This window comes from Nannobrachium achirus (genome assembly GCF_963921795.1).
Source record: "Nannobrachium achirus genome assembly, chromosome: 19".
NCBI classification, from domain to species: Eukaryota; Metazoa; Chordata; class Actinopteri; order Myctophiformes; family Myctophidae; genus Nannobrachium; species Nannobrachium achirus.
In genome coordinates this window covers 1363766-1435854 of record NC_137826.1, presented here as the reverse complement: position 1 = coordinate 1435854, position 72089 = coordinate 1363766, and the positions used below count along the sequence as shown (strand labels likewise).

At 41.7% G+C, this 72089-nt stretch overlaps 3 protein-coding genes across 3 annotated transcripts; 2 read left to right on the top strand and 1 right to left on the bottom strand.

Moving 5' to 3' along the window:
* Window positions 1-31567: 31567 nt before the first annotated feature.
* On the top strand, window positions 31568-44412 carry bnip1b (BCL2 interacting protein 1b). Its single transcript, XM_080748517.1, has 6 exons — window positions 31568-31661; window positions 33557-33649; window positions 37750-37841; window positions 38805-38921; window positions 40506-40624; window positions 42169-44412. Exons 1-6 carry the CDS (start codon window positions 31578-31580, stop codon window positions 42363-42365), a joined length of 702 nt encoding a protein of 233 aa, XP_080604643.1. The 5' UTR covers window positions 31568-31577; the 3' UTR covers window positions 42366-44412.
* A 3144-nt stretch (window positions 44413-47556) lies between these two features.
* LOC308304140 (stanniocalcin-2-like) lies at window positions 47557-57149 on the bottom strand (the record flags this gene model as incomplete). Its single annotated transcript, XM_080748700.1, has 4 exons — window positions 47557-47896; window positions 52019-52230; window positions 52923-53065; window positions 56999-57149. The coding sequence occupies 4 exons, from the start codon at window positions 57147-57149 to the stop codon at window positions 47557-47559; spliced, it is 846 nt and encodes a 281-aa protein (XP_080604826.1).
* Window positions 57150-61367: 4218 nt separating this feature from the next.
* LOC308304139 (phospholipase A and acyltransferase 2-like) lies at window positions 61368-65176 on the top strand (the record flags this gene model as incomplete). Its single annotated transcript, XM_080748699.1, has 4 exons — window positions 61368-61385; window positions 62486-62606; window positions 63295-63593; window positions 65084-65176. 4 exons carry the CDS (start codon window positions 61368-61370, stop codon window positions 65174-65176), a joined length of 531 nt encoding a protein of 176 aa, XP_080604825.1.
* Window positions 65177-72089: the final 6913 nt, after the last annotated feature.

Genomic DNA, 72089 nt, shown 5'->3' with positions numbered 1-72089 from the left:
AGGGTCGCCACAGCGGCCAAGTTAAGTTGGGCTCCCATCGACTTTCTATACAGGAGGAAAATACCCTCTGGGTATTTAAGTAGGATCTGAGGGGTCTAACTAAGGGTTCGTCATGATGCTGAATCCATTCAGTAGCGAAGTGTGATGTCACTTCCGTGAAATGGCGTGAAATGTCGCCCTCTACGGGGTTCATGCTGGTATTGTTTTGTATTCAAATCGCCATTGGGGAATTTGCGATCACCGCATATAAGAACTGTGTTAAAAATATAAACACACCATGCTCTCGGATTGACCCAAATGGATATGAAGCATCGACTAAGGTGGAAATGTACAGATTTACCCAAAGAGTAACACAATAAACGCTAGAAACGAGTTACACAGGCTATATCAGATATGAATGAATATCATAAACTATGCAGAACCCCCCCGCTGACAGAAACGCGCACATGGTGTGTTTATTTTTTTAACACAGTCCTTATATGCGGCGATCGCAGAATCCCCAATGGCGATTTGAATACAAAACAATACCAGCATGAACCCCCTAGAGGGCGACATTACGCACAAATGACGACATGGCTTCGTTTCTCTATTGCAAGCATTTGTTTTGCACAAAAAACATTCCTTGGCCTACAAATGGCCCCAGAAAACGCTGCACATTTTCACAACTTTAAAAAAAATAGCAGATCTACAAGCTCCCAGCGCGGCACTCGGTGCCGCGCTGGGAGCTTGTATATCTGCTATTTTTCACTGGTTAAAGCATTCAATAATTCTAGGCCTAAATGGGTTACTATATTATGTCATCAGACATAGAAAAAAAAGAAAAAGGGTGTTAAAGTGTGTATAAATTGTACATTGCATACTGTATTGTACGGTGCCACACTGTACCTGAGTGTTTAACTACAGGTACACCACAGCCAAATGAGTTTCATTTTTGAGGTCCTTGGCATGAAAAAACGGCTTGTAGCTCCTCATTAATGCTGTGTTTAAGACACACACACACACACACGCACACGCGCACACGCACACGCGCACACGCACACACACACACACACACACACACACACACACACACACACACACACACACACACATTTCAATCATTTATTTATGTCCACATAAGAGATACAAGTACAAGGACACAAATATTACAAGGTGCTGTAAATAATGTACAGTCAGCAAATCCTGGACAAATATCCAATAACCACACACCATTCAAGGGTACATATAACAACGCCTTCGCCAAATTTGGCGACTACCAATAGTAGAAGAGATTGCACAGAACTTTGCAAGCCGTTTTGCTGTTTTTTTTGGCATCCCAAGTTGTTGGAAGCCTCTTACAACCAACCTATGTACATGTCCAAGGCTGCCAAAGATGAACACAAATAGATTGCACCTATAGCCTAGCTCTGTGATGGTTCGTAGGAGCGGCTGGTATTTAATGACTTTCGTCATAAAGGCTTCCTCCAAGCTAGAATCAAAGGCACACACACACACACACACACACACACACACACACACACACACACACACACACACACACACACACACACACACACACACACACACACACACACACACACACTTTTCTTCTCATCTTTATGAAGTGGGTGACGACCTCAAGTCCAGACCAGGGGTGCTGCCGAATACCATACTCTAATCTACTGCACTTGGTGTGGAATTCATAACGGACCAAAAAACTGGACAAAAAACAGGACCAGGGTAGGATGTGTAAATGACGTCAGACTTCAGTCACATTTTATGGGTTTACGGGTGTAAAACAGTAGGAATCATAGGAGTTGAGGCATTGCATTTAGTTTGACAATTTTTTTTAAGGTATTAAAAAGCTCCTTAAATTGTCAATTTCCTGTCATGTGGGGACCCCCAGTTGCTGGAGGAAACAACGTTTCTACAACATCCTCTGCAACTCTTTCTTTCCATTCAAGGCCCTCCTTTGTTTCTTATTTTTTCTTTTTTCCAAGTTGTGCTCTGTAGAGCAGAGTTAATCAAAGCGGGTTCCGTACCATGACTCTAGTCCAGGGGTGCCGTACTTTTGATAATATTTGGAATTCATCAACATGACTTCAGTTTAACCACTTACTTAATGAAACTGACCTCAGTTGCACTGTAATTGGTGCAAACCTTTTTCAGCCTACATCAAGTCTCGATCTTCATCAAAAAAGCAGATCTGCAAGCTCATAACGCATCACGTCGTGCCGTGTTGTGAGCTTGTAGATCGGCTATTTTTGGTGAATGTTCCCCCAGAATAGACATAAATGGTGTTTAAGTGTTAAATGCCTAGTATAAAAGGTATTGTTGATCTGTCCTAATGGAAACTGATCAGGAAAACTGCATTTCATTGTCTGGGGAGGGCACTTTTTACGGACGGGTATAAGGGCAGGGGCTCAAGCGGCTCCGGGGGGGGGGGGGGGGGGGGGCTTGGGCTAGAGGGGGCTTTAGCCCCCCCTGGTGAAGGCTTAGCACCCCCTAAGCCCCCGCACTCCAAAAACCCAATTGTGATGTAGTTTACTTGAGTATTTTCAAATATCTGTACTCCACTACACCACAGAGGCAAATATTGTACTTTTATTCCACTACAAATAAACGTTAGTTACCAGTTGCTTTGCAGATATAAATGATAATATTAAAATAAAAAAAATAGCCGATCTACAAGCTCAAAACGTGTGCATCGTGATGCGTTGTGCGCTTGTAGATCTGCTATTAAAAAAAAAAAGAAAATAAAACAGAACCTTTATGATGCTCCATTGATGCACCGTTTTGTGTATGGTGCAATCTTGTGGACCCTGGAGTGAAATGTAGAGTGAATCATCAAGTCAGTTTCAGGTTGCAGATCCGGTCTAGAGCGGATACGGAAACTGAATGTGTGCATGTATGTGTGGGTGGAGATTTACCGGTTACAGGAGGCAGGCTTCAGACCGGATCACACTGGTTCAGTGGGAACAGAAACCAGTCTGTCCACAGGTGTGCGGTGACGTGAGGTTACGCCATAGAGTTGGGTTACGCCCTAAAGGGAAGGGTTCAGTCTGTGGTGTTATTTGAGGAAGTGATTGTGAACTTGTTGAAACGTGTCTGGTGTTGCTGAAGAAGTTAGTTCTACTTCTAATAAACCGACAGAAGAAAACAGAGTTTTTATTCAGCATTCTGCGTGTGCAGTGGGAGAATAAGTAATGACAGATACAAGTCAGGTTGTTGTTAACAAGTTATAACAGGCAGAGATCCACACTAGTATTAACTTGTTGTGATCCAGTTTCCCTGTGTGCATGGTTTGGATAAATCCCAGGAAGAAGACGGGACAGGTTACATGAGGACGACTGCACTGGGACGATGATATGAACCTCAAATTGGTATGTTGTAATGTTGATTGATTTATTGGTTGATTGATTGATTGATTGATTGATTGATTGATTGATTGATTGATTGATTGAAGGATGTATTAGTAGTTTGCATAGGAAAAGTTACAGTTTCATGACAGTACAGTTCACTGTCTGGTACAAGGCTACGCCCAAGAAAACCTATGGCTTGTTTACATTGAGATCGCTTTTTTTAACTCATGACAGACAGATAGAACACTGTACTATGCAGAGGATATCATCAGAACAACTGTCGTTCCCCCACATCATGTTGTTGATTGATTGATTGATTGATTGATTGATTGATTGAATAGTTTATTAGCGAGTAGGTTATGTTGTTTGATTCACTGTTTCCCAAGCAGTGGGTCTGGACCCATTTGTTGGTCGTGGACACATTTTTTGGGTCCCTTTATTTGTGTTTTTTTAATTATTTCAAAACTTTTTCCAAAACATTCCCCCCCCAAAAAACATATAATTTTAAGTATTATGAATTCCATTAATAAATTAGAAAACAATAGTTTCTGAAGTAGTGAAAATAGACAATCTACAAGCTCAACGAGGTGTGAAGTAAACAAAAAGCAACCTCATGGTGGCGCTAGAAGAGGGGCATGTGAGAAATCAGGGGCGGAGGTTGTGGTAATGAGTGTGTGTGCAAAGTTTGGCTTGGATAGGAGCAACGGTGGCAGAGATAAGAGTCTGCAAAAAGCAACCTAATGGTGGCGCTAGAAGAGGGGCACGTGAGAAATCGGGGCCTTGTGGTTTGCCAGCCAAGGACTTTGTGTGCAAAGTTTGGCGTGGATAGGGGCAACGGTGGCGGAGATATGAGTAGGGCCAAAAGTGTGATGTGACGTGACGGACAAGCTGTCGCATCGCGACACGTTGTAAACTGACTCCTCCCATCTTGGAAGAGAGACTGGTTTACGAGGCTAATTTCAAACAGCCTATTATGGTATAAAATAGGGCTAAAGTGATTTAATTTATGTTTTTTAATATTATCATTCATATATAGAAAGTAACTAGCAACTAAAGTTTTCAAATAAATGTAGTGGAGTAAAAGTACAGTATTTGGATCCGAGATGTAGTGGAGTAGAAGTAAAAGTATTGGATATTGGAAATACTCAAGTAAAGTACAGTACTTAAGTAAATCTACTTAGTTATACAACACTGGTAGTAATGGTGCCATCTTGTAGACACTAGGGTGGAATGTAGAGTGAATCATCAAGTCAGTTTCAGGTTGCAGATCCGGTCTAGAGCGGATACGGAAACTGAATGTGTTCATGTATGTGTGGGTGGAGATTTAGCGGATACAGAAGGCAGGCTCCAGACCGGATCACACTGGTTCATTGTGAACAGAAACCAGTCTGTCCACAGGTGTGCGGTGACGTGAGGTTACGCCATAGAGTTGGGTTACGTCCAGGGACGCGCTGGCCATTTAGTAGAGGAGCCTATCAATTTCCGTAATTTTGGAATGTTAATTTTTGGAGACATGTATATCTTGATTCTTGGGGTTCTCAGAATGCCAAAAAAACATGTCTCCAATTTTTATTTTGGGGTTTAGCATGTGTAATTAGCATAATTAGCCAATTCATTGCCCAAAACAGGAAATGGCAATAACTTTGCTTCTAGGTAACTTATAAAGGTGATCTAAGAGTCTAAGTCCATGTTTGTGAGGTCCATAAATTCATCTGTTACCATTGTGAAGTCATACAACCTTTCCTAATTATCATACATTATTCAAAAACGGGTGAAAATAAGTAAATTGCTGCATTTTTTAAGTTTTAGTCAACTTTGAAAGCTTCTCACAAACTCTAAGATGTATGTTTACAAGTCATCAATTATCATCATCCTAAAAATAAATCATGCAACCCTTTGTCTGTGTAATAATTATGTAATAATCACACCCAAACGAGAAATAGCTATATTTCTTTGCTTTAAGTTAATTAATAAAGATGATCTTACAGACAGTGTAAGTCTGTTTGCACGTCTAGAAAATATTCTCTTTCCATAGGATATCTAACCTTTCATTATTAGCGTAATTTGCATATATATTGTTACGACCCTGCAAGAGATTGGGCCGTAACTCGCCATGCCAAGCGAGCTGCTTGCCTTGTCTGCTGAGTGGGGGGCTGGGGTTCGCTTCCCGGTTTGGGAGCGAACTGCCTCACTCAGTCTGCAAAACGTTACAATATATATAGGCCTATATATATATCCCTCATATAAAATAAAGAACAATATGAGAAATGGTCACAAATTGATTGTTTGTTCTAATATTTACAGAAAGTTTTGTAAACACATTTAAATAGAAGGGTCTCCATCTTTGTTGTCATCATCATCAATCCCCAACAGATGTGCCTTGCTTACATTACAACACACCTATTCATCTGCCCCACACATGCATATCTGAGAGCAGTTACACGTTTGAGAGAACAATGTGACATGCAATGGGATTTCAGTTGGGTAATGGTGGCTGGAGCTGGGGGATCATGTGTTGTGACTAGCACCAGTTGATTTCCCTCAGCCTCCCATCCATATTCAATTGCTGGTGGTATCTGTGGGTTATGTACGTGGTCCTGACTCCTCATACCATACCATTGCCTGGTAATGGGCACGGGCAATGGCTTGATGTAATGCTCCTTGTGTAGGTTGCAGCTTCTCTGCTTCTAATTGTTTCTTTGTGAATAACCTCCACCTGAGCTCACCAACATCCACAAGATTTGTACCGGGATTGTATTTGTAGCTGGCAAACAAATGCTTCAATCTTTTTTTCTGTGTCAGAACTGAGCTTGTTTGCAGTACCTAGAGTAGCAAATGCAGATACCACCTCCACAGGACACGGGTGTAGGGCTTGCCAATAGGTTAACTTCCCCTTGCCAGCAAAATGGCCTGGCTGGTCAGCTCCAGAAATGGCATGTAACCCTGGTAAGGCTGAAGTCCTTGTTTTACCCAGTGCACTACTGGCTCCAGTGAGATGATACGTTTTTTGTTCCCCACACCGGTGATGAAATAGGTGTCCTTGTACAGCTGATGGTAACCCACACACAGCAGGCTGTGCAGGATTATCCTTGTGTCAGCCTCTTCCTGTGAGCTGTGGAGATGTTTTACATTGATAGAGTTTGAGTGGACATGTTGCCTTGACGTGATTATGAAAATGTTGGTTTTCCCCTGGAAGTGTTGGAGGGCTTTCTTAGTCAGATAGACAGTCAGCTCATCTTTGGTGTGGATACCTGACAGTTTTTCTGACACCTTCCCTATTGGTGTGTTGTCTTCCACATGATAAGTGGTAGGGGGCTTGCCACCCTGGCATCGCTTACATGTGGCCTCCCTCAGTGAAGATGCAATGTCATGGCGGTCAAATACTACATGGGTCTCACTATGTTCTTTGGTCTTCCTGTCCAGTGTGGCTATGAAGTGGTCAGCCCACTGGGAACATCTCTTGATCCATGATGGCTTTCCCATTTGCATTTGCTACTCTAGGTACTACAAAAAAGCTCAGTTCTGACACAGAAAACAAGATTGAAGCATTTGTTTGCCAGCTGTACGAGCCCGGTACAAATCTTGTGGATGTTGGTGAGCTCAGGTGGAGGTTATTCACAAAGAAACAATTAGAAGCCGAGAAGCTGCAACCTACACAAGGAGCATTACATCAAGCCATTGCCCGTGCCCATTACCAGGCAATGGTATGGTATGAGGAGTCAGGACCACGTACATAACCCACAGATACCACTAGCAACTGAATATGGATGGAGATCAATTTGGTGCTAGTCACAACACATGATCCCCCAGCTCCAGCCACCATTACCCAACTGATCAAATGTGGCTGCAAAAAATCCCAGTGCATGTCACATTGTTCTTGTCGATCTCAACATTTTAACTGCTCTGAGATGTGCATGTGTGGGGCAGATGAATAGGTGTGTTGTAATGTAAGCAAGGCACATCTGTTGGGGATTGATGATGACAACGACGAAGTTGGAGACCCTTCTATTTAAATGTGTTTACAGAACTTTCTGAGAATAAACAATCAGATAATTCTGTGACCATTTCTCGTATTGTTCTTTATTTTATATCACTTCACTGCCCACGGCCGAGTCCCTCACGGCCCTCACACAAAGGCATGCTCCACGGGCCAGCCCGTCTGACACTAATGTAACGTTTTGCAGACTGAGTGAGGCAGTTCGCTCCCAAACCGGGAAGCGAACCCCAGCCCCCCACTCAGCAGACAAGGCAAGCAGCTCGCTTGGCATGGCGAGTTACGGCCCAATCTCTTGCAGGGTCGTAACAATATATATGCAAATTAAGCTAATAAGGAAAGGTTAGATATCCTAGTTATGGAAAGAGAATATTTTCTAGACATGCAAACAGACTTACACTGTCTGTAAGATTATCGTTATTAATTAACTTAAAGCAAAGAAATATAGCTATTTCTCGTTTGGGTGTGATTATTACATAATTATTACACAGACAAAGGGTTGCATGATTTATTTTTAGGATGATGATAATTGATGACTTGTAAACATACATCTTAGAGTTTGTGAGAAACTTTCAAAGTTGACTAAAACTAAAGAAATGCAGCAATTTGCTTATTTTCGCCTAGTTTTTGCATCATTTATGTTAATTACGCTAACTAGAAAAGGTTGTATGACTTCACAATGGTAACAGATGAATTTCTGGACCTCACAAACATGGACTTAGACTCTTAAATCACCTTTATAAGTTACCTAGAAGCAAAGTTATTGCCATTTACTGTTTTTGGCAATTAATTGGCTAATTATGCTAATTACACAAGCTAAACCCAAAAAGAAAAATTGGAGACATGTTTTTTTGACATTCTGAGAACCCCAAGAATCAAGATATACATGTCTCCAAAAATTAACATTCCAAAATTACGACCAACAGAATCTGCTCGATTGGCTCCCGCACTAATTGGGAAAAGCGGGACAACTCCCGAACGGCCGGTTCATTCCCGGCCGGCCCAAGCCGGCCATTAGGAAAAATAAATAAATAAAATGTCGGCCTTCGTTCCATTTTGGGGGCTAGGCGGCCAACAAAGTAAATCGTCACTGTCGGACAGAAACCTCATATCTCCAAGTTTCAAATGTATAAATTTTTTCGCAAAGCAAAGCCCTGCTTCATCATACAAGGCTGTTCCACAAAAGTAGTGAAAACAGCAGATCTACAAGGACACAACGCCTCGCGGTGCGAGGCGTTGTGTGCTTGTAGATCGTCTGTTTTCACTAGTTTAAATCATTTTTAAAAATTGATAAATACAAAACAAACGGTTTTGGACATACAAGGTTTCCACCCGACAATGACGAAATATAATTCATGTACAATAATTGGCCCACTGGCTTGTCACTTGTCATGATCTGAAATGGCAAATCTTTGAGTAGCAGCAGCACTATAGAGAGATCTCTCTCTGTAGCGTGCAATGAGGGCCTCTACAACTCTTTTTCCCAGGCTGAATCAGGGGCCCAGCACGTCCCTGGTTACGCCCTAAAGGGAAGGGTTGAGTCTGTGGTGTTATTGTGGGCACCATATTCCTGGCCATTTTATGGAGGCTGCCATTGGCGCTGGAGCATCTTTTCACTTCCTCCCAAGTAAGGAAGTGACATGGAATTGTGTGTTGCCAGATTTTGCCAAAGAAATAAGCCCAACAGAAGCAACTGGCTATACTACTTTACATTTACGTTTGAAAATAGCAGATCAGCAAGCTCGCAATGTGTCACATTGCACATTGTGAGCTTGTATATTTGCTATTTAAAAAATATTGAGAGAAAACAAATATTTTGAATATGTTTTAAACATTTCAACAACATAAGTCCCTGGCACAACATATTTTCAGATGGGGGTCTGCGACTGTGGACAAATATGTTTATCTGGGATCCTTGATATGAAAAGATTTGGGAACCACTGGTTTAAAAAACATTAGAAAGTAAGCCCAATAAGCAACTGATATGTATTTTGTTATGGTTCATATCATCTTTTTATCAATACATATTGATGACCAACTGACCACTGGACCCTAAGGCACAGCCCGTGACTGTGCCATGTCATGTACAGTACCCACAAGGCCGGCTTCTGTCTGGTAGAACTGAGGCCTTATCTGCTGCCATGGAGCCTGTACCAAAAACAATGAGAATTGTTTTGGTTTATAAGGCTCAGTCTGGTGTCATGCAGACACCAGCGAAGGACTCTTTGTCTTGTCATTTGTGGACAAGAAACATCCTATGAACTGTTGAAATGTCATCCATTGACTGACGAAATGACCATACTTATACTCATGTCAAAACATAATTTGTCAGAGAGCACAAACCATTATTTCTGTACTGTACCTGTCTTGAATTCTCTCTCTCCAGTAAACATTCCATTCTCACTCTGAATCACTCTCCTATCTTATTTCTGTGTGATGGATTAAAGTATCTCATAGGGGAATAAGAAGGTGTTGTTGTTTACAAATAATAATACCGGTATATTTATCAGCAACTATACAATTTTTTTAAGACACAAATTGCTTATTATAAGCAGACATGGCAACCCAGGTACATTCAGAGCCCAGAGCCCAGAACGCCATCTACTGACACTTTAATGCAAGGACAACAGGAAACCAAATGATGTTTTTCTGTCCAGCTTTTTCAGCCTCCGCCTCTTTCAGGATATGAACAGGAAGCCGGGGGCGGGGCCAGGAATATCGTGAATAAGGCGAGCACACTTTAGATATTGTCATTATTTATCTATCAGTCAGACAGTAGACGGGAATTTCGGTTCCTTTCTACTCCTACATACTTAGTGAGAAAATGAAAATAAAAACATCAATGTGTTCAGCCTTTTATACAGCAATTGGCCAAATGGTGGCGCTGTAGGAAGCCTTCGAAAGTGCGATCTTTGAACAGGTATAGCTCATGCTGTGTTATACATACAGCAATGAAACCTGTATACACTTATGCGTCTCCTCATGCCGAACAACTTTTACCCTCTAACTTTTGACCTCTGACCTTTAGGTCTCCCACAATTCGGAATTATATGAAAAACAGTAAAAATCTATCTCCTCCTGGGATTTTCGCGTCAAGTGCACAAAACTTTTTTCACATGAACTTTGGACCAATACGGTCAGATTGATCAACCAGATTTTTTTTAAAGTGAAATATAATTTTTTAATAATTCAATCAATATTGCGGTTTTATGCAAATTATTCTTCGGCCTCTAAATCATACATGCAAAGTTACACGTTCATGGCATTTGGCAAAGATGTGGAGGGTTAGTCAAAGTATCACTGAAACCAATTTTATTCCAATCGGCCAAAGGGGGGCGCTATACGAAGCGTTTGAAAATTCAAACTTCAAACGGGCATAAGTCATGACTCGTTTTGTTTGAAGACATGCAACTTGTTACACGCGTGCTTTGACTCGAGCGGAAGACATCTGTGTCGTTTTTAAGTAAGCTCCGCCCTTCAATTTTCCGCCATATTGAGCAGTTTGTAAAACGCGTAAACCCGCTTTTATTCTGGAATTTTCGCTCCACGTGCACAAAACTTTTTTTACGTGAACTTTGGACCGATATCTAAAGATCTGTCAGATCGGATTTCTTTAAAATTGAAACATGCTTTTTTAAATAAATTCAATGAATATTGCAGTTTTATGCAAATTATTCTTCTGCCTCTAAATCATACATGCAAAGTAACATGTTCATGGCATTTGGCAAAGATGTAGAGTGTTAGTCCAAATATCACTAAAACCAATCTTACCCCAATTGGCCAAAGGGGGGCGCTATATCATTTTGAGCAGTTTGTGAAACGCTTAAACCCGTTAGGATTTTTTTTTTGCAATTTGCATGAAACATTCTACACACAATCTAAGGACCTTTATCTAATATGCCTATGAAGTGCACACACACAAACAAATTATAATAATGAATATAGCTGCAAGCAGCGATAAAGTGGCCAAAGCCAAAAACACCTCAAATCATGAACACAGCCTGCAATGTGCGTGAAATCTTGCAAGCACATTCCCAATAGGTCAAGGAACAGATACCACCCTTCTTACATTGGCCTGTTATAGCGCCACCAGCGGGTCAACTTTTGCACAACACATTTTTGGAACAAAATGGACCAATCGTAACGTCAAAGAGAGCACTGCCTGCGATCTTGACATTTTGTACTTTTATAGCCATTGTTTTCTGGCTTGAAGCGAGCCCACAATTGTTTCGAAGGAACAAATCTAGTTGAACTCTACTCTCCATGGCATGACTAATCAATAGAAAAAAAGTCATTTTGGGGGTGAACTACTCCTTTAACAAAGACACAGATGTCTTCTGCTTGAGTAAAGGAACGCGTGTAAGCAAGTTGCATGTCTTCAAACGAAACGAGGCATGACTTATGCCCGTTTAAAGTTTGAATTTTCAAACGCTTTGTATAGCGCCCCCCTTTGGCCGATTGGAATAAAATTGGTTTCAGGGATACTTTGACTAACCCTCTACATCTTTGCCAAATGCCATGAACGTGTAACTTTGCATGTATGATTTAGAGGCCGAAGAATAATTTGCATAAAACCGCAATATCCATTGAATTATTAAAAAAATATATTTCACTTTAAAAGAAATCCGACCAGACTAGTTTGACCGTATTGGTCCAAAGTTCATGTGAAAAAGGTTTCGTGCGCGTATCGCAAAAATCCCAGGAGGAGATAGATTTTTACTGTTTTTCATATAATTCAAAATTCTGGGGGATCTAAAGGTCAGAGGTCAAAAGTCAGAGCGTAAAAGTTGTTCGGCATGAGGAGACGCATACGTGTATACAGGTTTCATGGCTGGACCTCAAACACAGCATGAGCTATACCTGTTCAAAGTTCGCACTTTCGAAGGCTTCCTACAGTGCCACCATTTGGCCGATTGCTGTATAATAATAGCACACGTCGCCACTGTAGGCTGAACACATTGATGTTTTTATTTTCATTTTCTCACTAAGTATGTAGGAGTAGAAAGGAACCGAAGTTTTTGAGGAGAACTGTCTGTCTGTCTGTCTGTCTGTCTGTCTGTCTGTCTGTCTGTCTGTCTGACTGACTGACTGACTATAAATAATGACAATATCTAAAGTGTGCTCGCCTTACAGGCGAGCCCACTAATTATAGGCCTATTACTGAACTAGAAATACTGTTCCTACGAAACAGTGTGGGCTCACTCCAAGCTCTTATATACCAAACTCTGCTGACATCACCAGTGGCATCACTAGGAAGGCTCTTACTGTATGTAACACGGGCACAAATATTTACCCTTTGGCTGCACCTCATTGGCTAAGGGCCTTGCCTTTGTACTGTCGGGTAGAACTTGATAGATAATAAATAAATAACAGACCAGTGCGCTCAGTACGCATTTCCGAACGCACCCAGAGAGTAGACACATTTTTTACCAAATTATAACAAGACATGTAACCTTCCCTCTAACGACTGCACTAGATGCATTTAACACCCTGTAGGCTAAGCCCCCCCCCCCCCCCCCCCCCCCACACACACACACAGATTTTAAGGAGTGAAAGAGGTATATTTTCATAATATACTAGTGTTTTAAAACTTTTGATCACATACCAGGTTTAGGACTGCAACCTTTCAGAGAGTAGCCAGAGGTCACACCATGCAGTGACTTCTGTACATCGGGCTGTCCACTGGGAGTAGACTTCAGGTAGCAAAGGAACTGTCTGGAGCAAGAAAAGGATGTCAAAGTCTCCTAGACTCTTACAATAAGGTCCAGTGAGTCCATAGAACAGGGTATCACAAAGAGTAATGAGCTAAACAACCAAGGAACATATAGAAGGAATAATACAGATATTTTCTTGGCACAACAAAACAAACAAACAACTTCATTAAGATAAAACTAGTTACAAGGCTAAAAATTAAGAAAATAAGAAAAAACACATCACGCTCTTCTTTTTTTGACAAGGTATCAGGCCCGTCGTACAGATTTTTGGGAAGGGGGTCAAGATCAAAGACCTTGGTCCCCCCCTCCACGTGGGGCCCCCTCGGCCTTTCGCCCGCGCACCCCCGGCCTGAAAAAAATACAGGTTTTTCACAGGAAATGATTCAGTTCTACACGCCGGCAGAACCGTTTAGGCTTAACATAATAGGGTTTATATAAAGCATGATGCCTTAATCTTACCTTGGGAAAAAGTTCTTTCACAGTCACTCAAATCTTTCCTACACAAACTAGACTGCTCCCGAGTCCCGTTCAACAGCCACCACAGTAAAACTAACTAACCCTAACCTGAGTAAAACTAACGCTGGTGAAATGCTAACCTCCGTCCGCTCTTGCTGAGTTTCTATCTGGGCTGAATGGGCTTTCATCATGAGAATTGGATGAGCCCAGAATCCCACCAGACCAGGTTGTCTACCCAGCGCTGTATTGAGGCCATGAGCCCAATTGAAAAGAATAATGGAGTGACACAGTTCTTATATGGCTTACTGGGAGTGTGTGTGAAAGTTTCAAGCCCATTGAACACTGCATTCATTTGTGGTATTTGTTTTGTTTTGCAAAACACACCCCTAGAGAATGGAATCTGAAAAATCTGTCGCATCTTAATCACTTATACAGACATAAGGTGCACCAATTCCGATTACTTTTGGACAACATTTGTAGTAATAGCAAAAGGTGTAAAGAATGCAAAATGGCTGACAATCTGGTTGGGTGGAAATGGGTGTGGCCTATATGGGGAGGTATTGATCCAAGGAATCCATGGGGCGAGGGGTTTGGAGTAACCTTGCATCACCAGGCTTTCTCGGGGGTATGCCTGGTGATCATTTACAAAGGGGTTTGATTCTGTCTAGGTGGAAACCACAAGCAGAAGAAGCGGCGTTGCTTTGTTTTGGTTCCCCCCGTTTGTTTCCCCAATGCCTATTAAAATGCTCGAGTTACCTAGTGTGTAGTTTTGCCTGTCGCTACGAGTTGGACTAAAAGATGCATATACCAAACGAATTTTCCAAAACTACGCTGCATCAAGGGGTTTATGAGGTAGGCCCTAAAAGTGTGTCCTTGAGCGCAGGGGAGTTATTTGGGGTTAAAACTGAACCATTTGATCTTTCCGGCCAAATTGTAGTCCTTTGAGAACTAACATGACGTAAAGTGGTTTCCGCTCCCGAGTCCCGACCGAATCAAACCCCGAAAAGTGAAGGGATCCCAGACTAGGTTTGGAGTGAGTGTGCAAACCTTCACGTCATTCGGTCGAGCAGTGTCTGCCATTCTGGTCTGGCGGGGATTATAAAATACTCCAAAGGGAATATGACTTTTGACTTGTATTTCCTGCAGTCTGTATTTGGTTGTAACTTACCCGGTGTTGTCTCTGGTCCAGTCAGGTCGTATAAAAGTAAAGAAGCGGCAGCTTGGATGCTCAGTACACGTCATCTGGCAATGTTCCGCATTATGAGTACGCATACTGGTGATATCTGCTCCTGGGAAGTCGATGTTCTCAAGGAGGTTTCTTTCACACTCGAGGTGAGTGTCAACTGAAAATAACCAGTGTACAGCGGACAGCACTGGTATTATTTTTGATATACTGTAGGCCATGTATTGGTTAGGAACTGATCGATACAGAGGAGACAATTAGCCGATCTACACCTCTACATCTACATCTCCTAGTATAATCATAATACCTGATAATCATATTTTAGGGAGGGAAAAATCATAGCACCTCATCTTTAAGGTTTGTTATTTGTCCTCAGTAGAAATTCCCTTAAAGTAATCAATACAATTATTTTAATGAACTTTACTACCTGGCCCAGGAGCATCATCACATCTGGGGACCTTTTTTTGGCCACTTTATCGCTGCTTGCAGCTATATTTATTATTATTATTATTATTTATTTATTTTTGTGCACTTCAGTGTAAAAAAACATCACAAGGATGCAACTGGGACGTATCATCAGTGATGTAGCCTGGGGTCGACGGGTGTTTCGGGTCTCGCAACATCATACACCCTCGCCCAGGTGACCCAGCCGGGGTTGATCAAGTCCCGACTTACGTCCCAGTAGCTATCCACGATCAGTCCTATTAGGGAAAGACAGGGTCACTCAATGTGCTGCACCGGAACTACTCTGCCGGGATTGGGGGTACCATTCTGGCGCGTGGAAGAACTAGGCATGTTAGATAAAGGTCCTTAGATTGCGTGTAGAATGTTTCATGCAAATTGCTAAAAAGAAATCCTAGAATCAAAACGGGTTTAAGCGTTTCACAAATGCTCAAAATGATATAGCGCCCCCCTTTGGGCAATTGGGGTAAGATTGGTTTTAGTGATATTTGGACTAACACTCTACATCTTTGCCAAATGCCATGAACATGTTACTTTGCATGTATGATTTAGAGGCAGAAGAATAATTTGCATAAAACTGCAATATTAATTGAATTATTTTAAAAAGCATGTTTCAATTTTAAAGAAATCCGATCTGACAGATCTTTAGATATTGGTCCAAAGTTCACGTAAAAAAAGTTGTGTGCATGTGACGCGAAAATTCCAGAATAAAAGCGGATTTACGCGTTTTACAAACTGCTCAAAATGGCGGAAAATCGAAGGGCGGAGCTTACTTAATAACGACGCAGATGTCTTCCGCTTGAGTCAAAGCACGCGTGTAACAAGTTGCATGTCTTCAAACGAAACGAGTCATGACTTATGCCCATTTGAAGTTTGAATTTTCAAATGCTTCGTATAGCGCCCCCCTTTGGCCAATTGGAATAAGATTGGTTTCAGTGATATTTTGACTAATCCTCTACATCTTTGCCAAATGCCATGAACGTGTGACTTTGTATGTATGATTTAGGCAAAAGAATTATTGGCATAAAATTGCAATATTGAGTGAATTATTAAAAATTAATGTTTCACTTTAAAAAAAATCTGGTTGATCAATTTGACCGCATTGGTCCAAACTTCATGTGAAAAAAGTTTTGTGCGCGTAACGCAAAAAATCCCAGGAGGAGATGGAATTTTACTGTTTTTCATATAATTCAAAATTCTGGGGGATCTAAAGGTCAGAGGTCAAAAGTCAGAGCGTAAAAGTTGTTCGGCATGAGGAGACGCATACGTGTATACAGGTTTCATGGCTGTACCTCAAACAGAGCATGAGCTCTACCTGTTCAAAGTTCGCACTTTCGAAGGCTTCGTACAGCGCCACAATTTGGCCGATTGCTGTAAAAAATAATAGCACACGTCGCCACTGTAAGCTAAACACATTGATGTTTTTATTTTCATTTTCTGCCAGAGTAATAGTGATTCAATCATGAATCACATTGTTTCACAATGACTCATGTCTCAGTCACTCTGTTAGAGGCACACTTTAGTTCATATTGTTGTTAGATGTTATAGGAACACTAATAGTTCATATTGTTGTTAGATGTTATAGGAACACTATAGTTCATATTGTTGTTAGATGTTATAGGAACACTATATAGTGCGGTATGTTATGTCCAAAAAACAGCTCCCGTAGGATTTTTGTGCTAAAATAGATTTTTTTGCAGATCTTGGTTCTATAGGGTCCAAACTATCAGAAAATGACGGGGGTCAAATTTTCAGACCCCTCCCTCATTTCCTGGGGGCGGGTCACTTCAGTTTGGGCCCTATTCGACTACGTATCCCCAATTTTCCATATATTTTTTTGCTAATATTGATTTGTTTGCTGTTTTGGCTTCTATAGGTACCAACATATCAGAAAATTGACGGGGGTCAAATTTTCAGACCCCTCCCTCATTTCCTGGGGGCGGGTCACTTCAGTTTGGGCCCTATTCGGCTATGTATCCCCAATTTTCCATATATTTTTTTGCTAATATTGATTTGTTTGCTGTTTTGGCTTCTATAGGGACCAACCTATCAGAAAATGTCAGGGGTCAAATTTTCAGATGCCTCCCTCATTTCCTGGGGGCGGGTCACTTCAGTTTTGGCCCTATTCGGCTATGTATTCCCAATTTCCCCATAGGATATTTTTTGCTAAAATTAATTTGTTTGCTGTTTTGGCTTCTATAGGGACCAAACTATCAGAAAATAATGGGGTTAAAATTTTCAGACCTCTCCCTCATTTCCTGGGGGGCGGGTCACTTCAGTTTTGGCCCTATTCGGCTATGTATTCCCATAGGATCTTTTTGCTAAAATAGATATTTTTTGGCTGATTGGCTTCTATTGGGACCAAACTATCAGAAAATGACAGGGTTCACATTTTCAGACCCCTGTAGGAAGATCTTCCAGGTGTCCCATGGCATGATCTGATGGAGGAAGATTATTCTGTCAAAGTTCTTATAGTTGATGCCATGGGTGTTCTTCAGAACATGAAAAAGACACCAAGCATGCTGAAGCTGTAAGATCTTCAAGATACATTCAACAAAAGCATCATAACGATGATGGCTGGCTATGTTGAGGGTCGAGTTGTCTTTGATAGGTATATGGATCAGTCATTAAAAAATAAGACTCGGTAGAAGAGGGCAACTAAATCTGTAGAATGCAAAGTCTTCATCCAGAGATGAAGCTCACTATGTCCATCAAGGAACTCTTGACTGCTTGATCAACCAAGGAGAAGTTGACCTGTGTGTTATGCCAGGGACTACTTGATTATTTCTCAAGGGACAGTTCTTTCATGCTCGTTGTCAAATATGATACCTTCATCAAGGGACATTTTGAGGAGGTGCACACATGAAGAGGCTAATACTCTGATTCCTAATCAGGTCCTTGTCTCTGCTGTTAATGGTGCCTTGCGAGACATAATGTGTTTGGTCACCTTACACAGATGTCCAATTGCCCTGAGCCCTGAGTAGAGCTTCCACCAATTGAAGAGATGTGATGGAATTCAGAGAGAGGAGGGTAAGTTCCAGTTAGGAGTCTTGCCCTACCTGTGTCTGCAAAGCAGGTTGAAAGGGGCAGTGCAGCTGCTCAACAATCACCTGTCTTGCACTCCTCTCTGCAAGTGTTATGGCACTGGAGACTGTGTGTGCCAGCAGTATAAGGGAGAGCATAGAAACAGTGATGATGAATAGATCCTGTATTTGACAAGAATAAAAACAGGCCAGAGGTAAATGCTACCCCATCCATCCAGGATATCAGTCTTAAAATTTAAACCCTGTCATTTTCTGATAGTCCCTGTAGAAGCCAAAAGAAATCAATTTGAGCAAAATAATCCTATGGGAATACATAGCTGAATATTGCCAAAACTGAAGAGAAATGATGAAGGGGTCTGATCATTTGAACCCCATCATTTTGTGATGGTTTGTTCCAGCCAAAACAGAAACATTTTAGCCAAATAAAATCCTATATAGGGATACATATCCAAATAGGGCCAAAACTGAAGTGACCCCCCCAGGAAATGAGGGAGGGGTATGAAAATGTTAACCCTGTCATTTTCTGATAGTTTGGTCCCCATAGAAGCCAAAACTGCCAAAAATATCTATTTTAGCAAAAAGATCCTATGGGAATACATAGCCGAATAAGGCCAAAACTGAAGTGACCCACCCCCAGGAAATGAGGGAGGGGTCTGAAAATTTGGACCCCGTTATTTTCTGATAGTTTGGTTCCTAAAGAAGCCAAAACAGCAAACAAATCAATATTAGCAAACAAACCTATGGAAAATTGGGGATACATAGCCGAATAGGGCCAAAACTGAAGTGACACGCCCCCAGGAAATGAGGTAGGGGTCTGAAAATTTGACCCCCGTCATTTTCTGATAGTTTGATCCCTATAGAAGCCAAAACAGCCAAAAAAATATCTATTTTAGCAAAAAGATCCTATTGGAATACATAGCCGAATATGGCCAAAACTGAAGTGACCCGCCCCCAGGAAATGAGGGAGGGGTCTGAAAATGTGAACCCCATTATTTTCTGATAGTTTGGTCCCTATAGAAGCCAAAACAGAAAACAAATCAATTTTAGCAAAAAGATCCTATGGGGAAATTGGGAATACATAGCCGAATAGGGCCACAACTGAAGTGACCCGCCCCCAGGAAATGAGGGAGGGGTCTGAGAATTTGAACCCCAACATTTTCTGATAGTTTGGTCTCTAAAGAAGCCAAAACAGCAAACAAATCAATATTATCAAACAAACCTATGGAAAATTGGGGATACATAGCCGAATAGGCCAAAACTGAAGTGACCCGCCCCCAGGAAATGAGGGAGGGGTCTGAAAATTTGACCCCCGTCATTTTCTGATAGTTTGGTCCCTATAGAAGCCAAAACAGCAAAAAAATCAATTTTAGCAAAGAAATCCTACGGGAATACATAGCATACCGCACTAATAGTTCATATCGTCGTTGTCGGGTGGAAACCTTGACATGTCCAAACACGTTTGTTCCGTATTTATCGTTTAAAAAATGAACTAAACTAGTGAAAACAGCCGATCTACAAGCACACAACGCCTCGCACTGCAAGGCGTTGTGTGCTTGTAGATCTGCTGTTTTCACTACTTTTGTGCGACGGACTTGTATGATAAAGCAGGGCTTTACTTTGCGAAAGAACATACACATTTGAAACTTGGAAATACAAGGTTTCTGCCCATCAGTGACAATATTGTTGTTAGATGTGTAATATATTAGGCTACTGAAGTTCCTCAGATTATTTGCCAAATGTTGCAAGGATGTTTTCTATTAAGTTAGCGGTAAGAGTAATATAACAGCCTGCCATGTGATTATTCTATAGCAGCCAGTCAATGGTGTAAGGCTTCAGCTCAGAAGCATGCGAGGGACTGGTGTGCACGGTGCCTGCTGGTACACACACACACACACACACACACACACACACACACACACACACACACACACACACACACACACACACACACACACACACACACACACACACACACACATTTTGATTGATTGAAGACTTTATTAGAAGTTTGCATAGGAAAAGGTACAGTTTCATGACGGTACAGTTCACTGGTACAAGGTCTACTAAAAGGAGATCCATGAAAAGACTAAGCTTATTTCCACTGGAAACCATTGAAGTATCTCATATAACATTGAATGACAGACAAATAGAACACAGTACTATGCAGTAGATATGTAAAGAAAAACAACACACACACACACACACACACACACACACACACACACACACACACACACACACACACACACACACACACACACGCGAGAATAAAGGTGAGAAATGGGACCAATTGTAATTGATGTTATCCTATGAAATACCGTACTCTGTTCTATCCGTCTGTCGTTCAATGTTATGTGAGACACATAAAGTGGTTCCTGTGTACCAGTGATTTGTGCTGTAGTGAAACTACTTTTTCCTATTGCAAACTTCTAATAAATTCTTCAATCAATCAATCAATCAACACCAGAACAGGTTACAGAACCACCATTTGATGACATTTAGCCTCTCAGACCCCACTGGTCTTTTAACAGTGGTGTAAAGTAACTAAGTACATTTACTCAAGTGCAGTACTTAAGTACAATTTGGAGGTATTTTACATTATTAATTTAGTATTTCCAATTTTCTGTTGTACTTCCACTCCACTGCCTCTCAAAGGCAAATATTGTACTTTTACCATTATACCACATATTATTATATTATATTATTTGAAAACTTTAGTTACAAGTTACTTTGTAGATTTTGATGATTACAAAACAACTCCAGGCTTGTGACAGACATCTACATGTCTTGAGTATTGATCATTTTACAGTAAAAATAATAATACAAATATGTGTGAATAATTTTACCAACACTGCGCTGCCATAGGACAACCTACCCATTTAGGCCTGACCTAAGTTGTATGAAAAACAATATTATTCAAAGATTTGCCTACAAAAACAAATATGTTGCTACATACTGTACATGTACTGTAAATACACTAAATAGTGTTCCCGGCCTGAATAAGAGAAGCATTATTTTAATGTACCTAGTGCCAGGCACAGCAGGAGGAGTCCAGGAACCAGCAGCATGTCGTCTTCTAGAGGGGTCTCTGTGTGGATGGTCTTCTTGGGGGGTCCCTGGGTCAGAGGATGTTGGGTTGGTGGCCTCACAGTCTTCTAGGAGGCTGTGTGTCTTTTTATCCGTTCCAAATGATGGGCTGTCTTCACAGCTGGCATCGTTCGATTGGTCGTAATGCCCTCCAGCCCCATAAAGCAGGGCTCAGCGACCTTTTTGACATGAAGTACCAGGTCAGACAAACATTACGTTTAATCATGTCACACCAACATTTAGCTGTTTGTACCACATGAGTGACAAATGAACCCTTCTTAAATCTTTTATACAATGTGTTGACCGTCGAGTGTTTCTTTTGCTTATATGTTGAATTAATCGTCAACTCAACTCAGACTGGAAAAGGCACATTTACAGTGAGGTTGATAATAACCACACAAACCCTATATACAATTGGTTGACTGTCCACGATTGGTGGAAAATAGACAATTACATTTACTAGTACTTAAACATACTGTACTTAATTCACTTTGTACTTTTACAAAAGCACATTTTCATTACCAGACTTTTACTTGAGTATTGACATTGCAGTAGTAATACTTTTACTTAAGTAAAGAGTACTTTCCACCAGGGGTCTGTACCCCTCAAGCCCCCAGAACCCTGGGGGCGCTTTGAAGCAAAAAGTACATGGTGGCCGTTTGAGGTACTGCAGTTGGGTCTACTATTCATGAACCGTAATGAACGACGCGCGTTCATGAATTAGAGCCCGAGCGCGTCCATGAACACAAACTATGACGCAAAACGCGTCACATAAGTCAAATAGTAGACCCACTACGTCACTTTTCAGAGGCTTTTCAAACGCGGAAGTACGCTTCATGCGCTGGGTGAGCAACTCAATGCAAGTGGACGGGCGGGGATATCAGTTGCCCTCTCTATTCTTGTCTGTACCCCATCCCCATCCTTTCCCCCCCTCTACACCAAATATCTTTGAGGAGCTGGTAGATTGATAGGGACTCTGGGTCTGGGGTTAATGTGGTTAATATGCAATGTTCATGTAAATTAAAATCACATATCAATGTCCATGTAAAATAAAATCATGTTAAAAGAATATATATATCATATATAACATGTCTTAAAGCCATTAGCCTATAGATCTGAGGCCTGCCTCTTATGTAAAGACATGCAGTCGTGTTTCTCTGGCACCGTGGATTAAAGTCTCAACAGAATGCTGTACATACAGTGGGTTCTCAACCAATGATCCCCAGCTAAATGGAGAGTTGGTAACTAAATGGACCCTTACAGATCTTTAACTCTTGAGTTACATTATTGTTCACTGCATTATTTAATTTACCACACTATTAGAGAATGTAGAATGTTTTTTCTTTTGATCAAGCTTTGCCTGTTATCTCTCCTATGGTGCCAACATCAATACAGTATGGAATTGTGGACACAATCTCTAAAATATTAGTTTTGGGCCCGAGAGACAACATCTGGGTTAATTTTTAATCACATTTGAGTCTGCAGTGGGGTAGAGAGGCTCTCATGATCTAGAATGCAAGCTTTTAGTGTGTGTAAATATCTTTATTCTGATAAGACGCCTCAGGGCGACATGCGACCTCACCTCAATTCTTGGCCATCTGGCCAGTGATGTATATCGAACCAGTTACCCATATATGGAGACCCCTGCATGATAGTCAACAATGTTATGTCAGACTCAGAACACTGCCCATATATGGGAATTACCAAATATGGGCATTCCCAGATATGTCCTTAATATTGATGACATTGGGACAGGGATTTCCATATATGGTCATAAAATGTATGTTAATTAGTAAAGCCAAGCAGGGCCTTGGCGAGTTAAGCAGGCTCTTTTAGGGCCTGGGATTGATGACATCAGAAATTTCCATGGGCATAAAGGGATTTATTTGTTTCTGGGAATGCCCATATGCTATATGGACTTTTTATTTTATCCTTTATTAATAATAATATGTATCCATATACAATACATTTTAAGCCCATACATGGAGATACCTGTCTGAACCAGCCACACAGATATGGCCATCTGGACCGTGATATATATCGATGACATCAGGGATCTTCATATATGGGTATAAAAGGGATTCTGGGGAATACCCATAGGCTATATGGACTTTTACACAGGTGATGTCACCTGTGATGTCAGAGGGAACCAACCCATAGACAGTAAAAATGTGTAGTCTACTGACTGATTGACTGACTGACTGACTGACTGACTGACTGACTGGAATGACTGGAATGACTGACTGACTGACTGACTGACTGACTGACTGACTGACTGACACAGAGACAAGCTGCAACATTTCTCATGGTATAACTGCGACCTTCGGTCGCAATCAGACAAGTTTTAACAATTTCACAATTTAAATCAGAGCATACGGAATTATTTTCAAATAGCAGATCTAACTATCCTTTCCAAAGACTTGTAACTATTGAGTAGAAGTAGGTTATAGCCTACAAATATAGTCAGATTGATACCCAGAAAGCTCAGGCTAACGTTAGACAGATCAATGTATCCATGCCATGGTATAAACTCTGTGTTCATCATTATCTCTCTCTCCTCTACTTGCCTATCTTAGACGGCGGAGCTCCGTCCAGCTGAGCTGATCCCAGGTCAGCGTGGAGGACCGACGCCCCCATCATCAGGACCAGAAGTAGCAGCAGCATGGGAGGCAGCCAGAGCAGCGTGATATTGAAACGTAACGGCATTGCCGCAAGTCCCGGAAAAGACGCGCTGTGATTGGCTGAACCGGACGTAGGGAGCGCTCGGTTGTAGTCACTTGGACCGCGCGAGGTGCACCAAACGTTGCGTTTATCGTGCGCTTGCCCAGGCCTTATGGCCTGGGCATAAATATAACGATTGCATTCACCACGGCTTCGTAACTCGCGCGGCGCTCCGCCGGCCGCGCGGCCCTGGCCCGCTCTTCGCGGCCACTCGCGCCTGCGGCGCTCGGGGGCGAAGAGCAGGACCAAGGTCCGCTGGCCTTCGCGCCGCTTGTAATGTCGTGAACAATAACTTAATGTCGTGGACAATGACTGTGACATCTAACCATAAAACGAGCGCTCCCTTCGGTAATGCCGTTACCTTTAGATATCACGCGCCAGAGCAGCATCCCTATGGCAGCATCATGGTGGCCGAGAGAGAACACACACACCCCGGCCCCGGGGACCACACAAACACCGTGCTGCAAGCCAAGGGCGCCGAAAGGCGATCCCTGCATTGTCATCATTGTAGACTATAGCCTACGTCTATCTAGTCCTTTATTTAAATACAACAGCACTGTTACGGTAGCTATTTACCTTTCAAACTACGAGGCTCCTACTATGAATATTATTTATGAATCGGGGGCATGATCTCAAAAGAGTGATTTAAAAAGCCTTTTAAAGAGACGGTGAGGTTGGTAGATGATGCAGCAGCAGATCATATGTCAGACTTGCAGTGCAGTAGAGTCATCTTGTCCACGTGCTGATATTCGGCAACATTGACATCATGTGACATTGTGACCTAATCATTCAACCAATCGCATCTGGCTGAGCCTGATGCAGCCAAGATGTAGTAAAGTATGAAAGTATTGGCAACAAAATGTACTTAAAGTACCAAAAGTAAAAGTGCAAAATCTTTGAAAATAGCAGATCTACAAGCTCACAACGCGTCGCGATGCGACGTGTTGTGAGCTTGTAGATCGGCTATTTTCAAATAGCCTAGGTATAAAATAGGTCTAAAGTGGATTCATGTATATTTTTTATAATATTATAAGTTAGAAATGCAGATAACTAGTAACTAAAGTTTTCAAATTATTGTAGTGGAGTAAAAGTACAATATTTGGATCCGAGATGTATTGGAGTAGAAGTAAAAGTATTGGAAATACTCCAGTAAAGTACAAATATATCTCAAAATTGTACCAGTATCCAACCCATTGAAACTATCTAAAAAATAAAAAAATAAAAATAAAAAAGTGACAGTAAAATTTTGACCAGATCTGGCCCAAGAAATGCTTATATCAGCTTTAAGTAGGCCTAAACTTTACACCACTGCTCCTTATGCTTATAATTTATAACCACACATTTTAACGATGGCCAACAGATATTTCTTAACAAGTCCATGACCATGTTATACATAAATGCGATGGGTTTATTCTGAGATGACATGATTGTATTGCACATAGTGACTGACTGTGAAGTATGGTTTACATTCTGTCTGTGGTGGGCTGGAACAAAATGTGAAGGGTAAGCTGTAAAGTTTAAAGTGTTTGAACCAAACTGGTGCAATATAAAATAGGTTAGGCTACTTTATCACACAAAAAACTAACCCACTGTTTTACACCTGCAAACCTGTGATGTGACAATAAAGATGATTCCGAATGACAAAATTAAATTGTTGCTTCATCAAGTATTCAACTTCAGTGCGTTGATTTCAATGCCATTTGCATTAGTCATAACAAACCCATTGATAAATGAACTACTAGGTTTAATTACTTCTAAAGCAGAGGGTAATATGTGCAACACCACCACCTCCTGTCCATAATCCGTTACTGCAATAATGAAGACCAATACAATCAGAATCTGGATAAGACTTTAGCTCAGTTGATTATGCTGTAGTTTATGAGTTAGCTTTTTAATATATTCCCCATGTCTGTTCATGCTCGTGACCAAACATGTTTGGTTTTCATGAATAGATTTGAACAATGATGAGCCAATTTCAAGAAGTAATCATTGATCCCACCACAAGCCTGGTTCCTGCTAAGCACGGTCAATTAGGGATCACCATGGCATGGTCCTTGTATTCTGTTTTACCCAAAACAATTCAGCAGTTATTTTGTTGAACACTGTCATACAGGTTATGCTGTAGTACAGTGGATCTCAACCTCGGTCGGGACCCCCAGGGGGGTCCCCAAATTATTTGGGTGGGTCCCCAGATGATTAACTTAATGTGCAACATTGTTTTCCCACTCAACAGTAAACAAACCAACAAAGTTTAAGTGCATAGAGGGTATCTGAACATTTATAAAGTAACAATTTAAGGACTTTTTAATACCTCTAAATGACAAATTAAACATTGGCCAAATTGTCAAATATTAGAGGCAGAAATTGTGAAACTAGCTGATCTACATGCTCACAACGTGAGCATGTAGATCTGCTATTTTCACAAAAGAACTGTTTTACAAAATGTAAAGACTCAGCTCTTACCGCTCATCAGGGTGGGGTTAAAATATGATTGTTATGGGGGTAGCGACCTAAAAAGGTTGAGAACCACTGCTGTAGTATGCCTATGTTGATTTTTTAGTTGTGTTCACTAATTGAGGACGACAAATAATGGAAAAAAATTGGAGCACTGAGTATACTTGACACCAAGATCAGGATCTTCAATTCTATGGTGAAACCTGTTCTGCTGTATGGAGCAGAAACCTCGAGAACAACAGTTTGCACCATGAACAGAATCCAGACCTTTATCAACACCTGCCTTCGAAGAATCCTCCGAATCTGCTGGCCAAACAAAATCAGTAACCTGGAGCTGTGGCAGCGAACAGGACAGCACCCTGTAGAGAAAGAAATCCTCCAAAGACGCTGGCGATGGATTGGCCACTCTTCGCAAACCTGCAACAAGTATCACAAGATACGCCCTATTCTGGAACCCACAAGGGAAAAGGAAGAGGGTCAGACCAAGAAACACCTGGCGGCGTGACCTTGATGCAGATGTGAAGAGGTCTGGCCACACATGGGGACAGCTGGAGAACCTGGCCCAGGACCGGGATGCCTGGAGAGCTCTTGTTCGTGGCCTATGCCCAAGGTTGGGCGATAGGCGTAAGTAAGTAAGAGTATACTTGAGTCTTGCTACAAAGCTGTACTGTATTATGTATGCATATATTGCTATGATGTAAATTCCAATCTTATTACCTTATTAAAGAGCGCACATCTTAACATTGTTGCAGTTAATGATGATTAAAATAATTCTAAATGGAATGAAATCTCACTTTGTCAGCTTGTAGATTTTTTGCCCATTTTCCCACCAAAGGAAACAGTGATTAACTATTAGCTAAATAAATGAAAGAATGTGCAAATATCACAATCATTTATTTACAAGAAATTTACAAAAATTTAAAAAAAATTACAAGATAAACATAATATATAATTACAACTAAGTACAATAATAATAACAATGACTCATTTTAAAATTACACAAAAGTACACAAACGATGATGTATTAGAACTATCCTAATTATAATACAATATAATGGATTAAAACAGTGATTACAATATCTATTATCATGTATTACGGTACTACGTGATATCACGTGATATCCTGGTCTAAAAGAAAAGTCAGTGATCAGTCATTATGAAGTGTTTGGCCCTGTTTGGCCTAGCTCAGACCTACATTGGAGTGGATACTTTTAGTACCACTTTCACACACATATATAAAAAGCTAGAAGCCTCTTTCACCGCTGCTCTTCATTGGAGCGACGTGCCACAACTGTAGTCTGGAATTCCGGGATGGTCAGAGACCATGCTGCCAGTCATGTGACTACTGGCCTATTTTTCCGGGACTTTTAATTGGAATGTTTCCATCCAGTTTCAATGTTGTGCGGCTCAGCTGTTCTTAAAGGCTGCGTACAAAAAAACCTGTCCCCTCCTGCCTCTGATTGGCCTACCAACTTCTGTGGTTGCCGAGTCCATGAGGCTTGCGCCCCAGAGCCGAAGGAGGCGTCTACCTTTCTATGTCTGTGTTTTCACACCACTCTACCAAGGTCCTTGTTGTGGAAAACCTGGCATAAGTAGGCAACGGTGTTGGGCCATGTCAGTGGAAAGGGGTCACCCGTTGGGAGGTGTGGCGAGAGGCGGGCCATAAAGTTCTGCCAGAACGTCTCCCCAGTTAAAGGTGCGTGGCTTGGAAGGACCGGGTGGCTCGGTGGAACTCCTGAGGGTCTCTCGTTCAAACACCTTCACCTGTGTGTGTAAAAATAAAAAAGGGGTTAGTATCAGAAGAGCATACAAAGATGTGAAATTGTATTGATTCGTTGATTGACTGAATACTTCATTAACAGTTTGCAAAATAGTACAGTGGTATGATTATGTAGCCTGGCATTAGCCACACTGATAACATGGATTCACTGCAACATTCCTCCATGGTATCAGATTCACTCCCTATGGGCCGAAGTCCAGACCGTGGAGAAATGTGTGAGTGAATCCATATCATCAGTCTGGCTAATGATTATGATGCTACAAGGATAACACAAAAAAAAGCCCCAAGGGCTTGTTTCCATTGTGGGGATATGCCTTCAATTCATCAAGACACATATAGACATGCATACAATAAATCTGTAACATTCGTAGTATACAAGTATACTATTATGTGGGCATTTCTGGTGTCGAGCTTAGAAGGCTTTTCTAGGACCAGTTGCAAATTGCAGACCAAAGGGCCTGTTAAGAAGCCGTTATCCTAGTTTGTACATATGTTTTGTTTACATACTTATACAGTATATCGTCACTGTTGGGCAGAAACCTTGTATCTCCAAGTTTCAAATGTGCATGATTTTTCCTAAAGTAAAGCCCTGCTTCATCATACAAGACTGTCGCACAGAACTAGAGAAAATAGCAGATCTACAAGCACACAACGCCTCGTGTGCTTGTAGATCGACTGTTTTCACTATTGTCATCATTTTTAAAATGATAAATACAAAACGAACGGTTTTGGACATACAAGGTTTCCACCCGACAACGACGATAAGCAAACATGACAATGAAACAAACAGTTAGTTTGTTATGCCTGACTTTCTAATAAACATATCAAGGAAACGTGATCATACCTGAACCTTGGTGGCGAATGTCACTCGCCGGCATCGCTGAACTTTCCTTGGCTTGGACTTGAGGATGCCTGGTGGTCTGGTGGTGGTGGTGATGGTGGTGGTGTTGGTGGTGGTGGTGCAGCCGGGGACTCTGTCCAGCGAGCCATAGCCCTCATCGGAGGTGTGGATGGACTGGATGGACGACACACAGGGATGGGGCACAGCATCCTCTGAGGCCAGGGGGCTTTGGTCTGGTAGGACTGCGCCCTTCAACTCCAAATCAACCTGCAAATTATAATGACAAAATAAAATATTGTTAATATTTCATATATTATTTAAAAAATCATAGATTTAAAACCATATTTATTGTTATACTAATAAGTCATGTTTCTGGCAGTTTTTAGTAGTGGTAGCAGTTAAAAAGATTATAGATATGATTAAGATACACATGAATGGTTCTCAAAGTTTGAAATGTGAAGGTTTACAGTGTACACTTTAGTTACAGACTTCAGACTTATAAGAGTCAATTTAGACCCTCATAAAGGAACCTAGAGTCCCTGAAATCCACTTTGAGAACCACTGATCTACACTGTAAAGTGATCAGTTTTAATTTAACTCAGAGTGAGTAGACACAAATGGACCAGTAACGGTCAATTTTCTTTTAAATCAGAGCAATGCTCTGGGTTATACAGAACCGTGATACACTCTAGTCTCCAGTTCAGTCCATTTCCAAATGAAAACATAAACGTAGGCCTGCCATACACACGGATGGACTCGACTGTCTGTATATTTTCAAATCAAAACAACTAGCAACATGAATTATATCCCAACGGTACAAATAAAGCAGAACAAAACAATAATAAAGCAGAGTGCATCTGATTCTGAGGCTCGTCTGTCTGTTTGAAACGGAGAAGTCCACAACACAACGGCTTATTCAATTTTTAAACTTCTGTGTAGGCCGGTCACAATTATTACATAATAGTCTAAAAATCGCAATTATTTGACATAAGTGCACGTTGTGAGCTTGTAGATTGGCTATTTCCACGATCAGCGTTCTTTTTTAAGCGTAAAGTTGTCAAATGTCTGTCATTTCTTTGTATATTTAGGTTATGTGTCATATGTGCCATGTGCAACAACTTCAAAGCCTACAAGCCAAACAGCAATGTAATGTCAACCACAAAAACACAATGTCATAATCGTGACGGCCCTTGTGGCACAACAAGATCCAAACGTGTCGTCTCTCAAGTCTAAAATGTGCATCTTTAACGACATAGAATATGAATATTACCTGATCGGAGGGTTGAGGCTGAGCGGTGTCTCTGGTCGACGGTCGAGGGTCGCTGGGTTGAGGGGGTCCGTCTCTGGTCAACGGTCCAGTGACAGCTGGTCCACGACGACGGGGTTTGCAAACGCACTGACCCATGCTGGTCGGTTCGGTTGGTAAAAAGTAACAACTAACTTCGGTTAGTTTGCTAAAAACAAACTGTTTAGTTAATTGGGTTGGCAGTTGACTCTCTCTCTGACGCTCGCTTCGATGCTCGTTCTCTCTCTTGGTAACTGAAGATTGAACTGCTCTCTCTGCTGGTCTCTCCTGCTCTGCAACGACTCCACCTTCTCCGTTGGCATTTAATCAGCGCGCGACACCGTTCAAAGCCTAGTGGCCATACTGGCCAATCGCTGGGGCTGACGGGTTGAGTTGACCAATCAGGACGGCGTTACCATGGAGGCTCCGCCCCTCCCTCCCCCTAGCGGCGAGAAAACGAACTTCTGGGAAAGTCCCGGAACTTTGCAGTCACAAAAGGTTATTAACGTTATTTTTTTGTAATTATCATTATCATACACACTGCTTTAGTTCAATTATTGATATTTTACCCTCAATTCATAATTAAAACAACATGTATAATTAGACTACGACAACAATTTCGTCATCACCACTAGCTAGCGTTTGAACTTTGAACCGGTCAAGTTGATACTGACCAATCAACGACCAGCAACGGCGCCCCGTTTAAACCAATCACAAGTCGCGGATCTACAAGCTCACAGTGTATTGCATCGCGACGCACTGTGAGCTTGTAGATCTGCTATTTTTGTAAAAAAAAAAAAGCGTCGGAAGCAGAAGACGCGCATCCCCCCAAATCATCACTGACTGGAAAATTCACTCTTGACTTCAAGCAACTCTTACATCTCTCTATTATAAATCCTTATTTTGAGTGGTCTTGTGTAATAATTGTAATAATTTTGAGAAATGGATTTTTTAATATTAATATTTCCCTGCATGCGCAATGTATCTATAATAGTCCTATATATATTTTTTTTCTTTTCCTTTTTCTTATGTTTTTTTTCTTCTTTTCTTACGGAATTACGGAAAATAATGAACTTTCCCCACAATATTCTATACATCGGACGTACGTTACGCAACATGACCAGAAGGGGGCGTTCTAGTATTTTTACTAGCCTTTTTGTGGTGTAGAATGCAGATTGTCCCTAGTCGTTGCCGTACAAAAACAATACAAGCAACATGGCGGCCTCCATGGATGTACACGTCCGAATCTGTGGACAAGAAATCATCAAATATGACCTGGAGATCAAAGCTCTCGTTCAGGTAACCCGCATAATATTCATTCATGTTGTTTTACTATTGTTGTTTAATGTGTTTATTCTACTGAGATTAGTTATTAACAATCTGTCAAGTATTGTGAGGAGCCGCTGCCCCAAGTTGTGAAACAATACAACTATAGTACACATTACAAAGCGTTTAAAGACTAAATGGTGGGGCAATACTATCCTAGTTGTTACGTATTGTTGTAGAATACAAATAAAACGTTGTTTTATTCTATTTACTGAACTTTAGGCGTGTATTCTTGTGTATTCTTTTTTCTCTGTACCTTGATAGATATTTCGGTATATTTTATTATTTCTTTATTTCTGATATTCTAGACCAGGGGTCTTCAACGTTTTCAGGCCACGGACCCCCAAACAAACCGACGGGGAGATTGAGCAGGGAAGGGGTTGCGGCTAGTACAACATATAGGCTCTATTGAATATTATGTATACAATTGTGTTTCATGTGTATAAACATACCATGTTATTGTGCATTCAATACTATGCTATTAAGATAATAGATTACTATATTCATGCTTTTATTTGAAACACATTGTGGCCATACCACTGCCATTTATAAACATACCCTATTAACTGAGAACCAATGTTAATCCTATCAATCTATCACTAGCAATCTGTCAATTGCACAATGATCTTGTATACAAGCTATTCAAAAGAGACAGAATAATTTTTTAAAATATATTTAAAGACAAATTTCATTTTTTCTTAAAAAAAAGAAAGACATGTTTTTTTCCCAACAATTTTGGGGACCCCCTGCAGTATCCCCGCGGACCCCCTGTTGAAGACCCCTGTTCTAGACCACACACATCTGCAACTATATACTTTTTCACGGCAGCTAATAGCTATTTAGACTTTAAATAGTAAGAGTCTGAGATGTTGGTTCACTGACACTGTAAATGCTAATTAATACGTTATAGAAAATAGGACTTGTCTCAAATTAATATTGTTTTATATTACCTTGATAAGACTGTCATATTCATACACTTTCTTGGTTCAAGGCTATTTAGGCTAATATATGTTTAAGCTATATTGCAGCCTACATCATTGACATTTTTCTAACTAGTCTTGTGTCAAAATATCAAAACAATTACATACATACTGTACTGTACATATACTGTATACCGGTATACATATTAGGGCATTAACGACTTGTGATTTTTGCAAGTCGAATCGACTCAGTAAAAAGTTGAGTTGAAGTCGACTTTATCGTTTGGGTTAGGGTTACATCACACACGACCCCCCAATTATTTTGGGGGGTCCCCAGATGATTAACTTAATGTGAAACATTGTTTTCTCACTCAACTGTAAACAAACCAACACAAAGTTTAAGTGTATAGAGGGTATCTTCACATTTCTAAAGTGCCAATTTATAGACCCGTTTCTTGTTTACAAACATTGAGACTAAATGCACAGGTGACTGTATCATGTAATCAATTCCCACCAATCCCCAAACCTGTTGTTTTGCCTGGATTGACCTGCGCGTGCATCTAGTTCTTATCAGTGTAACGTGGACCAGAAATGCGTCTATAGAGGCAGAAATTGTGAAAATAGCCGATCTACATGCTCTCACAATAGAAAGTATTATTATTTATTTTTTTCAACTTCGACTTTCTCTGGTGGGAGTCGACTTGTGTAATGAAGTCGACTCGACTGAGTCGACTCGTCGACTTTTTACCTTTTTACCCTAATACATATGTAGCTCGTCTGGGATATTATACTCACCTATTGATTATTATCCATGACATCTCAATAATGCCATGTTTTGTGTGTGTGTGTGTGTGTGTGTGTGTGTGTGTGTGTGTGTGTGTGTGTGTGTGTGTGTGTGTGTGTGTGTGTGTGTGTGTGTGTGTGTGTGTGCATGTCCATGTGCTGCAGGACATCAGAGAGTGCCCTGGCCCCCAGTCTACTCTCATGGAGCTCAACTCTCTGGTCAAGATGAAGTTCAACCAGCTCAGACTGCGGATACAGGCAAGTAGGGCTAATCCAAGTACCCCCTTTACCCGACAACAACATGTCCCTTATATAACTGCAATTAAAACCATAACTAGTGGTATATGATAACCCCCCCCTTTTCAAGGGGACCGTACCTGTGTTCCCTAGGTTCTATGTTCCCCAGGTAGCAAGGGAAAATTAGCCTCATGCTGGACCAATCTGGGAACTAAATCATTTCCAATATCTTTCTTCACAAATGTGTTCATAAAGGTGTCTACTATCACCTCTGAACTTTCTCAATCGCAACTCCCTCTGGAAATGTTGTGGGAGCCAATCAAAGTTGGGGGTATTGGGATACCCTGAGCCTGGGATTAAAGGGGGAAAAAATGGCCAATATGAGCATATGAGGTGTGTAATTAGGGTATTTTTGGGCTGCTGAATCCATTCCAACCATTCGTTTTCAGTTAAAAAGACTCCTTGGCCATAAAATAGGCCTAATTGGCTAAGGCTTAGCCAATCATGTCATTCGAGTTCACCTGTGTCCTGTTAGTCCCTATGTTTTAAACCCTGTGTTTGAGTGTTCCTTGTCAGATTGTATCATGTTATCCTGTGTCATGATGTGCGCTTACCCGCCTGATCTTGAATAGTTTTCATGAATTCAAACCCTACTCCAACCATTTTTTTATTGCAATTATTATGTCTCATGGACATAGAAAAGTAAGCGTGGCCTATTTTATGGCCAAGGAGTTTCCAGAGGGAGTTGTGATTGAAAAAGTTCAGAGGTGATAGTAGACACCTTTATGAACACATTTTTGAAGAAAGATATTGGAAATGATTTAGTTCCCTGATTGGTCCAGCATGATGCTAACTTTCCCTTACTAAGGTCCTATGTTTCCCATTTACCCCCACAAAAAAGGTTCTATGTTCCCCGCTTACCCAAAAAAGGTCCTATGTTCCCCAGGTTCTATGTTCCCCACTTACCCCCACAAAAAAAGGTTATATGCTCCCCGCTCATCCAAAAATGCAGGAAACATTCATTTCAAATTATTAATAAAACAACTCTAAATACACACAACAACAGAACATAATGAGGAGAACATATGAATACTAGTGGCACAGGGGGGCACTAGGGACATCTGGGCACCATATCCTTGTTATGACTGGGCATCTGGACACGTGGGCACCTGGACATCTGGGTACTAGGGACATGTGGGCATTTAGACGAGTGGGCACCTGGAAGAGGAGGCACTTGGGGTGGAGACATCTGGGCACTAGGGACATGTGTGCACCTGGACAAGTGGGCACCTAAATTAAGATTGCCCACATGTTCTAAGTGCCCAGCTGTCCCACCATTTCCTGCATTTGTGTTGGAAACATATACCTTTATTTTTTGGGTGGGCGGGGAACACAGAACCTTTTTTGGGAGAGGGTGGGTGGGGAACATAGAACCCTTTTGAGGGGAAAGTGGGGAACATAGAACCTGGGGAACATAGGGTGGACCCCTTTTCGGGAATATACCACCAGTAAGACGCCTAAGGGAAAAAAGCGACCTCGTGCCATCTGTCTTCTTTTAGTGTGGTTTTCCTAACAGGGCATCATCTGGGATACAATCCCTTTTATGCCCATATATGGAGATCCCTAACATAATCCATTTTATGCACATATATGGAGATCCCTGCTCTGAGTATCTGACATCACTGTGATGTCACAGTGATTTGTCAGGGGAACACAGTGTCAGGCGTTACCCGTCCAGACGTCTATGGACAAGCTGTGATGGTTCTGATAGTAAACTGCGACCTACGGTCGCAATAACAAAAAAACTATAAAGGGGGTGAGAGTTTCAAACTGTGCCTCCTGAACAGCACTCGGTGCCGTGCTGTGAGCTTGTATATCTGCTATTTTTCAATAGTTAAAATAACTAGAAGCTGGGCCGCCCTTCGGGCGGCCCAGCGTCTAGTCGGCGACCTGGCCAACTCGGAACAATGTAAATAGGGAATGAATGCCCCGCCCTTTAATGCAAACCCCATTATACCTGTTTTTTACCTGGTCATAGGACCCGTTTTGACCATCTGTCTGCCTGTGTCCATTTATGCCCATATATGGAGATATTTGTATCTGTCTGTCTGTCTGTCGGCGTCCATTTTATGTCCATATATGGAGATCACTGCAGTTATAGTTCTGGGTCCATTTTATGCCCATGCATATATGGAGATATCTGTCTATCTGCGTCCATTTTATGCCCATATATGGAGTATCTGTCTGTGCCTCCAACTGTGTTGCAGACACAGTGCCGGTTCCCCCTTTAATGCAAACCTCATTATACCTGTTGTCATAGGACCCGTTTTGAACATCTGTTTGCCTGTGTCCATTTATGCCCATATATGGAGATATCTGTATCTGTCTGTCTGTCTGTCTGTCGGCGTCCATTTTATGTCCATATATGGAGATCACTGCAGTTATAGTTCTGGGTCCATTTTATGCCCATATATGGAGATATCTGTCTATCTGCGTCCATTTTATGCCCATATATGGAGTATCTGTCTGTGCCTCCAATCTGTCTGTCTGTCTGTCTGTCTGTCTGTCGGCGTCCATTTTATGTCCATATGGAGATCACTGCAGTTATAGTTCTGGGTCCATTTTATGCCCATATATGGAGATATCTGTCTATCTGCGTCCATTTTATGCCCATATATGGAGTATCTGTCTGTGCCTCCAACTGTGTTGCAGACACAGTGCCGGTTCCCCCTTTAATGCAAACCTCATTATACCTGTTGTCATAGGACCCGTTTTGAACATCTGTTTGCCTGTTATTTTAACTCGTCGAGTGTACACTCTCATTGTTACACCCCCCCCAAAGAAGGTACATTTTGGAATTGGACCCGGTCCCGCTGGTCCCTGGACCCCCCCCCCCCCCGTTGAGAGAACCAGTGGTGTACGACGACACAGTGTTTGATGTTTTTGTGGTGGTTGTGTTTGGCAGGACCTGGACAGTGTTTGATGTTTTTGTGGTGGTTGTGTTTGGAAGTAGCCTGGTAAGATCAGCCTAGATACTAATGCAGCTAGCTAACTAACTGCAGTAGGGGTGTAACGATACATTTCAACAGCGATTCGATACATATCACGATACATGGTTGACGATACGATACATGGACGATATCGGTTCATTCATGGCGATACGATTCGATTCGATTCAATGATTTAAAATCGATATAGTAACTATTTAGCAAAGACATTAAATCTGTGTGAAAGGTGTGGAGAGTGCAGGTTTTTAAGGGAAACATGTATTATTACGGATATAAATAAGTAAATACTGTGATTATCTGCCAAATACCTGGACATTGTATATTGACAAACCTGCACCTTGACATGAACCCAGAGATTACACATATTTATCGATAGAACAGTGTAGCTATATGGAAAGGAAAAGTAATTAAACCCATCCTTTTAATGTTTTCTTCTTAAAAATGCTAAATACAATGCACAAGTTAGGTTGTATCGATACAATCGATTCTTTGCATTGCCGATTCGATACGATACAAAATCAAACGATACAATTCGATTTTAGCTGTTTTCATTTCGATATACTTCGATTTTTTAAGTTAAAAACTATTTCAATGCAGTTACTATATCGTTACACTCCTAAACTGCAGTATCTAGTCTGGAGGTTGTCCCATTCAGAAGAAATTCATGGGAGGAGGTAACAAAAACTAGGGGTGGAGGGGAGCTGGGGAGGGGGAGTCACTGTCATTGTTTACACAGTGTTTACAGTATACCCACTATCAGCTAAACACAGCAGGTGGCATTCCTATTCAAAGACAGAAACCTCAGGAATGCACTCCCTAGGAGCCTCTGTATGCCAAAAGACCCATGTTATCTGTTGCTGCATGGAGAATGAGATGTGCTCACATGAGACATGCTGCGAGAGAGATAAAGTCCGCCTTATTTTGTGACTAGCCAATCAGGACGAACTCGCGAATCTGGAGCTAAGGAGGCGTGCCTAAGTTGGAGAGCTAGTGCACGACCCTAGACCATCCCCACCATATTTTAACATGGGGGGGATTGTGTCTAGCTGAGCTAGGCTAGTTTGGCAGGACCTGGACAGTGTTTGATGTTTCTGTGCTGGTTGTGTTTGGCAGGACTTGGAGCAGATGGCCAAAGAGCAGGACAGAGAGCAGGACAGACTGGCCATCCAAACGGAGACGGAGAGCCAACGCAAGCAGATGCTGAGGTTTACACAAGAAACATAGACACTAATCTACCTTTGTACACGTTGTGACATTGTGGGATGTGCTCATGGAAAACGTGTTTGTCTGAAACTGACATAACTTGAGCAATAAGCCATCGGGTTGTTAACATTCTTGACAGTAGCCTGTCTGAGCCCAAGTGTCTCCCGTTCTAACAGCAGCAGCACCGCCGTGCTGAATAGGGATTGGGACGATACGCGGTATTATCGTATATCGTGATAAAAACACTCACGATAACGTATCGTGGAGATTTAATTTATCGTGATATTGTCTTCCGTCATGCATTGGGTTCAATTCACCTTTTATTTGCTGAGCTGCATATCCGGCACCACTTAAACGCTCTAGAATTGGTAAAAGTTACTTATGATATACGTGTATGTGATAAATAGCCGATCTACAAGTTCACAACACGTCGCGTTGCGACGTGTTGTGAGCTTGTTAGCAAATGTTCTGCCCAAGGATAATGTATTTTGATTATCACGATAATATCGTAAACCGCGATTTATTTTATCACAATAATCGTGATATGAACTTTTCATATCTTCCCATCCCTAGTGCTGAAATCTTGTTGTTTGCAATGGTAAAAAAGTGAGATAGGACTGGGATTTCTTTGGATATAATACTGTATCGTGATATGGCAAAAGTGTTGTCTGTTCCTGGTTTTATACTTTTAATTAAAAAAGAAAAGAAAAAAAAGCTGATTACAAAGGATTATGACATTGATTTTGTCAATATGGCCCAGCCCTGAGTGACTCTGTGTGTGTGTGTGTGTGTGTGTGTGTGTGTGTGTGTGTGTGTGTGTGTGTGTGTGTGTGTGTGTGTGTGTGTGTGTGTGTGTGTGTGTGTGTGTGTGTGTGTGTGTGTGTGTGTGTGTGTGTGTGTGTGCGCGCGTGTGCGTGTGCGCGTGTGCGTGTGCGTGTGTGCGTGTGCGCGTGTGCGTGTGTCAGTAACCAGACGGCATGGCGTAAAGCCAACCTGGCCTGTAAAATGGCCATCGACAACATGGAGAAAGACGAGCTGTTGTATGGCAAACAAAACCCTGCAGACCCCGCAGTCAGACAGAGGTGAGTACTGCTGAAACCCCTGACATCTAGTAGGCAGTCCACTACAAAAGCCTTCAGGAAACTAAGGGTGCAACACTTAACGGGTACACATTATTTTGTATCATTATTTTGTGCTTTAACTATAGAAAAATAGCAGCTATACAAGCTCATCCTCTTTGGATCAAATCATAACCTCAAAAAGGTAGAGAACTTCACAATCAAAGTGGGTGACAAGGTCATAACACGAAAAAACGAAATCTCCTACTTAGGATGTATCCTTGAAGCTAATCTTTCCAGCGAAAAGATGACTTCAAAAGTAATACAAAAAATCAACCAACGAACTCGTTTCCTACAGAGGATCGCCCCAATGGTCAACTTCAACACACTGAAGACCATAGCTGGTGCAATAATCCAGCCCCTCTTTGACTATGGAGTCCACGTATGGTATCGTGACGCCCCACAAGCCCTAAAAACTAAACTCCAAACAGCCCAAAATAAACTAATTAGGGTCCTGCTTAACCTTCCCAATCAGACTCACCTCACCGCTACTCACCAGTTAAGAGTGGGGTGGCTCAGAGTAGATGACAGAGTACAGCAACTTGCAATGGGCCTGGTGTACAAGATACACTACACCACTATGATACCCAAGTACCTGTCAAAATACTTTAAAAACGTTAAGGATGTCCATAATTACAACACCAGAGGCAGTGCCACAGATCACGTTCAACCCAGAGTCAACTCAAAGAAAGGGTCGAACTCGTTCTTCTGCTACACCACAAAAATGTGGAATGCCTTACCGAAGGCCATAAAGGAGTGTGGATCACTAGCATCCTTTAAAATTGCCCTAAAAAACCACTTACAGGCAGCAGCCGTTCACAACTGGTAAAAACCTAGCCCAACCCTACCCTCCCTGCCCCTTCCTTGTATATACTGTACATACTGATTGTTTAGACTTACTGTTACCTGCCCCTTCCTTGTATATATTGTATATACTGTACTTACTGATTGTATAGACCTACTGTTTTCTTTTTTTCTTTACATATCTACTGCATAGTACTGTGTTCTATTTGTCTGTCATTCAATGTTATATGAGATACTTTAATGGTTTCCTGTTGAAATAAGCTTAGTCTTTTCATGGATCTCCTTTTAGTAGACCTTGTACCAGTGAACTGTACCGTCATGAATCTGTACATTTTCCTATGCAAACTTCTAATAAAGCCTTCAATCAATCAAAACAGCGCGGCTGTGAGCTTGTAGATCTGCTAGTTTTGAAAAATTGTGAAAACTAGAATTTTGACCTGATTCTATAAGTGTCTTTTGAATCCTTCTAAGATTTTTTGAAAAACCCATGTTTCTATGTCAGCAATCTGGCCAGCCATCGTCAAAGAAAAGGTCCTTTTCACTTAAATGGAGCTCAGTTCAGCTCAGTCTGTTCTTGAGAGACTACTATGTCAGTGGTTCTCAAACCTTTTCATGTGAAGGACCCCCAAACGCACAAAAATAATTGTGACAGCCCTACTCTGCACGTCCCTCTCTGTGTGTGCGTGCGTGCTTGCGTGTGCGTGCGTGTGTGTGTGTGTGTGTGTGTGCGCGTGCATGAGTCAGGAAGGTGACCAAGGAGAGCTTGGTTCAGACCAGCAGTGACATCACAGACAGTCTGATGTCCATCTGCCGGATGATGGACCACAACGTCAAGCAGAGCGAAGACTCCATCGGCACGCTGGGTAAGAAGAAACGGATCCAACATCGAGGAACCGGAATCGGTTCCATCACATTTGTAACTGTTTCTTTTTATCACACTGTCAGAGCTGTTTACGTGGACTTCACGTCTGGCACACAATTACAATACCGGTGGTTCTCAAATGACATCATTTCAAGTACAACCATGAATCTGTCTGAGAGTGTACAAATGACATTTTGTTTCATTTGTACACTCTCAGAGTCACGTTTAGTCATGTCTCAGATTATTACATCATCTCCTGACCGCGAATGATATGAGATAATCTCAATTATTTGGCATTATTGTCAGAATAGTTTGATTCATCTGTATCTATCTAATTTCATCTCTCCTCTCCAGTGTTGATTTCGTCGACTAAAACTATGACGAAACTTTTTTGTCGACTGTTTTTTTCCACTGACGAAAACTAAATAAAAACGAAATAAAAACTAAGCTGTGATGATGACTAAAACTAAGACTACATATATTGACAATTTCGTCAACAAAATAAAAACTAGACTAAAACGTTAGGGAGGGACTAGAAGAGAGTCATTTTATGTTTGGTTGCTCACAAGTGTTGCGTGCTGAAAATAGCCGATCTACAAGCTCACAACGTGTCGCGCTGTGACGCGTTGTGAGCTTGTAGATCGGCTATTTCTCTCTCTCTCTCTCTCTCTCTCTCTCTCTCTCTCTCTCTCTCTCTCTCTCTCTCTCTCACACACACACAACATCGTGACAGCTTGGGGACGCTTGTAACGGAACACATTTCATTGTCAGTAACGGTAACAGCGTTGTAACGATGGAAATTGTAATTAATTAGACTACCCGTTACTGAAAAAAATAGCGGCGTTATGTAACGCCGTTTATTTAAACGCCGTTATACCCAACACTGTCTGAGAGTGTACAAATTACATTTTGTTTCATTTGTACACTCAGAGTCACCTTTAGGCACGTCTCAGATTATTACATCATCTCCTGACCGCGAATGATATGAGATAATCTAAATTATTTGGCATTATTGTCAGAATAGTTTGAATCATCTGTATCTATCTAATTTCATCTCTCCTCTCCAGTGTTGATTTCGTCGACTAAAACTATGAAAAATGTTCGTCGACTGCGTTTTTAAATATATTGATAATTTCGTCAACAAAATAAAAACTAGACTAAAATGTTGGGGAGGGACTAGTGGAGAAGAGAGTCATTTTATGTTTGGTTGCTCTCAGGTGTTGCGTGCCGAAAATGGCAGATCTACATGCTCGTTGTTGTGAGCTTGTAGATCGGCTATTTTCAGCACGCAACCAAGTGTAAGATCAGTCATTACGATGCCAACCAAGCCTGCCAAAATACATTTTAGCCGACTAAATCAACTGTAGATTTAGTCGCCTAAATTCTTATGATATTCAGTCAACTAAAACTAGACTAAAACTTTTCAGGTGACTAAATTATGACTACAACTAAATTACATTTTATTGAAAAGAGACTATGACTAAAACTAAATCAAAACTTTCTGTCAAAAACAACACTGTTCCTCTCCTCTCCTGTGCTGTGCAGCCACCTCCTCCCGGACCATCCTGGAGACCAACGAGGAGTTCAAGTCCATGACGGGGACCATCCACCTGGGCAGGAAGCTCATCCTCAAGTACAACCGCCGCGAGCTGACGGACAAGCTGCTCATCTTCCTGGCCCTGGCTCTGTTCCTCGCCACCGTCCTCTACATCCTCAAGAAACGCCTTTTCCCCTTCATCTAGACCACATATGTCAAACTCAAGGCCCGAGGGCCAAATCAGGCCTGTGATTGAATTATCTTCGGCCCACTGGATGATATTTAATTACTATCAGAACTGGCCCACTGGATGATATTTAATTACTATCAGAACTGGCCCACTGGCCACTGGTATATTGCACATGCAATGCCTGGGATTCTAACCAAGGTCTCCCGCATGAAAGTCCAACATCTTACCCATCAGACCAAAGGGATATCCCTATGGACAGGGGGAGATATTATACTTTTGATGCCATCAGGCTGAGGCAATGAGTCACTCTGCTTCACACGCACCACCATAATACTACAAGTCCCACAATGCACTGCATTGGCACGTATTGAGGGCCCGTGACAGCAAGCCCCCCTTTAAATAAACATTGAACCAGTCCGGCCCTCGACTTGTACCATTTGTTTTATTTTGGCCCACTGTGTATTTGAGTTTGACATCCCTGATCTAGACTCAACAGACACTTCCTCCCGTCTGTCTCTGGTTTCAGGGCTCACTACAAATTGCCAAGAAATATTGAAAATTGCATCACTGACTTGTATGTATTTGCAAATTGCAAGAGGCTGTGATTGTTACAGACTAAGAGGCTGTGATTGTTACAGACTAAGAGGCTGTGATTGTTACAGACTAAGAGGCTGTGATTGTTACAGACTAAGAGGCTGTGATTGTTACAGACTAAGAGGCTGTGATTGTTACAGACTAAGAGGCTGTGATTGTTACAGACTAAGATCATTTTGTGTCGCGGTGCCGCCGAAAACTCACGCCAAGGAATGCGGCTGCGTCTCAAACTGAGCACGTTTTGAATCATTGTTTCTGAACTTTTTGGAGCGCATATAAAGTAGTAATATTATTATTATAGAAGCACATTTCCACTGAGGCCCTTGTTTTTATTTTGTTGCTGTTCTGACTTTATATCTCATCGTTTATCACTCTATCAAACATCAGTCTTATCTTTTACTTGCAATTGGCAATCATACAGATTAGTAGTTATGTGTTTCTGTTCAGTGGTGGAAGTGGGCTTTCATGTGTATATGGAGTATGTGATTAAATCAGGGGTCTTCAACAGGGGGTCCGGGACCCCTAGGGGGTCCTCAGAGTGACTACAGGGGGGCCGCCTAAATCTTTGTGTGATAGGATAATTATTTTAAATTAACAACTTGAACCCTCGCACCCCTATTCTGAGGAGAACTTTAGCCAAAAATAGCCGATCTACAAGCTCTCAAGAGCTTGTAGATCAACTATTTTTGGCAAATAGGTTTGGTGTAGAGGTTAAGTGGTTAAATGTCTGAAAAAGATCCAACATAGACGATGACAGTGCTGTCAAACAAGTCTATGAATCCATATATGAAATCTGTGAAAATCTGCTGCACAATTTTATACAATATGTATTGGGGGAATGGGGGTCCCTGCTTTATCTCCCTATCAGCTAAGGGGTCCTTGGCCTGAACACGTTGAAGACCCCTGGATTAAATGAAAACCACCTACCTTAAAGAGGTTAGGGTCTTGTGCGCAACTGAGCCTTGGATTCTGCCGTTCTTAAGCAGTGGTAATTGTGTTCTGTTTACTGAGACATTTATGGAGTGCCTTTCTTCCTATTCAGATACATTGTACCTATTACTCTGTTCACAGGGCAAATGTTCGGCAACTGTCTGCATTTCTATATTCTGGTCTGCATTTCTATAAATGGTCTGTATTTCTATAATCTATAAATGGTCTTTATTGCACCTGTATTCAATGACATCATGAGGCCATCTCGTGCTGCGTTGATGACTGCCGGTTAAAATGTGGAAAGTATACAGTCGTTAATGTATATACTGTATATTGTATGTCTGAATTGATGTATTTGTTGGTGTTTAAGATTGATATAACCTGTTGAATAATGCAGTCATTGCCATTATTTTACCAGTAGATGGCAGCATTCAACATTATATTTCATTACATGAAAGTGAAATAAAATGTTTTTGGTTGCAGCAAGTGAGCTTTGTGTTTATGGGATCTCACTTAAAGCCACAATCCATAACTTTTATGTTCTACCCAGGATTTAAACCCTGTTCTATGAGATGGACCAACATTCTACTGCCCTGTCGAGACCAGCGTCCAGGGTGATAGGCCCTTATGAGCTCATGGCAGTGCTACCTGACGCCAGGGTCTAAATATCAGAATGGAAGAGTTGGGAGAACACCTCCAAACGCTGCAAGTGTATGTATAAATATATGTTTTATTTTTTATCTTGAATGGGGGTCCCTGGCACAAAATATTTTCAGGTGTAGGTCAGCAGAAAATTCATATTAATTTGACAAGTTTGTGAACCACTGGTTTAAGTCACTTTCGGAAGGAAGCCCAAATAAGCAACTACACTTTAGAAGCAAAGCCCAAAATAATCACAACCTGCAACTACCAATATTTACAAGCAACTTTACAGAAAACTAAAAACAAGCCCAAAGTCACTTATAATCAGCAGACATGGCAACACTGACAGACACACTCGTTGGATTCTTTGTTTGATGACTTTATTGTGTTGCACCATACATACCATGTAGACAACATGATTCAAGTGCGCTGCTTTTAGTAAAGTATAAAACATTTTTAAACAAATACAACTGTAGCAAAGGCACCGCATAGGCACTATACATGTAGGTACCAAATGGACCCGTATGGGTTTGTAACTGGACCTATTCCATTGTGTTCACTCTTGGGGAAAGAAACACTGAGGATTAACATTACAGTGCATGATCAACTAGGGGTGGGCGATATGGAAAAATACAATATCGCAATATTTTTCCAAGTGGTATCACGATACACGATCTTATCACGATTATTTTTCACGTTGGTTTTTATGGTTATTTCTCAAGTTACCTAACAGTACAACCACATATAAGGTCATTAAAACTAAAAGAAAAAGGAGTAACAGACCATTTACACCAGTTATCCTTTTTTTCTTAAGGTCAATTGACCCTTAAAAGTATGTAACTCTGACAGTATACAAATGAAGCCAAATGGACCCTTACGGGTCCATTTGGTTTCATTTGTATACTGTCAGAGTTAAGGGGAGACATTTTTAAGTTTGAGAACTACTGATTTAGACCAAAATGCAAGTTTAAATTAATTCTGCAATGAATCTCTGTATTACAATTCAACAGGATTCATTCATAAGGCTCCTTCATTGTATCACGATATATATGATATCTCTGAAAAGGCATATCGTGGAGACATTGTATCGTCTAAACGATATTTATCACCATATCGCCCACCCCTATGATCAACAATGGATTTGGACCAAAGGCTGCTGGCCCAGACAGCAAAAGGTGATGTTGCAAAACCATCCCTTTATAAATAAAGACTTATAAATATCGTCTGACACATATTAGGCAGTGAATCTTCAGCTGTACATTAACCGGAAACCCATTTCCCGTAGGTAAAGTATTCACCCGTGTGTGTGTGTGTGTGTGTGTGTGTGTGTGTAGTGTGAACATCCTTGCTGTAATCAGGGACGTGCTGGGCCCATGATTCAGAGAGGCCCTCATTGCGCGCTATAGAGAGAGATCTCTCTCTATAGCGCTGCTGCTACTCAAAGATTTGACATTTCAGATCATGACAAGTGACAAGCCAGTGGGCCAATTACTGTACATGAGTTATATTTCGTCGTTGTCGGGTGGAAATCTTGTATGTCCAAAACCGTTTGTTTTGCATCATTTTAAAAATGATTTAAACTAGTGAAAACAGACGATCTACAAGCCCACAACGCCTCGCGGTGCGAGGCGTTGTGGGCTTGTAGATCTGCTGTTTTCACTACTTTTGTGCGACGGCCTTCTATGATGAAGCAGGGCTTTGCTTTGCGAAAAAATCTACAAATTTGAAACTTGGAGATAAGAGGTTTCTGCCTGACAGTGACGATTTACTTTGTTGGCTGCCCAGCCCCCAAAATGGAACGAAGGCCGACATTTTATTTTAATTCCTTTTCCTAATGGCCGGCCTGGACCGGCGGTTCGGGAGTTGTCCCGCTTTTCCCAATGGCCAGCACATCCCTGGCTGTAATGTACATATTGGTTATGACTTCATATGATGAAGTGAGGTAGATAAATGGTTTCATCCCCATACTGCACACAGTATATCATTCATAATGATTCATAATATATAAATATATGTGGATATGTGTATATATAAACATGGCACAAACAGTTCAGGAATTTCTGTCTGGTATATTATTTCTCTATTATAACAATGCCCTCTTAGAAATAACTATTGTTATTACACAGCTTGGTAGCAACCTCCTCTTTGCGTCGCTCCGCGTCGGTGCCTATCATCCTGACAGCAGTTCCCTATTAGTTGGGGGCGTTAGGGAGATAACATGGTAATTTCGTGCTAATTAGTCTAAAAGCGCCAAGTTTTGCACAGATGTAGCCCATGGCTACAATCCTCACTTTTCACAGTGTTGTGGGCGTTTTCTGGGGCCATTTATAGCCGACTCGGGCGCCCTAGCTAAATCATTAGAGCATGCCCTGGGCTACATCTGTGCAAAATTTGGAGCTTTTTTTTTTTTTTTAGACTGATTAGCACGAACTATCCCTAACGCCCCCGACTATATAGAGATACAAACAGTCTCCTTTGTGTCACCATAGTACAGTGGTTCTCAACCTGTGGGTTAGGACCCCCAGGGAGTCCCCAAATTAGTTTGGGGGGTCCCCAGATGATTAACTTACTGTGCAACACTGTTTTCCCACTCAACAGTACAGCAGTGGTTCTCAACCTGTGGGTCGGAACCCCCAGGAGGGTCCCCAAATTATTTTGGGGGGGTCCCCAGATGATTAACTTAATGTGCAATATTGTTTTCTCACTCAACAGTAAACAAACCAAGTGTATAGAGGGTATATGCACATTTCTAAAATCACAATTTAAGGACTTATTAATAACTCTAAAATGAAAAATTAAACATTGGCCAAATTTTCAGATATTAGAGGCAGAAATTGTGAAAATAGCAGATCTACATGCTCACATATATGCTCAGAAATTGTGAAAATAGCAGATCTACATGCTCACATATATGCTATTTTCACAATAGAACCGTGTTATACAAAATGTAATGCGTCAACTTTTAGTGCTCGTCAGGGTGGGGGGTCCCCAGTTAAAATATGATTATTTTGGGGGTCTGAAAAGGTTGAGAACCACTGATCTACAGCGCCGGTACGCCTGTGTGTTCGGACGTAGAGACTCCACCGGGGTCGGTTGTGTTGTGGTTGGTCTGGTCCCTCCTCCTCTCCTGGTCGTCTTGTCTGGTTGGCTGCAGCGCGGCGGGGTCTTCCTGCTCTGTGATAGGCTGGGCTGTGGCGTAGAGCAGCGAGTCATTGGCGGCGGCGAGCGGAACGTGCGATTGGTTGAAGGCGCAGGCTCCGCTGAAGCTGCCGCACAGTGCGCCCCACTGCTGCTCACACTGCTCACGCAGCCGCCGGCCCACCCAGGACCCCACCCCCTCCCCACAGCCCAGCAGGAAGTTGACCAGCTCTACGTACGGCCTGGAGGTGAGACACACACACACACACACACACACACACACACACACACACACACACACACACACACACACTAAAATGATTTACTGAAATAAAAGTATCAAACAATCTGTTACAAGTAAATGTCCCGAATGAAAGTTTTACTTGAGTAAGTGTACAAAAGTACAAAAGTATCAAAATGGTATCATAAAGTGCCAAACGTAGTAGTCCTTATGCAGAGAATGTCCAGTGTCACAACTTTTCAAATGCATTAAAAATATTTTGAAAATATTAGATCTACAAGCTCACATTGTTTTAATGGGTACCATTAAAGGCTATTGGCTGCCAACGGTCACGTGCAACCACAGGGATACATGGGACATTGTCTTGAGCTTGCCAAAAATAAAGCACACAAAGGAGAACCAACACAAGCCTTTGGCCTATGACTTCAAGGTAGGGGTGTCTTCAAAAATTTGACGAATCAACGCGTCGTTTTAAGCCCCCGGAATCGACGCCAATTGTTTGAGTCGAGCCGTCAAAAATTTATAATTTTTTATCACACCGGTGCGGTATGAGAGCGCTGGACTGTCATGTTCTTCCTATTTAGTCCATACTTCCTACTGCTTGCAACTAGACTTAAAAATAAAACCAGTTCACGTGACTTGAAAGTTGCCTTGATCATATAACAAGGTGCTCTTATTTTGAAGTTAACCGCTTTGAGAGGAAATGCGTCGACTTGTTGTTATTCTACTTGTTAAAGCTGACCTAGTCTCGCGTGGCCAGACGGTTGCCTCCGCGATTTTGTCAAATGCTCCCAGCATACAGTCTGGCAAAGCAGAAAGATAAAAATGAGTGCGAGATGAAAGCGGAAGTGAAGCCCCCACGTCACTTCCGTTTCAGTCTCACATCGCTCACATTTATCATTATATAAATAAAAATCATATAAGCATGTTTAGCTTGCTGCTTAGCAGAAATGACATTTTAAAATATATTTTATTGAACGGTAATGCCCGTTTCCGATACTCGCCGTTAGGGAGCTGCTGTTCCAGACTCTATATAGCATTCAGAGATTGTGGAATAGTTGTCTGGCTACGCAAGACTAAAGCTGACCAAGAAGCAGCAGCGCGATGTGCTTTCACTTTCACTCACTGCCGCTGACTCGCTGAGTGTGGCTCTGTGGTGGTGGTCTAAGGCAGAGGACTGCGGTGGAGTAGAGGACTTCTTAAAAAGTTTTAGATTATGACAATTTGCTTGCATTGTGATGCAGCTGTGTGCCGTTCTGCATCGACGCAGTGATGTTACATTATTGTTACCTTTAGCCTACTTTGGTGTTGTTTTTCCTCCTGAAGGAACAGGGCTAAATCGTTAGCATGCTAGTGCTTTAGCCCTGTTCCTTTAGCCTTGGAGAGGCATAACATCATTACAACCAGGCAGTTTTCAAAGCAGAGAATCCACCAATCATAGTGGTTTACAACAGCTGTTGTACCGGTACTCGCCTCCTCGCGCCTCCTCTCCAGTCATTAAAGCACAACTTTTTTTTTTTTTCTTTTTTTTTTTTTACACAAACGATTCGTCGACGCGTCGGATTAACCCCCGCGACTCGAGTCGACTTGATAAATACTGAGTCGAAGACAGCCCTTCTCACCCAGGGGTCCAGTTGTCCGGATTTAAAATTAAACACAGAACTAAAGTTCCTTTGATTGGCCCCTAGTTGTGATGTTCTGGTACCAGAAGCAACATGTTCTCCATAGGATTCCTTTAATTTCCCCCAAACTTTTACATTTGATTTTCTTACCTTAATAAACATTGTCATAAATACTTTATGGCCCCTGTTGCTAGTTTAAAGCCTCCTTTCAATCACCATGATATGCGTTTTGTGAAAAGATGGTCCAATTCATGTTATAATTGATGTTAAAGCAGGGTATGACTTGTGATCATAGGCTTGTGATGATTCTTCTTCATGTGCTTTATTTTCGGCAAGCTCAACACCACATTCTCTCAAGTATCCCTGCGGTTGCACGTGACCGTTGGCAGCCGATTAGCATTCGAGATGGTACCATTTCTACCAATGAACGTTGATTTCTACAATGATGGCGGCGCCCTTACAAGGGCCAAAAAAGCTTCATTTTCGCGGGATAGAAACCAATGGACCTTAGGATAAATGAAGAGATGGAGTATGATAACAAATTGGTGGCAAATCAATTTAATAACTACTTCACAAATGTAGCAGCAGATCTGGTCTCCAAATTGCCGGCCACACCTGGGATATTTGACATAAACAGGGTTAGGGATTTTTATGAGAAACAAGGAGTGAGTTCAAATTCATTCTCACTGCAAAAGGTTGAGGTGGGAGCGGTCTCTAAGATGCTCTTGGAGATAAATTGCACTAAGGCCACAGGCCTGGACGGTATATCTCCTCTCTTTTTAAGGGATGCAGCAATGCAGATAGCTCCCAGTATCACAGACATCTTCAACCTATCCATTGAACAGGGAGTTTTTCCCCATGACCTAAAAAAGGCAAAGATTCTCCCCCTGTATAAAAAAGGAAACAAAAGTGACCCAGGTAATTATAGACCAGTGTCAATCTTGGGTTCCATGTCAAAGATCTTTGAGAAAATCATTAACGGGCAGTTAAATGAGTACATGGATAGGAACAATCTAATGTACAAACTACAATCAGGTTTTAGAAAATCTTACTCAACCGATACATGTTTATTGTATTTAACAGAGAAAATTAGGAAGGAGGTTGACGGAGGGAAGCTCTGTGGTATGGTGATGCTCGACCTGCGACGAGCTTTTGACACGGTGAACCACAACAGGTTAGTGAACAAGCTTGAGGCCCTGGGGGCAGACATGGCAACCTGCAGGTGGTTTAATTCCTACCTGACAGGACGAGAGCAAAGGGTTGAGGTAAGTGGTGTATTGTCAGACCCAAACACCATGGAATGTGGAGTCCCTCAGGGAAGCATTCTAGGCCCATCCTTGTTTTTAATTTATATAAATGATATGATAGATGCCTGTAACTGTGACTTATTCCTGTATGCAGATGATTCGGCCCTGCTAATGTCCCATAAGGACCAATCAATCCTGGAGAGCTCCCTGAGTAAGGAATTGGCTAATGTCAACTCCTGGCTTATTGACAACAAGCTATCTTTACACTCGGGGAAAACAGAATCAATCCTGTTTGGATCAAAAATAAAATTAGGAAGGAACACCGATTTCAAGGTCAAACTTAACTCTGATTTTATAGCAGCTAAAACATCAGTGAAATATCTGGGCTGTATCTTGGAAGGTAACTTAGATGGCCAAAATATGGCAAACAAGGTCTTGAGCAAGGTCTCTGGCCTGACCAAATTCTTAGCAAGGACAGCAAGATATTTAGATAGGGAAACTAGTTTGACGGTGGCAAACTCCTTGATTTTGTGCCATTTTGACTATGCATGTACATCCTGGTTCGAGGGCCTATTAAAGTCTCAAAAGACAAAGCTACAGTCAGCACAAAATAGACTGATCAGGGTCATACTGGGGCTAGAGCCCAGATCCCATATAGGGAGGAATCAATTTAGGGAAATCAACTGGCTCCCTGTGGAATCCAGAGTGACCATGTCAAGACTGACCATGGTACATAAAATTAAATATGGAGAAGTCCCAGAATATCTAAAGAGATGTTTTACGCGAGTAAGTGATGTGCACACACACTTTACCAGAGCTAGCATAGCAGACATGAGCCACCCAACTTTTAAAGGTAAAGTAGGTAAGGGTTCTTTTACATACCTAGGAGCCACACAGTGGAATAACCTAGAAATAAATGTCAAATTGACAAGCAATGTAAGGGTTTTTAAGCAGAAGATAAAAGCAGGTCTTTTAGAAAGGGTACCCCGATAGTCTAAGAAAGACACGGGAGTATGGGTTTATGTTTTATGGTTGTACCGTTTGTAGGTACTGTATATGTATGTTTGTATTGTAATTTGTTTGGTTTTTTAACTTAGTAATTGTTATTTGTATGAGGACCTCAGCGGAAATAAGTCTCACGACTTTTCTGCGTAATCCTCGATTTGCTGTATTGTATTTTACTGCTTTTCAAATAAAATCAAATCAAATCAATGGCTTCCCACCGTCCATATTTCTTAGGGTCTATAGTCTCACCCCGGGGGGAAGAGCAGGTGGAAGTGTAGCAGGTCTCCCATGGTGTCCATGTGGTCTCTCAGGGCGTCACACAGCTGGTGTCTGGAGTAGCAGTCACGCTGCAGGCTGAACACCATGTCCCGCACCGCCGCGCACCTCCTGCTCACACAGCTGAAGCGCTGCCGCAGGCCCACCGCCATGCAGCGCAACGCCTCCTTCACAAACCACTTACCCTGACAGAGAGAGAGAGAGAGAGCGAGAGAGAGAGAGAGAGAGACAGAGAGTCAAGGAACACACGGTAAAATCTCGCTCTTTCGACGTCCCATTATAGTCCGACGTAGGGTTAGGGTTTGGTTTAGGCATAGTTTTACTGAGGTTAGGGTTAGGTCAGGGTTAGGGTGGCGCTGCGACGCGTTGTGAGCTTGGAGGTTGGCTATTTTCGGTGCTTGATACCACACTGAACTAAGCATAATCAAGTCAATACTCCCTCGGTCCATTATAGGGATATCCCTTTGGATCAATGGTTAAAGGAGTAGTTCACCCCCAAAATGACTTTTTTTCTATCGATTACTCACGCCATTGAGACTTGAGTTCAATAATATATATATATATATATATATATATATATATATATATTTCTTTTTTTGTTGCATTATTACGACAAAAGAAATATAGTACATTTACCACCATTGATTCCGGATTGGGACCCAAATGCATTAGTCCCCATCCGGGTCCCCATCCGGAATCAATGGGGGTAAAATTACTATAATCAAATATTTTTCTTAATAATGCGACAAATACAAAAAAATATTATTGAACTCAAGTCTCCATGGCATAACTAATCAATAGAAAAAAAGTCATTTTGGGGGTGAACTACCCGGGCGTTGCATGTGCACGTTCCTGCGTTCCAGCAGCAGCAGCTCACCTGTGAGTCGTAGCGTCCAGCGTTGTGCAGCAGAGTCAGACAGATGTGGTGCAGCCCGTGGACCTCACAGGAGTTGTTGTTGAAGCACTGGAACATCCCGCAGCCCACGTCCCCTGAACTCACCAAGCAGCCCTGGATGTCCACTGACACACACACACGCAGGCATGGTCGCACGCACGTACACGCACGCACGCACGCACGCACGCACGCACACACACACACACACACACACACACACACACACACACACACACACACACACACACACAGTGGCGTAAAGTAACTAAGTACATTTACTCAAGTACTCTACTTAAGTACAATTTTGAGGTACTTTGACTTTACTGGAGTAGTTCCAATGTTCTGTACTTTTACATTTCAGAGGCAAATATTGTACTTTTACTCAACTATAATTATTTGAAAACTTTAGTTACTTGTTACTTTGTAGATTCTGAGCATCTAACATATAATTTTCCGAATGTCTGAGTGTCTGTCTGTCTGAAACAGCGTTTCTCGTCAGTGGCTGGAGCAATTGATCTGAAATCGCATCACCATTAGCATATGAACACACCTGACATAACTTTGAAGCCCGTTTGTCACTTTCACAAATCATATGCTGTATATTAGCATTTTTATGGTGTATCTACTAGCTATTCTGCATCTAGCATGAGGCATATCTATTCTGCATCTAGCATGAGGCAACATGTTTAACCAGCTCTGTGTGTGTGTGTGTGTGTGTGTGTGTGTGTGTGTGTGTGTGTGTGTGTGTGTGTGTGTGTGTGTGTGTGTGTGTGTGTGTGTGTGTGTGTGTGTGTGTGTGTGTGTGTGTGTGTGTGTGTGTGTGTGTGTGTGTGTGTGTGTGCAGGTGGGCAGGCGGGTGGGCGGGGGGGGGACACACAGTATCTCTGTAGCCATTAAACGAAACGGGTATTTCTTACATTGATGCTCCTACATATTATCATGCAAGCACCAGTTAAAGTTACTTTCCATCCCTCATATACTGTGTGCACAGTGCACACATCCCATAACCCACACACTGCACATCATTTCGGAGCTCATATCTTTGAACGGGTAAGGGCTAGTTATTACAAAACCTTAACCTACATCAACAACTTCAGCCCTATATACAGTATATTTTGGACATTTGAAAATAGGCGATCTACAAGCTCACCATGTGTCGCGATGCGACACATGAAAAGATGAGCGTTAAAAAATACATATTTTACTGCTTTCTATTGTTTTAGCCATTTTAGTAGTTTGATTTCAGTGGGTGAGGGCATGCGTACAAGTGGCTAGATGTGTCTTTTTAGACAGAATAGCCCTTACCCGTTCAAAGATATGAGCTCCCAAATGATGTGCAGTGTGTGGGTTATGGGATGTGTGCACTGTGCACACAGTATATGAGGGATGGAGCTAGATGTGTCTTTTTAGACAGAATAAGCCGGCGATTTCTTTGTCGCCCCCATAAGTCACATCTGCCCATGACAGATTGTGGTACATCTTATGGGCTTATTGTGTCTAAAAATACATAATATTTAGCCACATGCATGCATGTCCCAACCTGGGGGCATGCATTTTTACTTGTAACAGTGAGTGCTTCGACATTGCAGTACTTTTACTTAAGTAAAACATTTGATTGCGAAAATGACCGATGACATCTGACATCATACATCCATCCATCCATCCATCTTCAACCGCTTATCCGGAATCGGGTCGCAGGGGTAACAGTTCCAACTGAGACTTCCAGATTTCCTTATCCTGCGCAACTTCCTCCACTCCCTCTGGGAGTGTACCGAGACGTTCCCAGGCCAGTCTGGAGATATAATCCTTCCATCTGGTCTTTGGTCTGCCACGGGGTCTCCTCCCAGTGGGACGTGCATCGAGGACCTTAATCCCTTTTATGCCCATACATGGAGATCCCTGTCTGTAGAACCAGCAACACAAACATGGGCTGTCTTGGCCATATATGGATTCTGTTAGTTTGGTATGTGGCCGATGTGGCCTCCATAGTATGGGCATTCCCATATGAAGTCCTGTTAGATATGGGCTTAATATTGATGACATCAGGGATCTCCATGTATGGGCAGAAACGTGATTCTGTTAGTGTGGTTCCCCTGACATCACAGTGAAGCCAGAGCGTGATGTCAGAGCGGCAAATCCACTCTGGTAGAGTGGTTCCCCTGACACTCAGTGATGTCACAGTGATGTGTCAGGGGAACCACGCCAGGCGTTATAGACAGAGATATGGACAAGCTGTGACCGTTCACATACTAAACTGATCGCAAAATAATAATTATACTAATAAATTAATTGTGACAGGCCTGGAGATGTACTAAACTGGTCGCAATATAATAATTATAGTAATAATTATGACAGGCCTGGAGATGTTTTGGTAAGCAAAGGTCAAATATACCCCGATCAATCATTGACCTACTGTACTTGCTACATGAATGGCCCCCTGGGCATGTCCCACTGTTTATCTGTTTGTACCAGGTGTAGGTTTTTATTTGGAGTGGTCCCTGTGCGTCAGGGACGTGCTGGCCATTGGGAAAAGCGGGACAACTCCATCATCCAGGCCGGCCATTAGGAAAAAAATTCAAATAAAATGTCGGCCTTTGTTCCATTTTGGGGGCTGGGCGGCCAACAAAGTAAAACGTCACTATCGGGTAGAAACCTCGTATCTCCAAGTTTCAAATGTGTACATTTTTTCGCAACGCAAAGCCCTGCTTCATCATACAAGGCCGTCGCACAAAAGTAGTGAAAACAGCAGATCTACAAGCACACAACGTCTCGGCTGTTTTCACTAGTTTGAAATCATTTTTAAAATGATAAATACAAAACAAACGGTTTTGGACATACAAGGTTTCCACCCGACAAGACGAAATATAACTCATGTAATTGGCCCACTGGCTTGTCACTTGTCATGATCTGAAATGGCAAATCTTTGAGTAGCAGCAGCGCTATAGAGATCTCTCTATAGCGCGCAATGAGGGCCTCAACTCTTTTTCCCGGGCTGAATCAGGGGCCCAGCATGTCCCTGCTGTGCGTAGCTACGCACCGGGGGCCGGTTGACACAGCACAGGGGGGGAATGCTCTTGGACAGTTAGTTAGCCCTTCAAAGCTTAGCTAAGTCACCAAGCAAATAAGTATCAAACAAAGTGTTTCAATTGGTCAGGCAAATGTGTTAATGGCATATAAGGGATATCGCACTAACTGCATATCTGTTTTGTTCTTGACATAATTGTATATCCCCCAAAATCATGAAGGCTGATTTGATTAAATAAATAAGTGTGTCCAAAAACGTATACTGTAGTTTTGTATAGGAGCACTATAACTCTTTAGAGTGACTCTTACGGGTCCATTTGGTTACTTGGACACTCTCAGAGTTACAGACCATACAGACCATCCCCCAAAGGAACCCTGAGGGTCCCTGCCTGGACCCACTTTGAGAACCACTGATCTTGGATGAAATTGATTGATTGATTGAATACTTTATTAACAGTTTAAAGAAAATATAAAGAAAGTTGCTAAAAGGATAACACAAAATTACCGGTAAGCTCTGAGGGCTTGTTTCCATTGTGGACCACACACAAAGTGTGATTATTAACAGATTAATCTCATAGCCTACTAGACATATAAGATATAGATAGCCTATAATAAGATATCACAACTGACTATACCAATCCCAGCTATTATATCTTATATCAATAAGGACTATAATCTAGGACGATAAATGGGAGAAATGTAGGCTATAGTATTTAAATTTGACAATTGGCAAAAAAAGTAAAACAATGGTATTGATCTGATATTTGGCAAAAAGTCACAAATTGGAATAGACTATATATATATATATATATATATATATATATATATATATATATATATATGATATAGCCTATAACATCAAAATATAAAGTTAATAACATATCCAATCAATAGGCTATACCTATTTAGTCGTTTGTTATTTTTGATAATATATAAACACTGAGATAGACAGACAGATCAGTCAGATAGACAGACAGATCAGTCAGATCAGACAGTCAGATAAACAGACAGTAAAACACATACAGTAGGCCTACCTATGTTGTGCAGAGTGAGTCTTCTCTTGGCCTGGTGGTGCGCTCTGTCCAGCGGCTCGTTCAGCTCTGCGCTGGTCGTCGGCACGGCCGCTCCACCGGCCAGCAGCAGCAGCAACAGCACAAGCGACACGGAGGACAAGTTCAACCACATCATTCACCCCACAGGTATCCAATGAATCTAAGACAGGCTGCAGTTGTTTAGGTGTCTCTGATCAGGACACAAACACACTGCAAACTAAACAAAGTGCCTTTAGGGTTGACTGGAGGCTACTACAGGAGCTCCCACCGGCAGGGTTGAGTGTTGCTTTCACAGTGACAGTCAGACAAGAGCCTGCACTGCTGGAACCCCCAGCCGACCTGACCTCAAAAGGAGGGAAAAACATTGCGCAACTGTGTGTGTGTGTGTGTGTGTAGACCACATGGTTCCCAAACAATTGGTCGGGGCCCATTTGTGGGCCATGGACACATTTTTATGGGTCCCATTCTATTTTTTTGTTAACTACATTTTGTTTTTAATTAGGCCTATTATTATTTCTAAACATTAAAAAAAAAAAAAACATTTTCTAAAAATGTTAAGTAAAATCTAAGTAATTTCATGAATAAATAAAATTAAAATCTAAAAAAAAGTCTATAAGTCAGAAAACACTTGTTTATCGTTTAAGAACTAGTGAGCTTGTAGATATGCTATTCTCAGTAGTTTGGGACCCGGGCAAATTAACAGCTTATTTCTCTTTTGGGTCTTGGGCTACAAAGAGTTTGGGAAGTACTGGTCTACACCAGTGGTTCTCACAGTGGGGTCCGGGGGCAACCCAGCGGTCCTTGAGGGGGTTTCAGGAGGTCCCCAGCAATAAGTCAGTTCAACACACTTCAGCTATTTTTTGAAAACTGGAAATAGGCCTATTGTAAAGAATTCCTTCAATTCAACACCCAAACATTGGCTCAAATAGGTTTCAGATGGGAGTCTGCACGGCAGGCAATATAGGCCTATCAATGGGGGTTCCATGACATGCAGGGACGTGCTGGGCCCCTGATTCAGCCCGGGAAAAAATATTTGGAGAGGCCCTCATTGCGCGCTATAGAGAGATCTCTCTCTATAGCACTGCTGCTGCTACTCAAAGATTTGCCATTTCAGATCATGACAAGTGACAAGCCAGTGGGCCAATTTCTGTACATGAGTTATATTTCGTCGTTGTCAGGTGGAAACCTTGTATGTCCAAAACCGTTTGTTTTGTATTTATCATTTTAAAAATGATTTAAACAAGTGAAAACAGCCGATCTACAAGCACACAACGCCTCGCACCGCGAGGCGTTGTGTGCAGGCCTAATGGCCGGCCTGCACCGGCTGGGAATGAACCGGCCGTTCGGGAGTTGTCCCTCTTTTCCTCTTTTTGAACGACAGTTGACTCCACAAAGTAAAATCCCACACCTTTAAGGAGAAGTTCACCCCCAAAATGACCTTTTTTCTATTGATTAGTCACAGCATTTGTGGCATTCCTAAGACAACAAAAGTACTATAATTTACCCCCATTGATTCTGGATGGGGACCCAAATAAGGTCCTGGATGGGGACCCAAATGCATTTGAGTCAGAATCAATGGGGGTCAATTTAGGGTCAAGTAAATGTATCCCCATTAATTCTGACCAAAATGTATTTGGGTCCCCATCCAGAATCAATGGGGGTACATTTACTATAATATTTTTTTGTCTTAGGAATGCGACAAATACAAAAAACTATTATTGAACTCAAGTCTCCATGGCATGGAAAAAAAAGTCATTTTGGGGTTGAACTACTCCTTTAACTCTGAGAACATACAGATGGTTCCATACTTATAACTCTAAAGGGTCCATTTGAACCCCTTGAGACAAGGGTTTATTTAATTTGCCAACACTCGCAGAATTACAAAACGTATCTTACATTTTTACTGGTTTTATCTTTACAAGAGCAGGTTTTTGTAGGTATTGAAATTCAAAGGAAAATGGGGGGTGAAATCACTGGCTTTTTTGGCTGCACAAAGCTTTAAACAGCTGTAAACTATTATAAACATGGCTGTTATCAGCAGTCAAACAATGAGTTGTCAATTATTGACTAAATACTACATTGAGTTGGGTCACAACATGCATGGATCAATATTTCAGTGTCCGGAAATGTTTGTGCACCCCTGAGCTGTACAGTTCAAGTAGACCTACAGTATAGTGTAATTGAACCTCAGTTAATACATTGCTGCTCTGCCATACCGGGGATTCCCAAATAACAATTTTGTTCAAACTGGAGCATAATGGCACGGCCGCAAAGCATGTCCACTAACTCCGCATCCAGGGGCGTCACAAGGGGGGGTAAAGTGGGACTGAGTTAATAGAGCCCAAGGTGGAGGGGCCTGGGATTATTTTATGCTTTTGTGCAAGGTTTGTGCAAATCTTTGAACACATGTATTTTTTTAAGCAAACGTTTGTAACTCAAATTTTGCTTCTGGGGCGTCCGTGGAACTCAATATATTGAGATGGGGGTCCGCGGCCAAATACATATAATTTTGGGGGTCCTTCTCATGAAAACGTTTGAGCACCACTGACATAGAAACATAGGTTTTTCAAAAAACCTTAGAAGGATATAGAAGACATTTATAAAATCGGGTCAAAAATATTCAAAGACTTGCACAAATTGTCACAATTTTTCAAAAATAGCAGATCTACAAGCTCGCAGCGTGTGAGCTTGTATATCTGCTTTTTTTCAATAGTTAAAGCACAAAGGGGCCCCCCTATGAAGAACATTCATGGGGGGCCCACAGTGAATACTTGTACCCAGGGCCCAGAATTTGGTGCGACACCCCTGTCTGCATCAACAGACGGCAGGTACCAGGCTTGTATATGACAGTGGTCTCATACAGCTGAAGTAGGTTTTAGGTTCAAGGTTTTCGTTGTACCATAGACTGTATAAAATATATGGACAAAGCGAAGCCATTGGTTTCTATGCAGCGCAAATGACACAATATGGGTCCTTGGCATGGGTGTTGCCATCATAGATTGTAAAGGCACCAAAGGATGCTATTGGCTGCCAACGGTCACGTGCAACTGCAGGGATACATGGGAGAATGTGGTCGGAGCCTCCCGAAATACAGCACACGAAGAAGAACACAGCCGGCTGGTATCAGTTTAGTTGGCCACGCCCCCCACAACTTTATCATTTATTTTAAAGTTGTACCATGTAACTTTTTTTATAAAACAAATCTTAAAATTGTCCTAACTCTTAAATCGCTAAAGTTTTAGAACACACACTCCGTTATTTTCAGCTTCTGAAGCCTTCTCTTTATATGTTTTCTATGATCCTGACCGGGGTCCGGTTTTCGCGCAAAAATTACGTCATCATACACTACCGGCCAATCACAGCGAGGGTTATACACTGCCGGCCAATCACAGCGCATCTTGAAGTGGGGTCGCTAGCTATCACAATAGGGCGGCCATATTTGTAGGCGCCCGTGTGTCTCTATCTATACTCGGGTGAAACACTCCGTTTCTCCGGAATGCCTGAACGCACAGGAACCAGGGACCCCTCTAAAGATAGATCTCGGCGAGGTGGAGGCAGACACGGGGGTGACGCGGGGGTGTGAGGCCCGGTCCGCGGCGAAAAACGGCCAAAAGACGCGGACGCTACTGACCACTAGTTGAGCAACTTACACAGTATAGCTTTAAAATAAATTGGACCAAATTTCGACAAAACGCATATGATGGTGATTGAAAGGCAATTTTTAACTAGCGATAGGAACCATAAAGTATTCATGAAAATGTTAATTAAGGTTAGAACACAAAAGGGGAAAATGAATGGGGTCCAATGGAGAACAATTCTTTTTGTGATCGGCCGGGGGGGAAAACAGCGCAACTAGCGGCCAATCATTGGAAGTTTTACTTCCGTATTGGCGTCATTTTAAATCGGCAGAACTATGCCCCTGGTTGTTACATGCACTTGCAATACATCTGTCACAACATTCCAAGAAGCGATCCTCCTCGATGTTGTGATAACAATAAAAATACCATAAGAACATTCACTGTCTAGTCATTGTTATTGTCCCGTAAAGATATCTGTTGCTCCCTCTCTCCTTTACACTGACAAACCCTGTGTGTGTGTGTGTGTCTGTGTGTGTGCGTGCGTGCATCAGATGTATGAATCCCCTCATTCAATGGAAAGGAATTGCGGGGTTGTACAGATTGTACCAATTACACCCCAAAGATTACATTCCTTTCAGTTGAATGGAGCGATTCATAAGGGGTCATCCTACATCTGTGTGTCACCGTTTGTTCAGATATCAATAGCACATGCCCAGTAGGGCGGCTGACATTTATTCAGTCTTTCACTGAGAGCAACTTGTCAGTGGTCAATAATGGATTACCAAAAGCAGGTAAGAAACTAGAAAGGCATATACCGGGTCCGGTTACATCAAATTATGGTTTCAATTGCACAGAAAGAATAATGTGATGTTACTGTGGCTAAGGATGTTGTGTCTGTTTGATGCCTAGCCAGGGAGAGGTGAATAGTATAGTGTTACTTATGGCAGCAGGTGTAAACAGTGAGTTGCTTGCACTGAGATTGTAAACCTCTCAGACTGGGGCGTCAATTGGGTATGGCAGGGGTATGCAGCTGCCATACCCTGGGTCCAGGGGGAAAAATAAAAGTTACTTTTAAATATAAATCCATGAATATCTCTTTGTCTATCTGCACTGGTTATTATGTTGTTAAATTACAGTAAAATAACTAATGCAAAATGTAACAAAATGGTCACTTTAAGTATTCTCCACACTTCTCCCCATCTTGACAAAATGGTATATTCACAGGTTTCGCAGGTCAGCTGCACAGGTGCAATGCATTATTGTTAATTGTGGCACATTTACTAACATGCCTTGCCAAGTTTAGTTACCGTAGAAACCTGTGTAAAAAACGGCAGACATTGTGAAAATAGCCGATCTACATGCTCACAACGCCTCGCAGTGTGAGGCGTTGTGAGCATGTAGATCTGCTATTTTCACAATATAACCGTGTTATATAGAATGTAATGCCTCTTATCCATGAGGACTCCCATCTTTGCCATACCCTAGCTTTTGCTGAACTGACGCCACTGCTCTCAGAGGAAGAAGGAACATCTACTATAAGCAAATTGTAGATGTTTTATAAATATTACAATGAAACAAGCAAATAGGCTGTTAATCAGGCATGGTCTGACAGGGTCAGATTGATAGATGGATTCACTTCCATACAAGATTGAATGAATATTGGTGCAACATTGTACAAAGACTACAATAAAAGTGATTATTTGCAAATACAATAAACATCCACCATCCCTAAAAACATAAAGCAAAAATACATATTATGCATTCACCTCACCTACAATGCTGCCAAAGCTTTAAAACTAGACAGGTAAAGTTTACCAGGGTGGATCTCAGTCTTCCAAGGGTTGAGGTTTGTTTTTCTATTGTTTACATGGTGTTTGTTTTATGAACACAGATTGGTGAAATTAAGTCCAGTGCCAAGTTCGGAGACTTGATAGAATTTCACTACCCTATTGGATACTCCCACTGGGCAGTATATGAAAAGGATGGATATGTGATCCATTTCGCTGTAGCAGGTGGGACATGCAGATGATGTAAATTGAATTTCTGTGTCGTCATGGTAGCTTTACATGAAATCACCTGTTTCCATTTTAAATGAGTTGATGACTTGCTATCTAAATATTTATGTATTGTAGCGGATAGGCCTAATTTAGAATACAAAACTTAATTAGGGGGAATAGTATTTCGTGATATATAGGATTGTTCATTTTATTTAGGGCTGAATGGTTATCAACCTTTTCAAGCAGTGAACTCTAAAATAATCATGGTTGAACTGGCAACCCCGCCACCCTGACGAGCACCAAGTGTTGATTACATTTTGTATAACATGGTTCTATTATCACTACGCGAGGCGTTGTGAGCATGTAGATCTGCTATTTTCACAATTTCTGCCTCTAATATTTGACAATTTGGCCTATGTTTAATTTGTTGTTTTAGAGGTATTAAAATTCCTTAAATTGTCACTTTAGAAATGTGCAGATACCCTCTATATACTTAAACTTTATGTTGGTTTGTTTACTGTTGAATGAGAAAACAGTGTTTGCACATTAAATTAATCATCTGGGGACCCCCCCCCCCCAAAATCCCCTTGGGATTGTTCATTTTATTTAGGGAGACGCAAAATGAAAAGGCAAACATATGAGTATGTTTAACATCACATTTGTCGATTTTACATCCTTTCTAATTCCTCGTGCTCCCATATAGATGAGAACAGATTGATGGAAAGCGTGCGCACTCACCTGCAGTCAGCCTTCCCCATGAGCGGAGACATCCTTCTGGGGCAAACCAAGATCCGCAGGATGCCTCTTGAGGAGGTGAACGTGCCCCCAGGGGCCCGCGTCTCCATCCACAACCACAGCCACCATTTCCCACCGTCCTCAAAGAAAGACATGCGGAAACGCCTCAGTGTCCTTCTCAACGTGGAGTTGACATATCATCTGTTCTCCTGCAACTGTGAACACTTTGTCACGTTTGTACGCTACGGAAAGGCTGTCTGCAACCAGGTATCTAATCCAGGGGTTTTCAAAGTGGGTGACGGGGCACCCTGGGGTAATAATATTTGGAATTCATTTGGACACTTGAAAAAATATTATTTAGTATAATTTTAAACTTGAAGTAATACGTTATTTTCAGTCAGTTCTAACCAAAATGGCTATTATCTCAACATTTTCCTCGCAACATAATCACTAAAATATCGTCACTGTCGGGCAGAAACCTTGTATCTCCAAGTTTCAAATGTGCTTCATCATACAAGACCGTATCACAAAACTAGTGAAAACAGCCGATCTACAACCGATGCGAGGCGTTGTGTGCTTGTAGATCTGCTGTTTTCACTAGTTTAGTTCATTTTATAGATGATAAATACAAAACAAACGGTTTTGGACATACAAGGTTTCCACCCGACAACGACGATATGCTATAAATATAAGGTGCTGCTGGGAGTGAAAATTATAATGTAGGGGTGCCTCGGATTTAAAAAAAATATTTATGGGGTGCCCTGAGACAAAAAAGTTTGGGAACCCCTGATCTAATCGATACTGTATTATTTACGCTAGAAGGTCCTGGGTTCGATTCCCGCCGGGGGACGCTGTGGGTGCTGGGGGGGGCGTGTTCCCTCCTCCGTGTCATGAGTGCCCACACCCCAGGTGGGGTTGGCGATAGGGCCTTTCTGTGTAGAGTTTGCATGTTCTCCCCGTGTCTCCTAGGGTAGATACCCTCACAACAACATGCAGTAATCCAGCCAGGGCACCTGATGGAGGGGAAAGGAACTGGTTGGAATAACGTGTTCCTTCCACGCGCTACGTCCAAACCGGGGAAATCCCCACTGTCAGGTGAAAAGAAGCAACTTCCTCATGCATAGAAGGAAGCATGTGGTCAGTCTGTTGTCTTCCCAGGCGCGGCAGAGGGGGAGCAGAGCCCAGGATTACATAGGCAATTGGCACTGGGTGAAATTGGGTTACAAATAAAACAATAAAAAAATAAAAAATACTGTATTATTTAGAATGTTACTTATGCCTTTCATAGTATTCATATTCCACCTTATCAGGTTATGCTTTATTTTGATAATCATCATCATCATCATCATCATCATCATAAGTAGTAGTAGGTATTTGATTGTGTAAATAAGCAAACAAACAAACACTTACAGATCCATCTAAAATAAATATATATATATATATATTGTGTAAAAAAAGCATTGCAGATGCCATAGCACCCCAAATCTTAACTGACTTCAGAAGGTTGACATTTCAAATCCTTGTTTTGAGTGGTCTCATGTAATTGTAATATTTTGAAATATGGACTTTTGATATTCATGAGCTGTATGCCATATAAATTCAATATTTTAACACAGAAAGTTTGGAAAATATGGAAGTTTCAAGAAGTATATGAAAGTTTCAAGAACATGTACTATTTTTTTTTTAGATGGATCTGTATGTGCAGCACAAAGAGCAACACAAAGACATTTTTTATTTTTTGTTTTTTTTCCTTCTAGATTCCTGGAAGACCCCACGATACAGAGTGTGAGAAGGCAACAAGATTGTTCCAGGATCCTCTTCAGGACCCATTCAACTGCTGCCTGCAATGATTCATTTACTATTTGCTTTGATGATGATCACTGTAATGAAGTGAAACTTATCTTGGTTATTACAGAGTACCGGTATTTGAAATTAACTGTTTTGATTGTTGGTACTTCAGATCGGTTTCAAATATGCACACACGTCAAAACTTTATGAGCATAACAAATGACACAGCAGATGATCATATTCACTTGCCAGGGGGGGAAATGTTTATTGTAGCTAAGAATGGGTCACATTTGATTTATGTCAATTTTAATCTAACTACCCTAAGCCTTAAAATGATGGGAATATGTGTTCTGATACTAACACACAATGTAAAGATGACATTCATCTCTGAATTCTAACATTTCTTTCTTTTTGTTTAGTGTCAAGCAACGCTTTGCACACATGGTCATTCTTCATCAACAGAGAGCAGATAGGGTTGTATTATGATAATGGTCTCATACAGTCCAAGATGTTTTAATTGTCACATCCACACAGTTGTCATAGCATTACAGGAAGTGAAACTTCAATAATAAAAAAGGATGGCAGATTGATTCAACCATTTTAGTGTTATTGTCCTTAAGATGTGGGTGCGTGAGTATGTGCGTGCATCCGTGCGTGCGTGCGTGCGTGTGAGCGTGTGTACGTGGTGTGTGTGTGTGTGTGTGTGTGTGTGTGTGTGTGTGTGTGTGTGTGTGTGTGTGTGTGTGTGTGTGTGTGTGTGTGTGTGTGTGTGTGTGTGTGTGTGTGTGTGTGTGTGTGTGTGTGTGTGTGTGCGTGCGTGCGTGCGTGTGTGCGTGCGTGCGTGACAACAGAGGTCCCCAAAATGTTTAATATTGGAATACAACAATGCATCCAGCATGGTACTGTAAACATAAGGTAATATTTGATTTAACCAGAATCCAGGCAGCTTAGTGATTGGTTGTTTGTTTTTACAACAACAGTGTTGATTTTGTCGACTAAAACTATGACGAAAAATGATTGTCGACTGCGTTTTTTTCACTGAAGAAAACTAAATAAAAACTAAGCTGCGATGACTAATACTAAGACTAAATATATTGACAATTTCGTCAGCAAAAATAAAAACTAGACTAAAGCGTTAGGGAGGGACTAGTGCTGAAGAGAGTCATTTTATGTTTGGTTGCTCTCGGGTGTTGCGTGCTGAAAATAGCAGATCTACAAGCTCAACGCGTTGCGCTGAGCTTGTAGATCGGCTATTTTCGGCACGCAACCAAGTGTAAAATCAGTCATTACGATGCCATCAAGGCCTGCCAAAATGCATTTCAGTTGACTAAATCAACTGTAGATTTAGTCGCCTAAAATCTTATGATATTTAGTCGACTAAAATTAGACTAAAACAAAAACTTTTTCAGGTGACTAAATTATGATTAAAACTAAATGACATTTTATTCAAAAGACTATGCCTAAAACTAAATAAAAATTTGCTGTCAAAAACAACACTGTACAACAAGCAGACTGGAGTTGAACCCATGCAGCAGACCTCTTGTTGTGTTGCTTGCTGTGTTTTGTTCCTGACCGGCCCTGACCTTTGACTGAGATCAAGGTTTGGACACAACAAGGTCACGTGACACGGTGACCTCTGGCTGTCTCTCCGCTGGGGATACTGAATAAACCCAGCAGGGCACGTGCACACATAGACATCAAAGGGGGCTTGAGCCCCTGCCCTTTTATCCGTCTGTAAAAAAGTGCCCTCAATCTCCAGACCATGCACGCAGTTTTTACTATGGTGAAAGAAATTGATTAAGCTGCTTTGTTCAGTGTGGTATCAAGCACTGAAAATAGCCGACCTCCAAGCTCACAACTTCTTTCTTTTTCAGCTGAAAAGATTTAGCAGGCAGCGCTTTTCATAAAATGTGCCTGTGTGAACATACCCTTATGGGTCCATTTGGTTCCATTTGACAATCTCTCAGGTGTAAATATACACTGAGGATACACTTCAGTTTTGGTTGATTGATTGACTGACATACTGACTGATTGATTGATTGATTGATTGATTGATTGATTGATTGATTGATTGATTGAATATCTTATTGACACATTTCTTTAAAGTACAGCAGTACTTTAAAGAGTAAAAAAACAATCAGATCAAAAAACAGCAAAAGGACGACACACAAAAGAAAAGCCAACGGCTTTTTTCCATTGTGGTCCAGTAAACATTAAACAGTCAAACATCATGGACAAAAACAACAACAGAAAACGATACATAATAATAAATAAAAAATGTAAAATCTAAATCTACAGTTTTAACCAATTCATTTTATAAAAGGAGGTGGGGGAAGGGATGGGGCTTTATTGGCATGAGAAAACATACGTTTACATTGCCAAAGCAAGTGTCGACACATGAGGATGCCACAAGGGACATAGAACGCTCGCAGAAGAGTGAGCTGTTTTTCAGAACTGGGAGCAGAGAGCAGACTACTAGCCAGCCAGCCGGGTATTTTGCTAAAACCAATTTGAGTGAGATTGAGTGTTCTCGGCAGAGATGCAGATCTATTGAGGATCCATCCAGGATTCTATAAGCACCAAGTAGGGATGGGACGATAAGCGATATTATCGTTTATCGTGAGAAAAAACACTCACGATAATCGTATGGTGGAGATTTAATTTATGGTGATATCGTCCTCCGTCATGCACTGGAATCAGTTCACCTTTTATTTGCCGAGCTGCATATCCGGTACCATTTAAACTCTCCACTATAATTGGTAAAAGGAAAAAGGTACTTATAATATACCTACTTGATACTTTTTTTGCCACAAAATAGTCAATATATAGCTCACAACCCGTCGCAACGCGACGGGTAGTGAGCTTGTAGATCTGCTATTTTTTGGCAAATGATCCACCCAGGATAATGGATTTTGATTATCGCGATTTCTTTGGTCACAATAATCGTGATATGACATTTTCATATCGTCCCATCCCTAGCACCGAGACAAGGACAAGAAAGAGACAGAAAAAGGTAAAGAAAAAGTGTGTGTTTGTGTTAGGCCCATCATGCAGGCAGGGCCTCATGTTTGATGGGGACCCCCCCTGGGCCTCATGTTTGATGGGGACCCCCCCCCCCCCCCCCCCCCACACACACACACACACACACATCTCTCTCTCTCTGTCTCAAAACAACATCCCAGGCTAGCATGGCTTCCCTCACACAACCCCGGATGACCACCCACACCCTGACCTTTCACCCACACCCACCCACACAAGAAAACACACCACATATACCTCATGCTATGTCTGGTCATGGAGCGTGCACACACACACACACACACACACACACACACACACACGCACACACACACACACACACACACACACACACAGACTAATGGACAAACACGTTCTCGCAGAAGCACAGGCGTTATGCATGTGTGTGCGCGCGTGCACATACATACATCAACGCACCGTGTTGCACACAGCATGTGTGCAGTACGTGCACTCTTGTACTCTCTCTCCCTCACATGACCATGTTATGACAAACCCATAGAATCAACACGGTGCATGTCTGCCTCTGGGACAGCAGCTATGGGACGCACGGGTGTCACACCAAATTCTGGGCCCTGGGTACAAGGATCCACTCACATTTTGTGCTTTAACCATTGAAAAATAGCAGATATACAAGCTCACAGCGCGGCACCGAGTGCCGCGCTGCGAGCTTGTAGATCCGCGCTGCGAGCTTGTAGATCTGCTATTTTTGAAAAATCGTGAACATTTGTGTGGAGTCTGAATATTTCAAATCCTTCTAAGGTTTTCTTTTGTTGAAAAACCTATGTTTCTATGTCAGTGGTGCTCAAACGTTTTCATGTGAGGGGACCCCCAAAATGATAGGTATTTGGCCACGGACCCCATCTCAAAATATTTAGTTCCAGGGACCACCCAGAAGCAAAATTTGAGTTACAAACGTTCAATTAAAAATACATACTGTATATTCAAAGATTTGCACACATTTTCACTATTAGAGGGTGAGAGGGTGCTGTTGAGACTAGGCGGGGGGGGGGGGGGGGGGGGGGGGGGGAGAGACAGAATTCATAGATCTAGAACACATAGCATTCATAGATATAGAACACAGAATATGTACAGTACAGTACAGGGTTGGTGGGTAAACCACCGCTCAGTTCACACGGGTGTGTGATTTTTTACAACAAGGGTTCATATTTTAGATTGTAATTAGAGAAAAGAAAGGTGAGTGTTAAAATGTTTTCATTTGCTTCGTTCTATTGTTTTATTGTGTTTACCGAGCTAAAATGTGGGGCATGCGTACTACGCATGGGGGCATGCGTTCAAGTGGCTAAATATGTATTTTTAGACTTAATAAGGCAGCAGTTTCTTTATTGCTATTTACAGTAACACTTCTAGCCCCCATAAGTCACATCCAACCATGAAAGGTTGCGTTGTATCTTGGGAATGGGCTTATTCTGTGTAAAATGACATATTTAGCCCATATTTAGACATACGCATGTCCCCAACCACTGAAATAAGAATCTCTAAAACAATAGAAAGAAGTAAATGAAATCATTTTAACACTCATCTTTTATATTATTTAATTACAATCTAAAATATGAATCCTTGTTGTAAAAAACTAAAGTAGTCCTTTAAAGGAGTAGTTCACCCCCCAAAATGACTTTTTTTTTCTATTGATTACTCATGCCATGGAGAGTAGAGTTCAATAATATTTTTTGGTTTTTGTCACATTCCTAAGACAAAAATTTGATTCGAGTAAATTTACCCCCATTGATTCCGGATGGGGACCCGTTTCGTACATTTATTTTTATCACATTTTTGTCTTAGGAATGCGACAAAAAACTAAAAATGTTATTGAACTCTACTCTCCATGGCGTGACTAATCAATAGGAAAAAAAAAAAACATTTTGGGGGGTGAACTACTCCTTTAAGACCCCTCCACTTTGGGCCCTAGTAACTCAGTACCACTTTTCCCCCCCTTGTGACGCCCTGATGGTACGGACCAACACTTTGGGTTTGTCTTTATGTAGGTCAAACCCCATGACAACATCATGCATGGGCGATGTGGAAACTCTTTAGCCCTGGAACAAGGGGGTCCAAACTTTTCAGGCCGCGACCCCCCAAAAGAATCATATTTGAACTGGGGGGGACCCCCCACCCTGACAGGCACTTGGAATTTATAGGCACATTACGTTTAGTTTGACTCTGCTCCATAAACATTGTGAAAATAGCCGAACCACAAACTCTGCTATTTTCACAATGTTTTTGCTTCTTTCATATTTGACAATTTGGCATTAAAAAAAGGTCTTAACAGTGTAGGCCTAATTACATTTTGGGGTTTGAATTGCAATAAAATAATAATCTGATTCTGCATAGTACTAGAGTTCTAGTTGTCATTCTCATTCAATGTCATGAGTTATAAAAAGCCATAGTCTTTTTTGAGATTTTTTGAGATCCTATCCTTTTAGTTGACCTTGTAGTAAACTGTAGGCCTTCTGTCACGAAACGGTATACCTTTTCCTAATGCAAATGTCTGATACTTTCTTCAAGCAAGTTCATATTGTGCAATTTGTGCACCTTAAGTTTGAACATTGAACAAAGCAGTCATCTCATCCAGTCGTTTCCAAACTTTTTAGTTGGCCCAAACAAAGGGATTTCTAGGGAATCCCTTTGATTATTATTTAGTTAATACAATTATTTTTTACAGTTTAATTTGTTTTCAACTACATGAAAATGTGTGATTTCCTTTTGTGGAAGATTTTAGAAAATAGTTTAAAATAATAGCCTACATCAAAATGTAGGAAACAATAATAAAGGGTTATTTACTTGTGATCGCGACCCGGTCGAGTCTGACCCACAGTTTGGGTAGTGGTAGTGGATGTGGATTAGAGTCGGGGCTTTTAAGCCGTGACATCAGTTTGTAGGCAGAGGAGAATCTGCCCCCAGAGCATTTTCTGTCCCTCGCTATTTTCAACAGATCCGAGACAAAAATAACGACTAAAGTATAATTCTAACACTTTCCTTTCAACAACAAAGAGAAGAAAATCGAACCTCTGTTCGAAGTGGAGCTGTGTGTGTGTGTGTGTGTGTGTGTGTGTATGTGTGTGTGTGTGTGTGTGTGTGTGTGTGTGTGTGTGTGCAACAGCGCCCCTCCCTTAACATGTGTGGTCAGAAAAGGTTACTGCAGGCTACAGACAGACACGGAGACACGGAGACAGACAGACAGACCCACACACACGGCCACGTATAGGGAGCTTGTGTTCCACACAGCTCCAAAAATGTGTAAATAAGTAAAAATAGTAAAAAGATTCACAGAAACTGGGGGCAGAAATTCTCCTCTGCCTACAAAATGATGTCATACTTAAAGGGACTACACCATGAATTTTCATTTTTCCAATTTTTATGTATTTTCTTGGTGTCCCACCAGCAACTTCTATCCTCACAAAGTCCTATTTCTGACCATTGTGTCTTTCTCAGTTTATGGGCAGATCTATGTTAGCATGTCTCAGAACGGTCCTGATTGTGAAAGGTCAGATTTGTGATGTCACAAGGCCTGAGAAGGAGGCAGGAGGAGCTGGGAGAGGGTTGGGGAGGGGTGGGCAGGCCTGAGAAGGAGGCAGGAGGAGCTGGGAGAGGGTTGGGGAGGGGTGGGCAGGCCTGCTGAGCAGGAGGTGGGGAGGAGTGTGGGGCCAAAACTGGCTCAATAGCGCAGTCCTCCCACTCAGGACAAGGTGGTACTGCAGCTGAAAATGCTCTGAAAGCCAGGCAGAAATGACAGGGGCTCTGTATTCAGAAGTGGTAATTTAGCCTCAAACCTTTTCAAAAACGTTTTTGGGACACAAACAGTGTTATATAAATTATTTTTAAATGCATGGTGTAGGACCTTTAACAGCCCCCGTCTATGACTCTATGGCAGGGGTCTTCAACGTTTTCAGGCCAAGGACCCCTTAGTTGAAGCAGGGA

Bases quoted from the DNA above. Each gene is read 5' to 3' on its own strand.
- bnip1b (XM_080748517.1), top strand. From the start codon at position 31,578: ATGGCGGCCTCCATGGATGTACACGTCCGAATCTGTGGACAAGAAATC. The intron at 33,650-37,749 runs GCAAGTAGGGCT...TGTGTTTGGCAG, and splicing joins AGCTCAGACTGCGGATACAG to GACTTGGAGCAGATGGCCAA. The intron at 38,922-40,505 runs GTGAGTACTGCT...TGCATGAGTCAG, and splicing joins GACCCCGCAGTCAGACAGAG to GAAGGTGACCAAGGAGAGCT.